Source organism: Emys orbicularis, chromosome 1, assembly GCF_028017835.1.
Source record: "Emys orbicularis isolate rEmyOrb1 chromosome 1, rEmyOrb1.hap1, whole genome shotgun sequence".
Lineage (NCBI taxonomy): Eukaryota > Metazoa > Chordata > Testudines > Emydidae > Emys > Emys orbicularis.
In genome coordinates this window covers 313388860-313460948 of record NC_088683.1, presented here as the reverse complement: position 1 = coordinate 313460948, position 72089 = coordinate 313388860, and the positions used below count along the sequence as shown (strand labels likewise).

General features: G+C 44.7%; 1 protein-coding gene across 2 annotated transcripts; it reads left to right on the top strand.

Moving 5' to 3' along the window:
* The first annotated feature begins 16697 nt into the window (after window positions 1-16697).
* On the top strand, window positions 16698-61023 carry ATP7B (ATPase copper transporting beta). 2 transcript variants are annotated; one of them, XM_065402973.1, is made up of 20 exons: window positions 16698-17902; window positions 21128-21312; window positions 22261-22424; window positions 22837-22998; window positions 25799-25875; window positions 26257-26431; window positions 27532-27765; window positions 28098-28189; window positions 28331-28458; window positions 30424-30578; window positions 30973-31107; window positions 39921-40115; window positions 42022-42204; window positions 45517-45715; window positions 47660-47800; window positions 50048-50190; window positions 51916-52119; window positions 52223-52340; window positions 59158-59260; window positions 60759-61023. In XM_065402973.1, exons 1-20 carry the CDS (start codon window positions 16704-16706, stop codon window positions 61021-61023), a joined length of 4257 nt encoding a protein of 1418 aa, XP_065259045.1. In that variant the 5' UTR covers window positions 16698-16703. The 2 variants fall into 2 exon arrangements, with proteins under 2 accessions (XP_065259045.1, XP_065259036.1); XM_065402964.1 differs by lacking the exons at window positions 21128-21312; window positions 22261-22424; window positions 22837-22998; ... (3 more) ...; window positions 28098-28189; window positions 28331-28458 and having other exon boundaries at window positions 16698-17892.
* Window positions 61024-72089: the final 11066 nt, after the last annotated feature.

The window sequence follows — 72089 nt, the reverse complement described above, 5'->3', positions numbered from 1 at the left end:
ATTACAAATAATTAGGGCTGTCAATTAACCGCAGTTAACTCATGCGATTAACTCAAAAAATTAATCGTGATTAAAAAAATTAATTGCAATTAATCGCACTGCTAAACAATAGAATACCAATTGAAATTTATTAAATATTTTTGGATTTTTTTTCTACATTTTCAAATATATTGGTTTCTATTACAACACAGAATACAAAGTGTACAGTGCTCACTTTATATTATTATTTGTATTACAAATATTTGCACTGTAATATCCCACTCCGCCCCAGGCCCCATCCCCACCCGCCCTCTTCCGCCAAGCCCCCACCCCGCCCTGCCTCTTCCCTCCCCCCGCTCCATCCAGGCCCCACCCCACCTCACCCCTTCTTCCAAGCCCCCACTCCAACCCCACCTCGCCTCTTCCCACCCAGTTCCGCCCCCTCCCCCAAGCACGCCCCATCCCCGCTCCTCCCCCTCCCCCCCAGCACCTCTTGCAAGCCACAGAACAGCTGATCGCGGCGAGCCGGAGGTGCTGGGATAGAGGGGGAGGAGTTGATCGGCAGGGCTGCCAGTGGACGAGAGGCACGGGGTAGGAGGGGGAAACTGGCTGCCAATAGGTGCTAAGCACCCACTAATTTTTTTCTGTGGGTGCTCCAGCCCTGGCGCCTATGCCTGGGAGCTTAAATTCATAACTTTGCAAGACACTAAAAATCATGGGCTGACTAGAGAGACTGCATTTATGGCTTATTACAACACACTATAACCCATTAAATAACACACACATACCCAGATTTTGTTTCTGCCTTTCCCCCTGTGACTGGAGAGGTGTTAACTGGCTGCTTTACCTTGAATGGTCCTTTGCATAGAATTAACACATATTTCTAAATTACTTGTTTCACCTTGTATTTAGCTGTGACATGCTGAGTACATTTCCCAGACCCGAAGAAGAGCTCTGTGTAAGCTCAAAAGCTTGTCTCTCTCAACAAAATAATTTGGGTCAATAAAAGAGATTACCTCACCAACCTTGTCTTTTTAATAGACAAGAAGAGATTTTTAGTTAGTGCAGCTGACAGCAGCGCTTTATGCAGGGGTGCTGGAACAATTTGTACAGTGGGAGTACTGAGAGCCATTGAACCAAACTGTAAACCCCGTATAAGATGGAAACCACTTCAAGCCTGGAGGTGCAACAGCACCCCTAGTTCCAGCATCTATGACTGTATGTTTGCAGTAGCTGAATAACTTTTCATATAAATGCAAGTCTGACAGGCTGGGAAATAACTATCTGTCAATGTAATCTGAGGCACGGTCTGAAATATAGAGGGGACAGTATTTCATTAAGAAATTGCCGTTCATTTCATAATAAAGGGAAGTGGATTATGTGGTACTGCCAACAGGCTGTGTGTCCAGGAGATGTGATTATGCACACGGCCACAGAGGAGCTACTGCTTGGCTGTTTGAGTTAATTATGCACTGGGTTGCTGCACACAGGTCATGTTTGAGGAGCTTGTGAAAGGCAGCCTTGGCTGAGCAAGCAGAAGTGCCGTGTGCAAAGATTAGTAGTGCTGCATGCAGTTTGGTGAGTGCAAAGGGATGCCAATTGGTGGGGAGTGTTTAAATCGGGTGCAAGAGTATACAGTTGAGTGCAGCATGGTACTTACATATAAAGGGGGCAGATTAGAATTAGGAGTTCACCATGAACACATAAAGAGGAGGACATTGATGTAGAAGAACAGAACTTTTGTTCTGGATATTGCTGGGAGAAGTTTTTCTGCTAATTTATGGAATAACATCTCTTAAAAATTCCCATTTGACATTACAATATTTGAAGCCTGGAAAGATAATGGAGAGGGAATCAGACGGTGATTTGAAAAGGGACCAGTCCACCCTGGCTACTTTAAACAACAAAAATGTAACCCTGGTGACTTTTCATAAGCGGCAATCATCTAATGCTGTGCCTGCACTACTGATTGTCAGCGAACCCTCCAAGTCAGGCTCTCCTGGAAAAGCAGGCGACTGCTCTCAGAAAGAAGAGAAAATTTCACAGAGTTACAATGTGGGAGCATCAGAAGTCAACAGCATGCATGTAAGTTTGCAACTAAATGTACTGGAGCCTAAAACAAAGTGTACTGGATATAGATTGTAAATTGATACGTTACCCCTTTATAGTCAAAGTTCATTATGATCCCAGGAGTGCTGATGTATAACTAATGTCTGTAAAATCCTTGGATTTTCTCGCATTAGAAAATTGCTGTACAAGTGCAAAGTATTTTGAAATTCTCTGAAAGATCATCTATAAATGCAAAGTTTTAAAATATTAGGCAGCTTTAACTAGTAGGCGTGATTGCCAGCTCTACCTAGAATAATATGAAGTGGGAATCCCTAGTAATTACAACATATACATATAATGTGTTAGCCTTCCTTCTTTTTAAGCTGCGTTTATTTCAGAAGTTAGGCATCAGTTTGTGGTTTGGTTATCCTGTGGAATGAGAGAAATTGCCTGAACAGTGAAAATGATCGTAATTACAGATAAGTTACTTACCTATAACTATACCAGTGAAACCGGCAAAAGTTCATGGTAGCACAATTGCCACAACTGCCTTCTCACTCAAGCTTGTCTGTAACTATATCATAGTTTTGTACAGTCAGTCTTATTAGGAGGAAGTGCTATTTCATTTTGAAAAACGTGAACTTGTAAAATGTGTTTGTAATTCTTACTAAAAATACAGATGATACAGCATAGTACTAAAGTGCACATAAACTATAACAGTGTAACTTGACTCATAGTTTGGTGTTTTAACTGAGGATATTTTAAATGACTTATCTTTTAAACCTGTGTATGTTTATAGTTTAGTTTTAGAGTGACTTAAACAATTACCATCAAAGTAGAATGAAATGACAATCAGGGACAGACCAAGTAAACCTGAAGGCATTTACTGTCTCTAGTTGTTTTATGGAAAACATCTATAATATGAGAAACAAACATGACATAAGATTAGATTACTTCTGCCAACTGGTCTTTTTACATACTTGGTTCAGGTAGTTACTATGTTGGGTACTGTACTACTAATTATATCAGAAACATGAAAACTGCATGCAATCAGGCTTTTTTCATTCCAAATCAGAAATACAGTACATGTACCACAGAGGCTTTCCCCCTCTGCGCCAATGTAAAAGTTTTAAACAAAGCTGCTTAAAGTAATCCATTTTTAATTAAACTTAAACTGAGCCCTTAGAGGCATTAAATGTGCGGTATATGGTATATCAATCTAGTAAGACTTGCTACAATTACTTAAACTTTTCTTTGCCTTCTTTCCTATTGGTAAAATGGGGGTGACAATACCTCCTTCACAGAGATGTAACAGGGTTTAGTTAGTAAAGTGCTTTGAAGCTATAAAGGATCATATAGAGGTATTGCCTTTTAAAATTCATCTTCTCCTGAAGGATGAATTCTATGGAATAATACTGAGCTCCTGGTTGTGCTTTTAAAAGGGACAATGACTGTAACAGCTATGTATGGCTATTATTAGCTACTAATAACAGTGAGTAATAATAGCAGCTATTATTACTTTTTAATGGTGTTCTTTTGTTTGTGTTACTACACTAGGTTGAGAGTGAAGGGAGGAAAGAAATGTCTAGATGGACATTCATGGCTGACAAACCAAAAAAATGTTTTACTCATTAAAATGACATTTTTAATTGTAAAGTGGCTGCTGTTTTATTACAGATTGAGCTCGTAGCACCTCCTATTATTGGGGGTGGGAGGTGGGGAGAGAGTGTAATTTGCCTGTGCAAATTATGTAACAATCTGAAAATCCCAGCGGCTAGGCTGGGTGACAAATAAACTCAGACAAGATGGATGTCCCTGTTTAGGGCCCTACCAAATTCACAGCCATGAAAAATGCCGTGAAATTTGGTCTCCCCCTGTGACATCTGGTCCTGTGTGCTTTTACCCTTTACTATACAGATTTCATGGGGGGAGATCAGCGTTTCTCAAATTGGGGGTCCTGACCCAAAAGGTAGTTGCGGGGGAGTCACAAGGTTATTTTAGGGGGTCATGGTATTGCCACCCTTACTTCTGTGCTGACTTCAGAGCTGGGTGGCATACCATACCATGCTACCCTTACTTATGCGCTGCTGCTGGCAGCAGCTCTGCCTTCAGAGCTGGGCTCCTGGCAAGCATCCACCACCCTCCAGCTGCTCAGCTCTGAAGGCAGCGCCGCCGCCAGCAGCAGCGCAGAAGTAAGAGTAGCAGTACCGCAACACTAAACTGGGAGGAGTGGTAGATACGCTGGAGGGTAGGGATAGGACACAGAGGGACCTACACAAATTAGAGGATTGGGCCAAAAGAAATCTGATGAGGTTCAACAAGGACAAGTGCAGAGTCCTGCACTTAGGACGGAAGAATCCCATGCACTGCTACAGACTAGGGACCAAATGGCTAGGCAGCAGTTCTGCAGAAAAGGACCTAGGGGTTACAGTGGAGGAGAATCTGGATATGAGTCAACAGTGTGCCCTTGTTGCCAAGAAGGCTAACGGCATTTTGGGCTGTATAAGTAGGGGCATTGCCAGCAGATTGAGGGACGTGATCATTCCCCTCTATTCGACATTGGTGAGGCCACATCTGGAGTACTGTGTCCCGTTTTGGGCCCCACCCTACAAGAAGGATGTGGAAAAATTGGAAAAAGTCCAGCGGAGGGCAACAAAAATGATTAGGGGGCTGGAACACATGACTTATGAGGAGAGGCTGAGGGAACTGAGATTGTTTAGTCTGCAGAAGAGAAGAATGAGGGGGAATTTGATAGCTGCTTTCAACTACCTGAAAGGGGGTTCCAAAGAGGATGGATCTAGACTGTTCTCAGTGGTAGCAGATGACAGAACAAGGAGTAATGGTCTCAAGTTGCAGTGGGGGAGGTTTAGGTTGGATATTAGGAAAAACTTTTTCACTAGGAGGGTGGTGAAGCACTGGGATGGGTTACCTAGGGAGGTGGTGGAATCTCCATCCTTAGAGGTTTTTAAGGTCAGGCTTGACAAAGCCCTGGCTGGGATCATTTAGTTGGGGATTAGTCCTGCTTTGAGCAGGGGATTGGACTAGATGACCTCTTGAGGTCCCTTCCAACCCTGATATTCTATGATTCTATGAACCCCGCCCCCACAATAACCTTACGACACTCCCCCCCGCCCAACAACTCCTTTTTGGGTCAGGACCCCTACAATTATAAATTCTGAAATTTCAGATTTAAATAGCTGAAATCATGAAATTTACCATTTAAAAAATCCTATATCCATGAAATTGACCAAAATGGACTGTGAGTTTGGTAGGGCCCTATCCATGTTGCAGTGAGATCTGCTAAGGGGGTTGATACTGGTGCATTTTCTGCTTTCTTGTGAATCTCTGCCTCCTGCCAGCTCACAGGAACAGAGCCGGCAAGGGGAATAGAAGACACCACTTGTCTTGTCAGTGCATCTGACATACCAGTGGCCTCTGTCTCCTGGTTTTGCTGCTGATAGGTCACCGTGCTTCCCAGTTAGGTTATAAAGGTATTTTGTTGTCGTTTGTTTTAAAGCACAAAATGTGCAGCCAAACCATCACCTGTATCTTTCCATCCACACCCCACTGTTTTGCCCACCCAGGGGTGGCTTTTATTTGCTGTACTGACTACGTAGGCTGGCACGCTCTTCCTTACACCCCAACCTATTGTTAGTAGTTGTTATATGCATTGCGATAGGGCCTGGAGGCCCCAATATAGGACCCATTGTGCTGGGAGCTGTTCTTGCTCCTAATAAGAGACCATTCCTGCCAGAGCAGTTTACAATCTAAGCTAAGACAAGACTCAACAAGCTGGTGTAACAAATAATGGTGGGAACAGGAAACGGTGGCGCAGCTTCTCCTCACTGTGCTAGCTGTCTGGGCTGGAGCTCAACTCTTTGCTAGTCCTCAGCCTGAGGAACTGGGGTATGGCCTTCTCTACCAATGGGGTTCAGTCTTCCTCACAATGCTTTGGACCTAGAAAAGTTGGTGCTTCATGAGGTGGGATAGGGGGAATGGATGGCCTTATGGTTAAGGCACTGGACTGTGCCTCACAAATTGGAAGAGCGGTAAATAATGAAGAGGACAAGTCACTCATATAGAGCAATCTGGATTGCTTGGCAAGCTGGGCGCAAGCAAACAATACACATTTTAATATAACTAAATGTAAATATATACATCTAGGAAGAAAGAAGTACGCTGTACTGACAGGATGGGGGAATCTATCCTGGGAAGCAGTGACTCTGAAAAAGATTTGGGGGTTGTGGTGACTAATTAACTGAACATGAGCTCCTAGAGCGATGCTGTAGCCAAAGGGCTAATGCGATCCTGGGATGTATAAACAAGGGAATAGTTTATTTTCCTTTTGTAGTCGGTACTGGTACAAACTATAGAGCAGCACCTGTTCACCGTCAGAGGCCATTAAAGTTTCCCAGGCACTTCTTTGGCATTTTTAAGCTTCTGTGACCTTTTCAAAGATAGTCCCTTTGAGTTTTTGTCCGTTATGTCACACAGCCTGGTAGATATCCTCATTTTGTGTGTAATTGTTAAATAATATTCAGAAACCACATTTTAAGGCCGTGGGATACTAACAAACAAACATATTTCTGTCTTATTAAATTTTTACCTTTTTATATTAGCAGCCTACTGCTTTCCTTTGACACGTAGAAACATGCAAACCAGATTTTTCATAAAACTACTGAACGAAAAGTAAAAATCCTAGCTAAATACTTTAAATTAAATAGAAATACCAGAAAGGATTCATATCCACAAACCACCAACTGGCTTTTAACCAGTATGGTAGCCAGAACAGGGAAACCCAGCCCCCACCTTGAGTGAAATCTTGAGCCTAGTGAAGTCAGTGGCCAAACTTCCATTGACTCACTAGGATTAGCATTTTATCCCTTGTTTATAAACAATGAGGCAGCATTTTTTGTAACACAACCTTGAACTGCATCTGGTACGTTTAGAAAAACTCTTGCTAGAACTAGTCAAAAAATGGGAAGTGGGGTTTTGTGAAAACCGGGGTGAACAGATTTAAATCAAGGCAATTTAAATGAGCAATTTTAATCATGGTTTAGATCAGCAGTTTTAATCATGATTTAAATCACACAATGGAAAGCCTCCATTTTTAAATAATCAGTTTTAATCAACTTTTCCATTTGTATTTCAGGTGCATTCTCATTGGTTGATATAACCATTAAACATGTTGATTTACAACTAAACAGAGCCTTTGTACTAGAAAAAACACACCCCTGACTGACATAAGTTTCACCAACAAAAGTGCTGGTGTGGACAGCATTATGTCATAGCTACCACAGCTCATTCAGGGTGGTTCAGGGATGCTGGAACAGAGGGACCAAGGGGCCATGGCCCTCCCACTTTCTGAAAGCGGATGGGCCTGACCCATCCAGTCCACTTTTTGCCCAGGGCCCAGCCCTCTGCCCCTCCTCTTCCCCCGAGGCCTCGCCCCCAGCCAGGCCGGAAGCTGGAGCCTGGCCCAGGGAGCCTAGGCAGCTGTGGGGAGCCACGGATCCTCCACTTGTCTGGGGTGAGGGGGCCCGAGATTAGCCTCCGGCACGTGTCCCCACCCCTGGGTCCCCCACCCAGAGCAGATGGAGGGTTCTCAGCTCCCCACAGGGCTGTCGATTAATCACAGTTAACTCACGTGATCAACTCAAAAAAATTAATCATGATAAAAAAAATTGATTAATCGCAGTTTTAATCACACTTTTTAAACAACAGAATACCAATTGAAATTTATTAAATATTTTGGATGTTTTTCTACATTTTCATATATATTGTATTCTGTGTTGTAATTGAAATAAAAGTGCATATTTTTGTATATTTTTGATTATAAATATTTGCACTGTAAAAATGATAAACAAAAGAAATAGTATTTTTCAATTCACCTCATACAAGTACTGTAGTGCAATCTTTGTCGTGAAAGTGCAATTTACAAATGTAGCGTTGTTTGTTTTGTTTTTGAGTGCAGTTATGTAAAAAAATTTTTTTTTAAACTTTAGAGCCTACAAGTCCACTCAGTCCTACTTCTTGTTCAGTCAACCGCTCAGACAAACAAGTTTGTTTACATTTACAGGAGGTAATGCTGCCCACTTCTTATTTACAATGTCACCAGAAAGTGAGAACAGGCATTTCCATGGCACGTTTGTCACTGGCATTGCAAGGCATTTACATGCCAGATATGCTAAACATTCGTATGCCCCTTCATGCTTCAGCCATCATTCCAGAGGACATGCTTCCATGCTGATGACGCTTGTTAAAAAAAATGCATTAATTAAATTTGTGACACAATTCTCTCCCAAGGAGTTCAATGTCCCCTGCTCTTTTTTACCCACATTCTGCCATCTATTTCATGTTATAGCAGTCTCGGATGATGACCCAGCACATGTTGTTCATTTTAAGAACACTTTCACTGCAGATTTCACAAAACACAAAGAAGGTACCAATGTGAGATTTCTAAAGATAGCTACAGCACTCGACCCAAGGTTTAAGAAGCTGAAGTGCCTTCCAAAATCTGAGAGGGACGACATGTGAAGCATGCTTTCAGAATCTTAAAAGAGCAACACTCTGATGCGGAAACTACAGAACCCAAACCACCAAAAAAGAAAATCAACTTTCTGCTGGTGGCATCTGACTCAGATAATGAAAATGAATATGCGTTGGTACACACTGCTTTGGATTGTTATCAAGCAGAACCCGACATCAACATGGACGCATGTCCCCTGGAATGGTGGTTGAAGCATGAAGGGACATATGAATCTTTAGCGCATCTGGCACATAAATATCTTGCAACGCTGGCTACAACAGTGCCATGAGAATGCCTATTCTCACTTTCAGGTGACATTGCAAACAAGAAGCGGGCGGCAATATCTTCTGCAAATGTAAACAAACTTGTTTGTCTGAGCGACTGGCTGAACAAGTAGTAGGACTGAGTGGACTTGTAGGCTTTACAATTTTACATCGTTTTATTTTTGAATGCAGTTTTTTTGGTACATAATTTTACATTTGTAAGTTCAACTTTCATGATAAAGAGATTGCTCTACAGCAGTGGTTCTCAAACTAGGGCTGCTGCTTGTTCAGGGAAAGCCCCTGGCGGGCCGGGCTGGTTTGTTTACCTGCCGCGTCTGCAGGTTCGGCTGATTGCGGCTCCCACTGGCCGCGGTTTGCCGCTCCAGGCCAATGGGGGCTGCAGGAAGGGCAGCCAGCACGTCCCTCGGCACGCGCCGCTTCCTGCAGCCCCCATTGGCCTAGAACGGCAAACTGCTGCCAGTGGGAGCTGTGATCAGCCAAACCTGCAGACGCGGCAAGTAAACAAACCGGCCCGGCCCACGAGGGGCTTTCCCTGAACAAGCGGCGGCCCTAGTTTGAGAACCACTGCTCTACAGTACTTGTATTAGGTGAATTGAAAAATACTATTTCTTTTGTTTTTTTATAGTGCAAATACTTGTAATCAAAAATAAATATGAAGTGAGCACTGTACACTTTGTATTCTGTGTTGTAATTGAAATCAATATATTTGAAAATGTAGAAAACATCCAAAAATATTTAAATAAATGGTATTCTATTATTGTTTAATAGTACGATTAATCACACGATTAATTTTTTTAATCAGTTGACAGCTCTAGTTTAAACCTTAAGATATTTTGTATTTAAATTCAGATTTCATTTTAATCAGGTTTATTTTTAAAAAGAAAAACATAATTTATATAACAAAATAAAAATACACTTCTAAGGTTTTTCGAGAAAATAATAGGTTTTTATCCCCTTTGTGTAAAAATATTTTTTAAAACCTTGAAATAAACTGAACACGAGTTCGCAGTGCAACGTGGACAAAAGAGCTATTGCAATCCTTGGAAATATAAACAAGGGAATCTCAAGTAGGAATAGAGAGGTTATGTTACCTCTGTATTTTGCACTGGTGCCACTGCTGCTGGAATAGTGGGCTAGTTCAGGTGTCAACCATTCAAGAAATATGTTGATAAACTGTAGAGGGTTCATAGAAGAGCCATGAAGAGAATGATTAAAGGATTAAAAACATGCCTTATAGTGATAGACACAAGGATCTCAATCTATTTAGTTTAACAAAGAGAAGCTTAAGGGTGGCTGGTATCGAAGGCAGGGGGAGGCTGTGCCTCCCCAAACAGCCTTGCGTGGCCCCGCCCATGCTCCACCCCCAGACCAGGCCCCTTACTACTCCCCGGGCTGTGCTGTGCGGGGCTCTTCCCCCGGGCCCTAGGCTGGGGCTGGGAAGCTAATGAGGGTCGGCCTGCACTCTGGGGCTGGGGGAGGGAGGCCATGCCACCTGCACGGGGGGGGCGCTGTGCGCCCTTCCAGCGCTTCAGGGCTGGGGAGGGCCATGCTGCTCACCCAGGGCTGGGGGGGGGTGCCTCCCTCTTGCCACCCCTCACCCGCCCAGCTCTCCAGGGCTGGGGGCACTTGGACATCCTGGGAGTATGTGGGAGGGGTGGGGGGCTGGCTGCCATGCCGGGAGGAGGGGGGATCTCTGGGCTCTGGCAGGAGGGGTGGGGCCTTTGGCAGAGGGGTGATCCGGGCTAGAGGGTAGCCTCCCGGGGTTCACCCGCCGCCCATGATCTGTAAGTACCTACATGAAGAACAAATATTTGGTAATGGGCCCTTCAATCCAGCAGACAAAGATATAACTAGATCCGATGGCCGGAAGTTGAAGCTAGATAAATTCAGACTGGAAATAAGGCATAAGTTTTAACAGTGAAGGAGCACAAGAACAATTTGCCAAAAGCAGTGGTACATTCTCCATCCCTAGGTATTTTCTAAAAGATTATGTTCTGCTTTAAACAGGAATTAATTCAGGGCAGTTTTATGGCCTGTGTTATACAGGAGGTCAGAGTAGATCACAGTGGTTCCTTCTGCCCTTATAATTTATGAATTCATAAAAAAATTGTGGGTTGTGAGTGTATGGTGTTTTTTTTTTTTTTTTTTTTCACGTATTGACATCTTTCCTTTGCTCCTTTTTCCTTTTTTTCTTGTTTTCTTCAGTGGCAAAATGAAAAAGGGGAAGGAGAAAAAAGATAAACAATGTGTACAAATCTGAAGTTTAAAAAAAAAAATTGCATAGAATATTTTTAATTAGAAAAAAGGACTTTTTTATAAAAAAAATTTTTTGGATCAGTACTAACTCTTACAGATATTGCGATAGCTTCATATTTAAGTTAAGAATTCAAGTAATGGACAAGCTTAGCAGCTTTCTGTTACTGATGACTAGGGCCCTAACTAATTCACGGCTGTGAAAAACACTGTCCTCACCAATAAGAATGTGGCACCAGACGGATCAACCTTTTTCCCGCCCATCAGTGACCCTTACAGCTGGTACGGGTGCAGCAATGACTGGGCACTGCCAGCCTTGAACTCCCCCTGTCCCACTTGCTGCTTCTGGGCCACCCCATCCCCGCAGCTCCCAGACACTCTGGAGCCAGAGCTCCCTCTGCACAGATGCTGCTGCCCCTCAGCTCCTCTCTCCCCCTACAGCCACTAGGGGCTGGGGAGGTTGCAGGAATGTGACTGGCAAAACCCAGGAATTTTAATGTCCCAGGAAGACTTACAGATTTCCTGGGACAGCTACCCTAAAACAAACAAACAAAAACAAAACAAAACAAAAAAGGGGGGAGGATAATCCCAGGAAGACCAGGACGGGTGGCAGGGGCGGCTCTAGGCACCAGCAAAGCAAGCAGGTGCTTGGGGCAGCCCATTTGCAGGGGTGGCAGCCGGCAGGGATCCAGCCTGGGAGCTGAGAACCAACAGGGGGCCCTGGGAACTGTAGTTCCTTGGTTAGCTCCCTGCCTATAGAGCCAGCTTTGGAGCAGGGAAAGAACTACATTTCCCAGCATTCCCTTGGCCGCTATCAACAGGAAAGGGAGGGGGAGGGAGTGAGGAAGCTGAGGCCTCATGCCGCAGCCTGCTGTGAATGGAGAGCTCACTGCTAGAAGGGGGTGGCACTCTGAATGGGGAACAAGTGTGCCCAAGGAGTAGAAGGCTTTGGCCCAGATATCCTCTTCAGAAGACATCCCCAGACCGGATTAGGGATACTGGTGTGACCTCACCTTGCAGCCCCCAAAGAAAGAATTGGGTGGACTAAATGGACAGTGCCCCGCTCTATCTGAAGTCTAGCAAGGGAGGTATGTGGATCCCACTAGAATTTAAAATGAAAAGTAAGGGAGAGGAGGCTCTACTAGGACCTGGGCAGCTTTAGATACAGTACCAGGTACATAGGAGGATTTCCACTTCTGAGCCATGGAAGCAGAAATTGACTTTTCCTTTCCAGATTTAGCTAATATTCAGAAAGGGAATCTAGCATCTGCCTTCCAGATTTGAACACCTCAAAATTCAGGAGTGCTCAAGCTCAATTTGGGCAGCTGTTACTTCATTTCTCCCAAATCAAATATACTGACCCACTGTAACTTGCTGTAGAAAAAGTAGGATAAAATTGAGCAAGAAATGCTTCCCAGTGGTTATTAGGACTGGAATTGCTATTTTCAACAGCCATTGCCTTTTTTTTTTTTTTTTAGTTGTTTAAAAGGAAGACAGTGATATTGCATTGGCAAATTCCCCATAGAAACAAAGAGTGGAACAAAAGAATAATAAAGGCACCTCAGCTTTTCCTCATTTATGGAGGACAGTCTTATAATATGCATCCAGATATCCTCCAGTCACGCAAGCTGAAAATTGTTCCACTTTACTGCAGTTCTGTAACCATATGGGAACCAATCCTGTCTGTGTTCTGTGCACATCTAAAATTCCTGCTGAATGACCCGCCCTGGGAGCAAGTTACCAGTGACCCAGGGCTGGGGTGGAAGGAGGGTGCAGGTGGAGGGGGCAGAGCCCAGGGCTGGGGCGGCAGGGTGTGTGTGTCGGGGGGAGCCCAGAGCTGGGGCAGCATGGGGTGTGGGGGAAGGGGGAGAGCCCAGGGCTGGGGTGGCAGGGGGTGCAGGTGTGTGTGGGGGGAGAGCCCAGGGCTGGGATGGCAGGGGGGTGTGGGGGGGGGGGAAGCCCAGGGATGGGGCGGCAGGGGGTGCAGGGGGGAGCCCAGGGCTGGGGTGGGGGCAGCCAAAATTTTTTTTTGCTTGGGGCAGCAAAAAACCTAGAGCTGGCCCTGACGGGTGGTAACCTAGTCACAGTTCTTACCTGTTTCCTGCAAATTGTTCACACCCAGCCTGCTTTTTCATATGACTCCTATAAACTGGAGCAAAGCTCTGGAAGATTGTGTCTCCCGGCCCTTTGTCTGTTGCACACCTTTTGCTCAAAGGACGTAGAACATACACACTCTGTAGTAGGTAAGTAACTGGAACATGATTTTCTCATAAGAATATTTAAATATACAAAGTGGGCTTTATACCTCTGTCACTGACTTTCTTGTTAGATGGGTGTGTGGGAATCCTCCTTAATGCCCATCTGCCTCACTTTATTTTTTATTCTATCACATCTTTGTAAAGAGAATAAAATCCTTGAGCCCTTAAGCAAGTGTTACATATTTTTGTAACCTTTCAACAAGACTCGTCAAAATGAAAATATGGGCATGTTTGATCCTGTATCTTAAGGACAGTACTGTACATAAGAGAGACTTATTTAACTTTCAGAAGGGATTCTTTTCCTTCTGTCATGTCACATGCCTATATTTTAGCTAACAGCTGGGGGGGGGGAACACAGTCATTTAAATTTAGCTTCTATTCTGAATTACTTTTTTGAAATGGGATTGGCAGCCACATACATGCCTGTGAACCTCCAATCACTTCCAGTTGCCCCTGGAAAGGATAGAATGGAAGTCTGAACTAAAACAGGATTTTTGTTGCGGAGAAAGGGAATGAGGATGGGGGTTGGGAAAATGAATTCTGTGTGTTAAACTTTTACCATTTTGGGCCTGACCCAGGCATCTGGATTCCCAAGTTATCTGCCCACGAGGCAAAATTACATGAATGGATTTGAAGTTCTGCTTCAGATGAACAAGGCACCCACTTATGTAAATAACTGGCTTAATTCTAATGTGAATGTTGTGATATTAAGGAAGGATATTAAGGACCAATCTTATTTAATCTTTTTATTACTGACTTTGGCACAAAAAGTGGGAGTGTGCTAATAAAGTTTGCGGATGACACAAAGTTGAAGGACCGGGATATCATACAAGAAGATCTGGATGACCTTGTAAACTGGAGTAATAGTAATAGGATGAAATTTAATAGTGAAAAGTGCAAGGTCATGCATTTAGGGATTAATAACAAGAATTTTAGTTATAAGCTCGGGACTCATCAGTTGGAAGTAACAGAGGAGGAGAAGGACCTCGGAGTATTGGTTGATCACAGGTTGACTATGAGCAGCCAATGTGATATGGCCATGAAAAAAGCTAATGAGGTCTTGGGATGCATCAGGTGAGGTATTTCCAGTAGAGATAAGGAGGTGTTAGTACCGTTATACAAGGCACTGGTGCGACCTCATCTGGAATAGTGTGTGCAGTTTTGGTCTCCCATGTTTAAGAAGGATGAATTCAAACTGGAACAGGTACAGAGAAGGGCTACTAGGATGATCCGAGGAATGGAAAACCTGTCTTATGAAAGGAGACTCAAAGAGCTTGGCTTGTTTAGCCTAGCCAAAAGAAGGCTGAGGGGAGATATGATTGCTCTCTATAAATATATCAGAGGGATAAATACCAGGGAGGGAGAGGCATTATTTAAGCTTAGTACCAATGTGGACACAAAAACAAATGGATATAAACTGGCCATCAGGAAGTTTAGACTTGAAATTAGACAAAGGTTTCTAACCATCAGAGGAGTGAAGTTCTGGAACAGCCTTCCAAGGGGAGCAGTGGGGGCAAAAGACATATCTGGCTTCAAGACTAAGCTTGATAAATTTATGGAGGGGATGGTATGATGGAATAGCCTAATTTTGGCAATTAATTGATCTTTGACTATTAGCAGTAAATATGCCCAATGGCCTGTGATGGGATGTTAGATGGGGTGGGATCTGAGTTACTACAGAAAATTCTTTCCTGGGTGTCTGGCTGGTGAGTCTTGCCCACATGCTCAGGGTTTAGCTGATCGCCATATTTGGGGTCGGGAAGGAATTTTCCTCCAGGGCAGATTGGCAGAGGCCCTGAGGGTTTTTCGCCTTCCTCTGCAGCGTGGGGCACGGGTCACTTGCTGGAGGATTCTCTGCACCTTGAAGTCTTTAAACCATGATTTGAGGACTTCAGTAGCTCAGACATAGGTTAGGGGTTTATTACAGGAGTGGGTGGGTGAGATTCTGTGGCCTGCGTTGTGCAGGAGGTCAGACTAGACGATCATAATGGTCCCTTCTGACCTTAAAGTCTATGACTCTATGATTTCTCCTGTGTAATAGAAACACAGGAATTGCCATACTGGTGCAGACCCAACATCCACCTAGTCCAGTAGCCTGTCTCTGACAGTGGCCAGTGCCAAATGCTTCAGAGGAAGGTGTAAGATCCCTGCATTAGGCAGATAGTCTGTCCCCTCACATTAGGTCTCATCATCCTGATTTCTAATAGAGATTATCTTAAACCCTGAAGCATGAGATTTAATATCTCTTCTACAAAAAATTTGTTACTAATTATGATCATTCTGGATGTTCTTGATATCCCTAAAAATGTCTAATCCCTTGTTGAACCATGCAAGTTCTTAGCTTCAAAAATTTCCTGTGGCAGTGAGTTCCACACTCTAATTATGCATTGTGTGAAAAAGTATTTTCTTTTATCAGGTTTGAATTTGAATTGAAAGCACCAAGCTACAGAACTATAGCACTAAAGGCCACCCAATCAGACTATGGCACTGAATTGTCCTCATTTTTAATTTTAGTTACAACAGACTGAAAATTAGTCCTGGATCAAACCAGTGGGCTGCCTAATCTAATATCCTATCTCTCATAATGGTCAGTACCAGATGCTTCAGAGGGAGGTGCAAAAAAACAAGTGGATAACTTGGAATAATCTGCACTAGGTGGAAATTTCTTCCTTACCCCTATCAGATTACGGTTTATCTGAAGCATGAATTTATATCCCTTCTGTGGAACAAAGAGGGTTGGTTTTTGTTTTGTTTTTTATCCTACTAATTAGAAGGACATTTGAGCTTGTACTGTTCTTCAGATATCATGTGGTTGGGCTTTTCTCCTCTACTCCTGTTCCAGACTCTAGAAGGAATTTTTCAAACTGTTTCTTGTGTTTCTTCAGTCTTGGTGAGCACTAGGGGTATGGCTGATTGAGACTCTCATAGGTTCAGAGGTCAAGTGATTCTTCAAAACATCCCTTTCTTGTAAATCATTGTGTGTGTGAAATAATACTGCAAGGAACAGAGCTGTAGTTTAGTGAAAGCATATGTTCAGTGGCCCTGGAGAGCTTTTATTTTAAATAAACATGCTAAGGGCTCATAGTTAACTTCACTTTTGCATCTGCTGAATATTTGAAAAATCTGTGCTAGATGCTCAGCCCCTCCTTAAATTATTGCTAGCATTTGATGTTTTAATTAACATTGCTATACATTTTCCTGGCATCCGTTAACTTAGCAGCACTTCCACCAGTGTAGAATGTTGCTGGTTTAGAACTCAGAAGTTACATCTAATTTATTTTGTTTATTTTTCTTGCACTTCAGGCTTTGTCTAAGTCTAGCTCCCCTGCTAGTTGTGTATGGGAACCAGTCATGAAGCAGAATTTTGCCTTTGACAACATCGGCTACGAGGGGAGCGCTGAAAATATGCCCTCTCTGCTTCCTCAAACGAGCACCGTCACAGTCAATATTTTGGGTATGACTTGCCAGTCTTGTGTGCAGTCGATAGAGGGCAGAATTTCTAAGGTGAAGGGCATTGTGAGCATCAAGATCTCCCTTGAGCAGAGCAATGCTGTAATAAAATATATACAGTCAGAAATAGGTCTCCAAGAGATTTGCCAGGAAATTGGAGAAATGGGCTTTGATGCCAACATTGCAGAAGGAAGAACTACAGCATCATCTGTAAGATCGACGTCCTTGGGAGAAGCACTAATGAAGCTGCGGGTAGAAGGTATGACATGCCAATCTTGTGTCAACATCATCGAAGGAAAGATTGGAAAACTACATGGTGTCCTGAGAATCAAAGTCTCCCTCAGTAACCAAGAAGCAGTCATTGCTTACCAGCCTTACATCATTCAACCTGAAGACCTCAAAAACCACATAGATAACCTGGGGTATGAAAGCACGATTAAGAGCAAGCTAGCCCCATTAAAGCTTGGTATGATTGATATAGAACGCTTGCAGACTACAAGCACAAAGAAAACTCCAGCCAGCCTGAACAATAGCAATGTGGAGCCAGTGGTGGGCAAAATGAATAGTACAACAACTATGACACTGGGAGTAGAAGGGATGCACTGCAAGTCTTGCGTCAAAAACATCGAAGGAAATATATCAGGTCTTCCAGGCGTACGCAGTATTAAAGTGTCATTGGAACATAAAAATGCTGTTGTGCAATTTAACCCAAACGTAATTACCCCAGTATCTTTGCAACAAGCCATTGAGGCCCTTCCACCTGGTAACTTTAAAGTATCCCTCCCTAATGGAGTGGAAGCAAATAACGGAGAGCTTTTATCAAAGGCAGCGTTTTCATCACCTCAGTTTCGTAGCACGTCCTCTGGGGATCAGCTGACAAGCACATCTGTACTTAGTATTGATGGAATGACCTGTGGATCCTGTGTACAGTCCATAGAAGGCACAATGTCCCAAAGGAAAGGGGTACAACATATATCAGTTTCGTTAGCTGAAAGGACTGGAACCATACGCTACAATTCAGCTGTAACTAATTCAGAAGAGCTAAGAGGTGCTATAGAAGACATGGGATTTGATGCTTCCATTCTTACAGGTACTTATATGTTTTCTATAATTAAGCTAGGAGAAAGTAAAAAAAAAAAATTACTTTTAAAATTGATTGATGGGTTGTGTGTGTGTGTGTGTGTGTGTGTGTGTATTTGGTTTTTTGTTTGTTTTGTTTTTAAGGCTAGAAGTGACCATTATTATCTGGCCTGCCCTGTATAATACAGGCCATAGAATTTCACCCTGAAAAATTATTTATTTCCACATTCAAGTGAGTGTGTTATTGGGCAAAAGAGTTGTTTTAAGCTACGGTATGCAGTTAAAAGTCTAACCAGTAATATAGTGGCTTTTAAATAGCAGAGAACCTGAGAAAACACATGAGCTTCACTCCACTGAAGCAGGTCTCCACTCTTCTCCCCTCCACCCACCAAGCTGGTGTGAGTATAAATAATATACACAGAGAACAAACACTTTAATAATAAAAGCAACTATTTCCCTAACTGGAACTACTGCCTGGTATCTCAAGGCACGTCCACACTGCAGCTGGAGGTATGATTAGTAGCTGGTGTAGATGTACTTGCGCTAGCTGTACTCTAGCTAGCTTGCTAAAAATAGAAGTGAAGACATAGGCTGCGCCAGCCAGCTAGAGTAAAGTCAGCGCATACATGTCTATATAAGCTGCAGGTCACACTCTCAGCTGCAGTGCAGATGTATCCTTAGTAGATCTTCTGTACCTCACCTGTAGAATGGTTATGCCAAGGGCCTAATCCTGCTTCCAGTGACTCAATGTCAAAACTCCTATTGACTTCCGTGTCAAGGGCGCTGGAACAATTATTATAGTGGGGGTGCTGAGAGCCATTAAATCAAATTGTAAACCCTGTATATAATGGAATCCACTTCAATCCAGGGGGTGCAGCTTCCCCCCCGCGCCCCTAGTTCCAGCACCTATGTTCAATGGGAGAAGTATAATGTATAAATGTATAAAACAAGTGCACTGTGTTGAGCACATGAGTTTAATGGTTAAGATGTTGCTATAGTGCATAATCTCATTTACTTGGTGAATTTCAAAAGCAAGAATAATAGTAGTGAAAAGCTATTGCTTTACTCAGCATATAATTTTGACAGGTTTCCACACCCCTTTTTGCTTTGTCCCATTCCTAGGTCTTATTTTTAGTACATTGTTTATTCAGCTTTGTTTAGCAAATGAACAGATATACCAATACTTTGGTAATTCTTGGTCATCTCTGAAAGGTGACTATGCCTTTTAGTATGTAACGAGCTCTATAGCTATAGCTTCTCTCTCTTTATCTTTTCCCACAGACACAGCACCAACATCCACCCTCCTTTTCTCGTTCTGAAAACAATTACGCATACATTCAAAGCAAATTGTATACTATTTTATAGATAAACTACCTTAAGAATATATTCAGTTTATTTTTGCTGTGTAGATAAGGCTCTTACACATGCGTTATACTGGTTTTTCAGCATTATTCTATACAATATACACAGAGCCTAAATTAAAAGAAATCTAATGGTATAAAATTGGTTAATATACCCAACTATGAGACAAAATGCAGGCTAGTTTAAACTATTTTATGTAAAAAGAATTGATAACACTTTTTACTACTTTTTCCACAAACTCTGCCCTTTTTGTTAAGGTCATCCTGCTCTTTCAGAATTTAATGTATGGAATTAGATTTAACAACTGATTAAACTTTGATTTAATAAATAAAATAAAACCAGGAATGGGGTATTAGGGAAAACTGTGTTTTAGTATTTGAGGGGCAGTAGATAGTATATATTTTAAGACCATTTTGTTTGTAATTTAAATGATTTTAGCTATAAATATTTTGCATTATTAACTTGTGACTCGTTTAGCAAAATAAAAAAAGCTAAAAATCACAAAATAACCCAGACTTTTAAAGGTAACATGAACAGAGCGTGAGGATAAGAAAGTTGGTCTGGATTTTTACGATATTTTAACAAACTGGCTGGGTGGGGGTAGGGGAGAGCTTAAGCTTATAGCAGATTTATTATTCATTTCCACCTAGACTTTTTTGTTACCTTTGATTTAAGGTTGCTAGGCTGAAAATCCACATCAACACAACCTGTAAAAAGCAGGGAAATAAGCTGTAAAGTCATTCAGCACTCTGTCTACGCTCCATCCATCAGTTCCTCTTCCCAATCGCAGCTCACCCCCCACAGCCCAACATATCTCCGCCCTCCTCCCCAGTACCCATTGGGCCGCCTGCAAGCCTCCACCCTCTTGCTTCCATCAGCCCAGAGGGCCTGAACTATTTTTTCCCCATTGCAACCCCAGGATAGGGGCCCCCACTCTTTCCACCTCACTTCCACCATGTTCTCCCACTTACAGCTGAGTGTAAGACAGTGGCAAAAAATAGCCAGTTAGAAGGTGACATCAATAGTTCAAGCATCTAAGATTGTCTGTGGGTAGATCTTGATGTGGGTGCAGAGGCCTCTCAGACCCAGATAAATGGGGCAGCTCCTTCAGCAGCTCCCTGTCTTAGTGTAGAGAACTGGTCTATGGATCTGGCTGGGGATTCTCCATCTGGGTATTCTACAGAGGTGGCCTACTCAGTGCCCTACAAGGGGAGGAATTGATCCCACTGGGCCTGATCCTGACGGATGCTAAGTATTGACAATATCCTTGACAAAAGTGTGACTTGTGAGTGCTCAGTACCTCTCAGGATCAAGTACACCAGTGTACACCAGTGCTCGCTGCTCAATTTATGGAGCAGCATTTGGATTACCTGCTGAGAAATGCTCTCGTGTTCTAATCCTGGTTAGAGATCAGGTGCTGAGCTGGAGTCCTGAAGGAAAGGAGATGAGGACAATATGAACATGTAACTGGGCTTCATTCTCTAATGCTTTAACTGCCGTGAAGTCACCCTCAGGGTAGATATTAATATCAACAGACAGATAGAAGAGGATCATTCGTTGATTGAAGGTGGATTGCCACTAAATAAAGCAAAATGGTCATGCAGTGTTGGTAATCTGCCCAAAAGTAACAAGTTACTTGTGGCTAAGGAAGCCAAGATCACAGGGTAGTTAGTCACCCTGTCATTTGAAAAACCTTGGATGTTTCTGTTGTTAAATGTGTTTCCAGTTTGCTGCTTTGAAACATTTTATCATAGTCTGTTAACCCATGTTAATTCTGTTTATGGTGTGTTTATTCAAGATACCACCACTTGGAAATATATGGATCAACCTCTTTTCAGGGACGCTGCGATTCAGCCTAATGCTTGGGAGTCAGCTTCCCAGAGAACAGAAAATGTTTCTGAATCGTCTCATCAAGGCTACATGTCTGATGTCCAGCCAAAGAATTCTTACCTCAGTAGTCCAAAGCCACCCAATGTAGCGACAACAGAAAAGTGCTTTATGCAGATCACAGGCATGACCTGCGCATCATGTGTGTCAAACATTGAAAGAAATCTGCAAAAAGAAGACGGTGAGATGTCTAACATTCCTAGAGAGGGTCTGTAAAGTACTTTGGGATCTTCTGGATATGAAGGATACTGCATTCTGTCAATAATAATTAATACCTAGCTCTTACATAGCAATTTACATCGGTAGATCTCAAAGCACTTTACACAGGTCAGTATCATCCCCACTTTACAGATGGGGAAACTGAGGCAGTAGGCGGGAAGTGACTTGCCCAAGGTCACCCAGCAGGGCAGTGGCAGAGCCAGGAATTGAACCCAGGTCTCCTGAGCCCCAGTCCAGAGCTCTGTCTCCTAAAGCTCTTTGTTGTTATACACGTTAAAATGTGTTCTTGAGGGTAGGTGTAATTAATATTCTTATTTACTTAATTATGTACTCATGTTGATACTAGCCACGCTACTACACCTCTACCCTGATATAACGCTGTCCTTGGGAGCCAAAAAATCTTACTGCATTATAGGTGAAACCGCGTTACATTGAACTTGCTTTGATCCGCCGGAGTGCGCAGCCCCGCCCACCCGGAGCACTGCTTTACCGCGTTATATCCGGATTCGTGTTATATTGGGTCGCTTTATATCGGGGTAGAGGTGTATATTCAATCCGTCAGTGACTATACCAGTTGGGGGATATACGGGATAGTAGGGATAGCTGGTGGGTAGACCCATAGTAAGACATAGCGCCTGCCCCAAAGAGCTTCCAATCCGATTCTCATATTCTTCAAATGCTAATAGGAATTGAATGAATAAATTAAAGGGAAGAATCTGTATCTTGAGAAATGGAAGCTTTTGTCCTATTTTGTCAAAACGCTCATGGCATAACACTAGAGTGGGGAGAGTGATTAAAGCCATTAAATGTCCAAGCATTATATGACTGGTGTGCCCCTTGATTATCAGTTGCATTATGTGTTCTCAAAGGAGGTACAGTATCTAATATAACCCAATTGCTCCCATTGCAGGCATCGTTTCAGTGCTAGTAGCACTGATGGCAGGAAAAGCGGAGATAAAATACAAGCCAGAGAGCATTCAGCCTCTTGAAATAGTACAGCTGATCCAAAACTTGGGCTTCAATGCTACAGTCATAGAAGATCATACTGCTACAGATGGCAATGCAGAGCTTATTGTGAGTATCATGATAGGAACGTAAGGATTTTGTGGTACGTGTACAAGTTTGACAGGAATGTGTCTTTGCAAATGAATCTATTTTAGTGGGTTGTGGTTTTGAACAGCGGTGGTGCTGGATGCTGCTGCTGCTGCTTTTCTTAACTACTCAAGAAAAAAATTATTCAAAAGGAGCAAAAATGTTTCTACTGGGTAAAGAGAGATGAACAGCTACCCAAGTGCACAGAGAAGGCTTTCTTGGCAGGAAAACACTGCACTCCTCATGAATCCAGTGAAAACCTTTTTTTTATCAGTTTCACAAGCAGTGCAGACTTTTTTCATAATTTTGAAAAGCCCCAAACAAGGGGCAGTGGTGAGAGAGATTGCTCTCAACTGTAGAGATCACTAACTGTATTTACAATTCCGTTCTTCAGATTACGGGGATGACTTGTGCTTCCTGTGTTCACAATATTGAATCCAAACTAACCAGAACTAATGGCATCTTCTATGCCTCGGTAGCGCTTGCTACCAGCAAAGCTCACATCCAGTTTGATCCTGAAATCATTGGACCTCGAGATATTATACAAATTATTGAGGTAAGTTTTTAAAACAAACTAATAATAAATATAAGGTGATGTTAAAACAAATGGAAGTGACTAAAAGTGCTGAGAGGCTCACTGACCTTTGCAGCTTTAGATAAAGTACACTTAACATATGTGACAAAGCCAATAGTGTATGGTCAATGGAGGCTACATACTTCAAAGGGTAGCCTCCAGAGACATTAACCATTTCAGTGCTTTTTAAAAGTATCAATACCTGGTAAAAATGTGATGTACCCGTCCGTTACTGCTCAGTGTACTGCACCAGGTGCTTCTCTGAACTGCAGATAGTCCAATGGAATGTTACCTCAGATTGCTCTCTACTGCCACCTAGAGACTCTAAGAGCAGCTATGCAGCAGAAAGGCACTAAACCCAGGTAAATACCACTTTGAAAACGTACAGTAGAACCTCAGAGTCACAAACAGCAGAGTTATGAACTAACTGGTCAACCACACGTCTCTTTTGGAACCGGAAGTTCGCAATCAGGCAGCAGCAGAGACAAAAAAAAAAAAAGGGGGGGGGGGAATACATTACAGTACTGTGTTAAATGTAAACTACTAAAAAAATAAAGGGACAGTTTAAAAAAGAAACTTTGACAAGGTAAGGAAACTGTTTCTGTGTTTGTTTCATTTAAATTAAGACGGCTAAAAGCAGCATTTTTCTTCTGCATAGTAAAGTTTTAAAGCTGTATTAAGTCAATGTTCAGTTGTAAACTTTTGAAAGAACCACCGTAACGTTTTGTTCAGTTCTGAACATTTCAGAGTTACGAACTGCAGTGGGGCTCCTGGGGTGCATCCTGGACTGTGGGACCGCTGAGCCCTCTGTCCCACCAATCTGGGGTGTCCCTCTCACACTGTGATGCTGTGTCTGACAGGCACTGCACTTACACAGACATCCACAGGCAGGGACACACCCAACTGAGTTACATGAATGATCTCCCAGCCACTCATGAACCATCAACAGGGAGGCTCCAGCCAGTTCCCCCCAGCTCCCCAGCGTTGCACCCCAGAACCATACTGTCTTGCCCTGGTCAGAAGCCTGGCCAGTGTAAGTTCATTACCCAGTTTGCCTCTTCCTTGATGTGGAGAGGACACACACTAGCCTTTGTAAACTGAGCTGAGATTTCCTAAGCACTTCAACCAGTTTGAGATAAAATATAAAACAGATTTATTAACTACCGAAAGATAGATTTTAAGTGATTATAAGTAGCAAACATAGAGATCAAAGTTGGTTACTTAAGAAATAAAAATAAATTCGCAGTCTGAGTTCTACAAACTAAACAGGGTTTGAATCAAGCAGTGTCTCACCCTGACAGATGGTACAAACAGGTCACAGATCCTCAATACACAGGCTGGGACTCTTTCCCGGCCAGGGACCACCCTCCCCAGTTCAAAGTCTTTTTCCTCCAGATGTGTTTCCAGATGTTGAGTTGTGGAGGGAGCGAGGCCAAATAATGATGTCACTCCCCCTCTTTTATAGTTTCTTCCAACTTGCTAGAAAGATCTTTGCTGTGAGGAGGGTTAGTCCACCCCCATGGCATATGTGCCTCCTCCAGGAAATCTCTAGGATAGCAGATTCTTTTCTTGATGGATGTTGATGAGCCATTAATGCTGTCTGGCTACTCTATTGTTGTACCTGAAAGGTTGGTTGTGGGTGTTCCCAACCTCACAACATATTTCAGTAACACATACAGCAATACTTCATAACCTCACATATAATGATAGCACATACCATCCAATGGGATATTAATGTTCAACAGATCAATACTTTTAAAATGATACCTCACAAGGCATACTTTGTACAAAACATATCATAATTATATGATGGTGGTTAATATGGGGATTCCAGGGTGCTGCTTTGAGGTACAGAGTGTCACACGAACAACCTCCATTCCTGAGGTGTTTGTAACTCTGAGGTTCTATTGTACCTCAATTTTAATTGGAATTGACTCCCATGGTTGTTCAGAACAATCAGTGAGACGCACAATAGATGTTCAAAGCAGCCTCTTAAAAGCAAAACACCTTGTAATATGCTTCTAAACAGAGGTTCCCAAACTTGTCTTGCGGTTTGTTCAAGGTAAGCCCCTGGCAGGCCACGAGATGCTTTGTTTACCCAAGCGTCCACAGGTACGGCTGCTCGCAGCTCCCAGTGGCTGCGGTTCGCCGTTCCCAGCCAATGGGAGCTGCGGGAAGCGGTGTGGGCCGGGCCACCGCTTCCCGCAGCTCCCATTGGCCAGGAACAGCGAACCATGGCCACTGGGAACTGCGAGCAGCCATACCTGCGAACTCCCAGATAAACAAAGTGTTTCGTGGCCCGCCAGGGGCTTTTTTTTTTTTTGGTCTCTGCTGCTACCTGATTGTGTATTTCCAATTCCAAATGAGGTGTGTGGTTGACTGGTAGTTTGTAACTCTGGTGTTCGTAACTGAGGTTCTACTGTATTTTTAAACGTTTCCTCGGTGAAATTTGAGGGGGAATATCAGTCCTTCAAAATCCCAGCTGCGCCCACCGTTAAACCCAGGATGTTTGATTTGTTATGACTGTGGATATGTGTAATGATAGAGGTACCTTACCATCTATGTTTTGTCTTCTACTCCATCATCATCGGCATTATCTCAACTCCTCTCACTTTGACAGGCACTATAAATAAATAAAAAGGAGGCATTCACCAAAGCGCGCAACAGTTCCCTGTTCTGACATTTCTGATCTTAAATGTATCCTTTTAGATGAAGTTTTCATCTGTTGTACTTAATAAATCTCAATTAACCAAACTCTTTTGTCTTGTTTTTTAATAAAAAGGGAATTGGTTTTCATGCTTCCTTGGCCAAGAGAGACCCTAATGCTCATAACTTGGATCACAAAAAGGAAATAAAACAGTAAGTATGACTGTCACAAAGAGAGGGCCTCTACAAGTGTGACAGTAATCTGCACACCAGTAAATCTGGTTTATGCTTGTGCAAGGCATATTTAATATGCACGTACTTAGTCATTTGCTGTTCAGTTCAATTACTCTTATACCCATTTGGATTACCTTTCAGTTTTTACTTGTAGAGAGTTGTGTATCTGAAACATGCAGGTGGCAAAGAAACTTCTTCAGCCAAAGTGTTTAATCACTTAAAGAAGTAATGACTTGGAGCCAGTTCTTCCGAGGGCTGAATTCGCTCGGCTTAGCCAGGGAGCCGTACATGTGCAGTATTTGGCCCAAGTAGTACCAAAGTGTACTCTAATACCATGGATTCACTACTTCTACTTTTCAGATGGAGGAAATCTTTCTTGTGCAGCCTAGTGTTTGGAATCCCCGTCTTAATCTTAATGATTTATATGCTAATACCTGATGGCCAACAGCACGGCACTATGGTGCTGGAACAAAATCTAATTCCTGGATTATCTATTTTAAATCTTCTCTTCTTTGTCTTGTGCACTTTGGTTCAGGTATGTAAACAGTATTTCTTGGGTATTTTCTTTCCTTTCAATGTCCTCTACATAATCTGATTTAATAAAAAAAATTAGACTGGAAAGCCTTATTGGATTGCATCTATCCCCCTGTAAATTCAGGATATATAGGATAAAGTGGCCCTATTAAACTGGTATTGATAATTATAATGTATTGTGCAAGTGTGATTTTATATATATGTATAAAGTGAGTCAGTGACCAAATCAAGAGTTGAACTCAGAACCTTAACTCTTCTAGCATAATGTTCAGCCCAGCATGGCACCCCTTTATTTTTTCTCTTCACCTGTCGTGTCATGCCTGGTTAGATTGAACTCTTTGGGGAGAGGGCTGAACATTATGCTAGAAGAGTTAAGGTCCTGAGTTCAACTCTTGATTTGGTCACTGATTCACTGTGTGACCTGGGGCAAGTCACTTAATCTTTATGCCACAATTGTCCCCTGCGCTGTAATAAAGGGATAATAATACTGACCTACTAACCTCACAGGATTGTTGAGACTGCAGCAGTTAATGTGAAAGGATAAAGGAGGGATGTGTACAACACAGAGCAGTGAGAGGGTGAAAGGAGCACAGAGGGGTGGGGATCGAGAAGTGAAAAGGGGGTAAGATAAAAGAGTGAGACTGAAGTGATGGGTGGGTGGGGTAGCCGTGAACTTCCGTCACTTTTTTCCTGCTGCATTCCTGTTCTTTTGCAATGAGGCTTTAAAAGCATTTCCTCACAGTCCTGCTATGACATGACTACATTTAACCATTTAGAACAATTCTATTTAATGGACCTAATTCTCTTTTACACACACTGGTGTAAATCAGGAGTAACTCCATTATTTTTCGTTTGTCATAGACAGGGGACCCCATTGTGTGAAGTGTTGCACAAAGAGAACAAAGACAGTCTCTGTCCCCAAGGGTTTACATTATAAGACAATTCCATTGACGTTAGACCATGGTTAAACCAGTGTGAGCTAAGAATCAGGCTCATTAACGTCAGCCTCGCTATTTACAGCTCTTTGCTATAATCTGTGCTGTATATGCCCTGCTTTCACTGCTGTGATTAATAGGCATTTGTATATACTTTCACTGACAGTTCCTCGGTGGATGGTACTTTTATGTCCAAGCCTACAAATCACTGAAGCACAAAACAGCCAATATGGATGTACTGATTGTGCTGGCCACAACTATTGCTTATATATACTCTTGTGTGATCTTGGTGGTGGCTATAGCCGAAAAGGCAGAGGAAAGCCCCGTCACGTTCTTTGATACACCACCCATGTTATTCGTATTCATTTCTCTTGGGAGATGGTTGGAACACATAGCAAAGGTAACCAGTCTACACGTTAAGCACTTATGTACAGTAATGGTGAAAATAATATGGCATCTCTATGAACAGAAACTGCTTACATGTATTTTGATAGGAGCGTTTCTGGCGTGCAGTGTGGTGTACGCTGCAGTTTGATGAGAGCCTGGTGGGTTGCTATGTTAACTGCACACACAGGATCATAGAAATGTGGGTCTGGAAGGGATCTTGAGAGGTCATCAAATCCAGCCCTCTGTGCATGTCTACTTAAAATGTGAGACACATGATGGGTTAGGGAATATCTTTTATTGGACCAACTTCTCAAGCATTTATCTTTATTTATGTTGTTTTCATAGAGTAAAACATCAGAAGCACTTGCTAAACTAATGTCTCTCCAAGCTACTGAAGCTACCATAGTGACTCTTGGACCTGACCACTCCGTCATCAGGTATATATTATTCACCCAAAGCCCTTCAGCCTGCTGGGATGGGCTGACTAGATCTGATGCATTTAATGGTAAAAGCATTTTTGTTCCTATTAACGGGATGGATCATATTGTTCATCTCTCATAACTGGGTGCTTCTTACAGGGAGGAGCAGGTGGCTGTTGAACTGGTTCAGCGGGGTGACATTGTAAAAGTTGTCCCTGGTGGGAAGTTCCCAGTTGATGGAAAAGTCATTGAAGGCAGCTCTATGGCAGATGAATCTCTCATTACTGGTAATTTTCTTTATGCTTAGCAAAGCTAGCTGGCTGCTGGATCTCCTTCTTAAACTGTTCACACTTGTTCCCCATATTCATTCTCCTCTTCATCCACTCCTCTTAGCTTTGGGAAAGTTCTGATATAGATTCAGACTACTTTATGGGACTGGCCTTTATACCAGGCTGATTCAAACCCTGATATCTGGTTACATCGGACTTTGGGGAAGACTGGATCTGTCCAATTCTGACCATCATGACTTCTGTTGATCAGCTAATAGCAGTGTTGCGTGGACTTCAGGACTGAGGGGCTTTAAGCACGGTTGTCTTAGTTCTAAAAGGTTCAGGGGACCAGGGGGGAGTTTTCTCTGGAACATATTTGCCAAAATGTGTATTTTTAAAACTAACTAATAAAGTGTGAATAGACAACAGCTCAAATCCATCAGGAAGTGAATGCGTGGACTCGAGAAGGACAACCCCAAGCATTCATCAAGGGAGCAGGATAGAAGGATAGCATTATTGCCTAACATTTGTTATGCTCACCAGAATTTTTTCTACTTCATGAAGTTTCCTCATGGGAAACTGATGTTGAGACAGACACATAGATATATTATTTTTTAACCTGGTTCCTGCCATTATACATTCTTTAAAAGAACTATAAACCTTAACACTTCATTTGCTTACTTGGTTTGGGTTTGATTTGATTTTGGAGGGTGGGTGGAATTTTCTCATTTTGAGAACCATTCACATCACTAACCCCATGTGGAGAAAAAAATATGACAAAGGAAATACAAATTGTGACAAGCACTAGTACACTAGGAGCTAGTGTGAGCATGGGAACTTTGCAAAGGTGGCAGTTTCTCTAGTCTCTGGAAGGGAGGGGGCTAGACCACTTGCTCTCTGACATAGATGCCAAAAAGATTTCTCCTAAGATGTCTGCATGTATTGAGCCAATTTGTCCCTGGTGTTTGCGGGGGTGCACAGAAGAGAGGGAGTGAAAGACGAAAGAGCCTTCCCTTTTCCCCCCGTGTGTATTTTGTACAAGGGCCAGGAAGAGTCTCAGGCTCTGTGCTTAGAGGAGTATGGCTAAAGAGGATTCTCCTTTAACTCACTTTAATGCAATTTTGGAACATGAAAATTTGAATTCCCTCCCCACTAATCTCATGATGTTCTAAGTGGCCAAGCAGTGCAGCATAGTGATGTCCTAGGTGGTCATGGACTTGTTACGGTATTGTTCCACCTCGTTCCAACCATCTGCTGGGCCTGAGCAGACTGACTAGTAATGTGATAAATGGTGAATTCTCTGGCTGAGGTGCATAATTAAAAAACAACAGTACTAGTCTAGCTCATTTGTCTCAAGGTTGCAACTGAGGCACCTTGAACTAACTGATTCTGATCTTTATGAGTGGCTGGGATCAGAGGTAATTCGGATATGCTGGGACACATCCATTCAAGGCTTTAAAAATAAACAATAGGCAGAGCCGGCGCTAGGCATAAGCAGACTAAGCAACTGCTTAGGGCCCCCGAGCAGCTCAAGGGGGCTCCCTATTAATTATTAGCATGTGTTGGGTGGGGGGAGAAATATTCCTGATTAGGACCCCCAATGGGCTAGCACTGGAATCAATAACCTTCAGAATCAATAACTGCTAGCCAAACAGCCTGTAGGTTCTGCCGTGCTGTCTGATCCAAAACCTGTTGGAGTGAATGGAATGACCTCTGTGGGCTCCGGATCAGGCCTCTGGAGGGGAGCGAGTGACAAAGTGAGCAAGAAAGAGTCAGTGGATGGTTGCTGAGGATCCTGCTGTGAAAATGAACATGGGAAAACATTTTCCTGAAAAGTGACACAGCCTTTTAAAAAAATCAGTCTTTCAAATTATGGTTCAAAACTGAATTATTATCTAGCATGTAGCAGGCTATCTATCTTTATGTACCTGTGCTCCCAGACTACTTAGGTAGTTGTCCTGACCTATTGCTGTTTTGTTCTAGGGGAAGCCATGCCAGTCACTAAAAAACCTGGGAGCACAGTGATTGCAGGTTCTATAAATGCACATGGCTCAGTTCTTGTTAATGCAACTCACGTTGGGTCTGACACCACCCTGGCACAAATTGTGAAATTGGTAGAAGAAGCTCAGATGTCAAAGGTAAAAATAAAAATACTTCACTTTTGTATATAAATCAGCAAGGCTTTTGCTCTTGTGATACACCTCTACCTCGATATAACGCTGTCCTCGGGAGCCAAAAAATCTTACCGCGTTATAGGTGAAACCATGTTATATTGAACTTGCTTTGATCCACCAGAGTGCGCAGCCCCACCCCCCCGGAGCAGTGCTTTACCGCGTTATATCTGAATTTGTGTTATATCGGGTCGCGTTATATCGGGGTAGAGGTGTATTTGTTTTGGAATAATCAAGAAACAGACTTAAAAAGAACAACTCAGTTATGGAATAAGGGTTGGTAGATGTTATCATGTCCACTCTGTGCTTATATTTGTTGTTTTAGTCATAAAACAAGTATCTTTGTGTTTTATTTTTGTAGGCACCCATCCAGCAATTGGCTGATAAGTTTAGTGGATATTTTGTTCCATTTATCATCATCATTTCAACAGTGACATTGCTAGTGTGGATCACAATTGGCTTTATAAACTTTGATGTTGTTCAGAAATACTTCCCTGTAAGTAGTGCCGTTGGTCCCAATATTTGCTCTCAACAGCCCAATGTTAGTAATGTAGCTTTTGTACTTTCCAAAGGTCTGATCCTGCCAGATGCCAAGCACCCTCAGCTCTCAAATGTGTTAGGTTTCTGTGTAGAATATACTAAATGTGTTTATGTAGTTAATTTTTGGCCAGCTTCAACAGAGTTGTCAGTCCATCTTCATCTCTGCATGTGATTCTGACAAAAAATGAAATCAATGGAGATATACCAGGATGAATATGGTCCAGTGGTCTGCGCTGCTGCTGATCGTGGATCTGGTCTTTAGAAAGATGAATGGCATATTGATTACATTTAAGACGTGTAAACTGTACTGCCAGGCTCATAGATTGAGGAAGGCTGTGCATCCCAGAGATGGCATATTCATCCTCGCGGGTGGAGGGGAAAACACAACAGGTTGTATTATTACCTGGGAACAAATCTGCATAGCAGCACTTTTGCATTTGCAATGCTTATTACTCCAAATGGTAAATCTCCACAGGAGTGGGGTATAAGCAAAATTTTGGGGGCCCATGTGGGGATGGAAGAAGTTTGGGGGCGTAACAGGTGAGAGGTGTAATGCCAATGGATCTATCACTATGTGGATCCACTGGCTATAGCTCACTGTGGAACAGGTCTTCTACTTCTCCTGGTGGAGGATCCCTTCTCACCCAGCCCCAGTGGGATCCCAGCATAGAGTCATAGAAATGTAAGGCTGGAAGGGACCTTGAGAAGTCATCAAGTCCAGCCACATGTGCTGAGGCAGGATCAAGAAAACCTAAACCATCCCTGACAGGTGTTTGTCCAACTTGTTTTTAAAAGTTTCCAGTGATGAGGACTCCATGACCTCCCCTGGAATCCTATTCCAGAGCTTAATTACCCTTATAGTTAGAAAGCTTTTCCTAATATCTAACCTAAATCTCCTTTGCTGCAGATTAAGCCCATTGCTTCTTGTCCTGCCTTCAGTGGACATGGAGAACAACTAATCACTGTCCTCTTTATAACAGTCCTTAATATATTGGAAGACTGTTATCAGGTCCCCCCTCAGTCTTCTTTTCTCAAGACTAAGCATGGCCAGTTTTTTTAACCTTTCCTCATAGGTCAGGTTTTCTAAACCTTTTCTCATTTGTGCTGCTCTCTGCTAGACTTATTCCAATTTGTCCACATCTTTCCTAAAGTGTGATGCCCAGAATTGGACACAGTTCTCCAGCTGGGGCCGCACCAGTGCCAAGTAGAGCAGGACAGTTACCACCTGTGTCTTACATACAATACTCCTGTTAATAGACCCCCAGAATCATATTAGCCTTTTTTGCAGCTGCATCACATTGATGACTCATTCAGTTTGTGGTCCACTATAATCTCCCAGATCCTTTTCAGCAGTGCTACCACCTAGACAGTTATTCTCCATTTTGTAATTGTGCATTTGATTTTTCCTTCCTAAGTGAAGTACTTTGCACTGAATTTCATCTTGTTGAATTCAGACCAATGCTCCAATTTGTCAAGGTCATTTTAAATTTTAAACCTGTCCTCCACAGTGCTTGCAACTCCTCCCATCTTTGTGTCATCTGCAGATTTTATAAGCATATACTCCATTATCCAAGTCATTAATGGAAAATATTGAATAGTACCGGACCTAAGACTGACTCCTGTGAGGCCCCACTAGATACAACCTCCCAATTTGACAGCAAACCATTGATAACTACTCTTTGAGTACAGGTTTCAGAGTGGTAGCCGTGTTAGTATGTATCAGCAAAAAGAACGAGGAGTACTTTTGACACCTTAGAGACTAATAAATTTATTTGGGCATAAGCTTTCGTGGGCTAAAACCCACTTCATCGGATTCATAGGAAGATATATATACACACAGAGAACATGAAAAAATGGGTGTTGCCATACCAACTCTAATGAGACTAATCAATTAAGGTGGGCTATTATCAGCTGGAGAAAAAGAATTTTTGTAGTGATAATCAGGATGGCCCATTTCAAACAGTTGACAAGAAGGTGTGAGTAACAGTAGGGGAAAAATTAGCTTGGGGAAATAGTTTTTCCTTTGTGTAATGACCTATCCACTCCCAGTCTTTATTCAAGCCTAATTTAATGGTGTCCAGTTTGCAAATTAATTCCATTTCTGCAGTTTCTTGTTAATCTGTTTTTGAAGGGTTTTTTTGGAAAATTGCGACTTTTAGGTCTGTAATTGAGTGACCAGGGAGATTGAAGTGTTCTCCGACTGGTTTTTGAATATTATAATTCTTGAGGTCTGATTTGTGTCCATTTATTCTTTTGCATAGAGACTGTCCGGTTTGGCCAATGTACATGGCAGAGGGGCATTGCTGGCACATGATGGCATATATCACATTGGTAGATGTGCAGGTGAACAAGCCCCTGATGGTGTGGCTGATGTGATTAGGTTCTATGATGGTGTCCCTTGAATAGATATGCGGACAGAGTTGGCAACGGGCTTTGTTGCAAGGATAGGTTCCTGGATTAGTGTTTTTGTTGTGTGGTGTGTGGTTGCTGGTGAGTATTTGCTTCAGGTTGGGGGGGCTGTCTGTAAGTGAGGACTGGCCTGTCTCCCAAGATCTGTGAGAGTGAGGGATCATCCTTCAGGATAGGTTGTAGATCCTTAATGATGCGCTGGAGAGGTTTTAGTTGGGGGATGAAGGTGACGGCTAGTGGCGTTCTGTTACTTTCTTTGTTGGGCCTGTCCTGGAGTAACAGAACGCCACTAGCCGTCACCTGGTGTCTCCTGCTGATAATAGCCCACCTTAATTGATTAGTCTCGTTAGAGTTGGTATGGCAACACCCATTTTTTCATGTTCTCTTTGTGTATATATATCTTCCTACTGTATTTTCCACTGCATGCATCCGATGAAGTGGGTTTTAGCCCATGAAAGCTTATGCCCAAATAAATTTGTTAGGCCTGGTCTACACTACGAGTTTAGGTCGACTTTAGCTGCGTTAAGTCGACTTAAGCCTGGACACGTTTACACGACGAAGCCCTTTCTTTCGACTTAAAGGGCCCTTTAAACCGGTTTCTTTACACCACCTCGACGAGGGGATTAGCGATAAAATCGGCCTTATGGGGGTCGGAATTGGGTAGTGAGGACGGAATTCGACATTAGTGGCCTCCGGGAGCTATCCCACAGTGCTTCATTGTGACCGCTCTGGACAGCACTCTCATCTCAGATGCACTGGCCAGGTAGACAGGAAAAGCCCCGCGAACGTTTGAATTTCATTTCCTGTTTGCTCAGCGTGGAGAGCACAGGTGACCATGCAGAGCTCATCAGCACAGGTAACCGTGATGGAGTCCCAGTCCCAGTCTCAGGATCGCAAAAGAGCTCCAGCCTGGACCGAACGGGAGGTACGGGATCTGATCGCCATCTGGGGAGATGAAGCAGTGCTGGCCGAACTCCGAAACAGTAAAAGAAATGGCAAAACATTAGAAAAGATCTCCAAGGCCATGAAGGACAGAGGCCATAACAGGGACGCACAGCAGTGCCGCGTGAAAATTAAGGAGCTAAGGCAAGCCTACCACAAAGCCAGAGACGCAAACGGAAGGTCCGGGGCTGAGCCGCAAACATGCCGCTACTACGAGGACCTGCATGCCATTCTAGGGGGTGCAGCCACCAGTAGCCCAAGCGTGTGCTATGAGTCCCTCACTGGAGACAGGGAAGCGGGTTCGGCGGACGAGGAAGATGAGGATGGAGAGAACATCATAGATAGCTCACAGCAGCAAGGAAGCGGAGAAACCAGTTTCCCCAACAGCCAGGATATGTTTGTCACCCTGGACCTGGAACCAGTAACCCCCGAACTCACCCAAGACCCTGTGGGCACACAGGGGACCTCTGGTGAGTGTACCTTTGTAAATATTACACATGGTTTAAAAACAAGCGTGTTTAATGATTAATGATTAATTTGCCCTGGCAATCGCGGCCAGTACAGCTACTGGAAAAGTCTGTTAACGTGTATGGGGATGGAGCGGAAATCCTCCAGGGACATCTCCAGAAAGCTCTCCTTCATGTACTCCCAAAGCCTTTGCAAAAGGTTTCTGGGGAGGGCTGCCTTATCCCGTCCGCCATGGTAGGACACTTTACCACGCCAGGCCAGTAGCACGTAGTCTGGAATCATTGCATAACAAAGCATGGCAGCGTATGGTCCCGGTGTTTGCTGGCATGCAGACAACATCCATTCCTTATCTCTCTTTGTTATCCTCAGGAGAGTGATATCATTCACGGTCACCTGGTTGAAATGGGGCGATTTTATTAAGGGGACATTCAGAGGTGCCCCTTCCTGCTCTGCTGAACAGAAATATTCCCCGCTGTTAACCACGCGGTGGGGGGGAGGGGTGAAGTGACCATCCCAGAGAATTGGGTGTGTGGGGGAGGGGAGTTAGTTGGGTTTGTGCTGCATGTTAAACCTGAAACCGCAGGCCCTCCTTTTACATTGCAAACCCATTTTAAATGGCCAACCCAACGGGTGCTTGGTATGGTTAATGAGAGCAGTACTGTTTTAAACCATCCCCACTTGTTAACAAGGTTAAAAAAGCCAAAAGACTGTGTCTTACCATGGCTGCCTACAAGCTGAAATCTGTGGCCTGGCACTGCGTGAGTGATCTCTCACACCAAACCGGCAGGCCCTCAATATAAGAGTAAAAATGCGACCTTGTAACGAAAGCACATGTGCTGTGTGATGTGAACAGCAAAATCTAACGTGAAAGAGTGTACCCATTGTTCTCCAAAATGTATCTTTTTTAAACAACTCTCCCTTCTCCTCCACCAGCTGCAAATGTTTCACCTTCACAGAGGCTAGTGAATATTCGAAGAAGGAAGCGAAGGACGCGTGACGAAATGTTCACTGAACTACAGACTGCCTCCAACGCTGACAGAGCACAGCAGAATGCATGGAGGCAGTCAATGACTGATTTTAAAAAAGCCCAATATGAGCGAGAGGAGAGGTGGCGTGCTGAATCGCGGGCTGAAGAGGAGAAATTGCGTGCTCAAGAGGAGAAGTTGCATGCTGAAACGCGGGCTGAAGAGCAGAAGTGGCGTCAACTTTTACTCATAAAGCAAGAGTCGATGCTCCGGCTGCTGGAGCATCAAAGTGATATGCTCCTGCGTATGGTTGAGCTGCAGGAAAGGCAGCAGGAGCAGAGACCGCCGCTACAGCCCCTCTGTAACCAACAGCATGAGCAGAGACCGCCGCTACAGCCCCTCTGTAACCAACAGCAGGAGCAGAGACCGCCGCTACAGACCCTCTGTAACCAACAGCAGGAGCAGAGACCGCCGCTACAGCCCCTCTGTAACCACCAGCCCTCCTCCCCAAGTCCCATTGCCTCCTCACCCAGACGCCCAAGAACACGGTGGGGGGGCCTCCGGCCACCCAATCACTCCACCCTAGATGATTTCCACAGCAATAAGTTTTAAAGTTTTAAAGTGCAGTGTGTCCTTTTCCTTCCCTCCTCCCCCACCCATCCCGGGCTACCTTTGCAATTATCCCCCTAGTTGTGTGCTCAATTAATAAAGAATGCATGAATGTGAAGTAACAATGACTTTATTGCCTCTGCAAGTGGTGCTTGAAGAGGGGAGGGTAGGGGAGGTTGGGGTGCTTGGTTTACAGGGTAGTAGAGTTAACCGGGTGCGTGGGGGGGGGCTGCGATTTCATCAAGGAGAAACAAACAGAAGTTTCACACCAAAGCCTGCCCAGTCACAAAACTAGTTTTCAAAGCCTCTCTGATGCGCACCGCGCCCTGCTGTGCTGCTCTAACCGACCTGGTGTCTGGCTGCGCGTAATCAGCGGCCAGGCGATTTGCCTCTACCTCCCACCCCACCATAAATGTCTCCCCCTTACTCTCACAGATATTGTGGAGCGCACAGCAAGTAGCAATAACAATGGGGATATTCTTTTCGCTGAGGTCACAGCGAGTCAGTAAGCTGCGCCAGCGCGCTTTTAAACGCCCAAATGCACATTCCACCACCATTCGGCACTTGCTCAGCCTGTAGTTGAACAGGTCCTGACTCCTGTCCAGGCTGCCTGTGTATGGCTTCATGAGCCATGGCATTAAGGGGTAGGCTGGGTCCCCAAGGATCACGATAGGCATTTCAACATCCCCAATGGTTATTTTCTGGTCCGGGAAGAAAGTCCCTTCCTCCAGCTTTCGAAACAGAAGAGAGTGCCTGAAGACGCGAGCATCATGTACCCTTCCCGGCCAGCCCACGTTGATGTCGGTGAAACGTCCCTTGTGATCCACCAGGGCTTGCAGCAGCATTGAAAAGTACCCCTTGCGGTTTATGTACTCGGTGGCTTGGTGCGCCGGTGCCAAGATAGGGATATGGGTTCCGTCTATCGCCCCACCACAGTTTGGGAATCCCATTGCAGCAAAGCCATCCACTATGTCCTGCACGTTTCCCAGAGTCACTACCCTTGATATCACCAGGCCTCTCATTGCCCTGGCAACTTGGATCACAGCAGCCCCCACAGTAGATTTGCCCACTCCAAATTGATTCCCGACTGACCGGTAGCTGTCTGGCGTTGCAAGCTTCCACAGGGCTATTGCCACTCGCTTCTCAACTGTGAGGGCTGCTCTCATCTTGGTATTCTGGCACTTCAGGGCAGGGGAAAGCAAGTCACAAAGTTCCATGAAAGTGCCCTTACGCATGCGAAAGTTTCGCAGCCACTGGGAATCGTCCCAGACCTGCAACACGATGCGGTCCCACCAGTCTGTGCTTGTTTCCCGGGCCCAGAATCGGCGTTCCATGGCATGAACCTGCCCCAGTAACACCATGATTTCCACATTGCTGGGGCCTGTGCCTTGTGAGAGGTCCATGTCAATTTCCTCATCACTATCGTCGCCGCGCTGCAATCGCCTCCTCCTCCTCAGCTGGTCCTCCTGGTTTTGCTTTGGCATGTCCAGGCTCTGCATATACTCCAGGACAATGCGCGTGGTGTTCATAGTGCTCATAATTGCCGCGGTGATCTGAGCGGGCTCCATGATCCCAGTGCTAGCTATGGCGTCTGGTCTGAAAAAAGGCGCGAAACTAGTATCTAAAGACCAGGGGAAGAAGGGAGGGAGGGGCGGGCGACTGACGACATGGCGTACAGGTACAGGGAATTAAAATCAAGAAAGGTGGCTGTGCATCAGGGAGAAATACAAACAACTGTCACACAGAATGCCCCCCCCCCCCAGAGATTGAACTCCTAAGCCTGGGTTTAGCGGGCCGTTGATTTGACGGAGGGAGGGGGGAAGGAAATGAATAAAACACAAATCTATTTTTTACATCTTAAGACGACAGTGCAGCATGACTGATAGCCCTCGGCCTTTTCTGGGTGCTTGGCAGCCAATACTTGGCAGCAAATAGTATACTACGACTGGTAACCATCATTGTCCAACGAGGACGGTTAAAGGCAAGGGGTTGCTGCTGTGTAGCAATGTAGCCCCACGTGTGCCAGCCACATGTCTGCCAGCACCCAGATCGCCCTCGGCCTTTTCTGGGTGCTTAGCAGACAATACTTGGCAGCAAATAGTATACTACGACTGGTAACCATCATTGTCCAACGAGGACGGTTAAAGGCAAGGGGTTGCTGCTGTACAGTAGCCAGAAGGCTCGGTAAAGGCGCTCAGGCTACAATAATCTATGAGCATTTCAGGCAACCTCTAAATTTACTTGCTTTCAGACCTGAGGAAAGCTCTTCTTTCAGATCTGCTGAGCACCCAGATTGCCCTCGGCCTCTTCTGGATGCTCAGCAGACAATACTGACAGGACGGTTACCAGTCGTAATAAACTATCTACTGCCAAAAGGCAAGGGGCTGGTGCAATGCAGCCCTACGGCTGCCAGCCCCACAGCTACCAGCATCCCGAGCGCCGATGAAGGCTACTACTCATGCTGCACCGTCTACCGCCAAAAGGCAGTAATCTGCTGCTGCTGTTTAGCAATGCAGTCACATGTTTGCCGGCACCCGGAAGACATATGGTGACGGTGAGCTGAGCTGAGCGGGCTCCATGCTTGGCGTGGTATGTTGTCTGCACAGGTAACCCAGGTAAAAAGGCGCGAATCTATTGTCTGCCGTTGCTGTGACGGCGGGGGAGGTGCGTGACGCAATGTACCCAGAACCCCCCGCGGCACTGCTTTGCATCATTCGGGCATTGCGATCTCAACCCATAATTCCAATGGGCGCCGGAGACTCCGGGAACTGTGGGATAGGTACCCATAGGCACCCATAGTGCAATGCGCCGGAAGTCGACGCTAGCCTCGGTACTGTGGACGCGGTCCGCCGACTTCATGCACTTAGAGCATTTTATGTGGGGACACACACAGTCGGCTGCATAAAACCGGCTTCTATAAATCCGGCTTCTATAAATCCGACCTAATTTTGTAGTGTAGACAAGCCCTTAGTCTCTAAGGTGCCACAAGTACTCCTCATTCTTTTTTCTTTGAGTACAGTCTTTCAACCAGTTGAGCACCTACCTTATTGTATTTTCTTATAGACCATATTCCTCTAGTTTTCTTATGACAATGTCATGCAATATTGTGTCAAAAGCCTTACCAAAATCAAGGTATATCATGCTGCCCTGCTGCTCAGTCTGTGCTCTGAGGGTGGGACTTGCCGCTAAATGAATATAATATTCCCAGTATGCCTGGTAACTATAATCTGTTGTTCTGTTTTCTATATCTGAGATTTCCAGATAGATGCATGTTTGAAATTACTGCTGTTTACTAGACGTTTGGTGCATTGTCTCCTATGTTAGCAAACATACATCTTTCTCTGTTTTGTTGTTGTTGTTGTGTTTTTACTTGCAGCATCAGAACAAACACCTCTCAAAAGCTGAAGTAATACTGAGGTTTGCATTTCAAACCTCAATCACTGTGCTGTGCATTGCATGCCCCTGTTCCTTGGGCTTGGCTACTCCAACAGCTGTGATGGTGGGCACAGGCGTTGCTGCCCAGAATGGTATTCTCATCAAAGGTGGAAAACCTCTGGAAATGGCCCACAAGGTTAATATCTCATCACAGAAATGTTGTATTAATATCATTTATACTGGTTGCCAGCTAGAACAAAATTTCTCAGCAAATTCTGTTAATCTATGGAAAATTACTTTTTTTTTAAATTGGTCATTGCTCTTATCATTTTTGAAGATAGATACTTTTTGGAATCACAGAGAGAGGCAGTGTTTTCTTAATGGTCACTGCAAAGGGGTGAGAGCCAGCTGATCCTGATTTCTCATCCCAGCTGGGCCACTGACTTGCTGTATGACCTTGTGCCAAGTCACTTTCACCTTTGTTCCAGCTGTCAAAGGGGTTACTACAAGTACTTCTCTCCCTATGTTGCAGGAATCTTGTGACATTGACACGAAACTGGGAGGCGTGGTAGATACGCTGGAGGGTAGGGATAGGACACAGAGGGACCTAGACAAATTACAGGATTGGGCCAAAAGAAATCTGATGAGATTCAACAAGGACAAGTGCAGAGTCCTGCACTTAGGATGGAAGAATCCCATGCACTGCTACAGACTGGGGACCGAATGGCTAGGCAGCAGTTCTGCAGAAAAGGACCTAGGGGTTACAGTGGACAAGAAGCTGGATATGAGTCAACAGTGTGCCCTAGTTGCCAAGAAGGCTAACAGCATTTTGAGCTGTATAAGTAGGGGCATTGCCAGCAGATTGAGGGACGTGATCATTCCCCTCTATTCGACATTGGTGAGGCCTCATCTGAAGTAGTGTGTCCAGTTTTGGGCCCCACACTACAAGAAGGATGTGGAAAAATTGGAAAGAGTCCAGTGGAGGGCAACAAAAATGATTAGGGGGCTGGAGCACATGACTTATGAGGAGAGGCTGAGGGAACTGGGATTGTTTAGTCTGCAGAAGAGAAGAATGAGGGGGGATTTGATAGCTGCTTTCAACTACCTGAAAGGGGGTTCCAAAGAGGATGGATCTAGACTGTTATCAGTGGTACCAGATGACAGAACAAGGAGTAATGGTCTCAAGTTGCAGTGGGGGAGGTTTAGGTTGAATTTTAGGAAAAACTTTTTCACTAGGAGGGTGGTGAAGCACTGGAATGGGTTACCTAGGGAGGTGGTGGAATCTCCTTCCTTAGTGGTTTTTAAGGTCAGGCTTGAAAAAGCCCTGGCTGGGATGATTTAGTTGAGGATTGGTCCTGCTTTGAGCAGGGGGTTGGACTGGATGGCCTCCTGAGGTCCCTTCCAACCCTGATATTCTATGATTCTATGATTTAATGGGTTCATGTTTGAACTGCTTCAAAGCACCATACAAATGCTGCTGCTCATTGGTTGTTAGTACAGCATCTAAAAACTGTTCTTCTCATGTTGAGAGAGGAAAATATATGCCACTATTTAATACTTTAGATATTGTCAGTTGAGTTTAAAAACACATTTCATGAATTCTGTGCACACACTGTTTGCCATTAAAATTGCAACACTTGTACTAACTAATTATTATATAGTGAAATACCCCAGTTTTACTGATACTTAAAATAGGAAATAACTGCATTGTCTAAGTTATCAAGATGGGGTAATTTATGGTAAATGCTGACATTTTAATGACAATCACTCAGAGAAGGAAAAGAAAATTAGGTAGAATATGAGCACAGGACAGTTCATGGTATAGACACCTGTAACTTGCGTAGATTATTCCCTTTTTATACTGGCAGAGAAGGTTGACTGCCAATGATGTGCCTATTTTGCATGTTGTGTGTGTGCATAAAAAGTAAAATATTCATGAAGGAACATTAATTGATTCTACTTCTCAACCACACGCACACTTGAACAGAGACATTATATTGTACATATGCTATGTCTAGCACGAAGAGCTCTTTCCAACCATTCTCATACTCACTCTGCTTGAGTTTAATACAGCAGTAATTGAAATATGTTATTTTTTGCAGATAAAGACTGTGATGTTCGATAAAACCGGGACCATCACCTGTGGCGTTCCTAAAGTCATGAGGATGCTCTTGCTAGGGGACATGGCTAAGCTGTCTCTAAAGAAGGTACTTGCAATTGTCGGCACTGCAGAAGCCAGCAGTGAGCATCCCTTAGGAATGGCTGTCACTAAATACTGTAAAGAGGTATGTATTTCAAGTACTGCCCAAGGATATTGGTGTGAGCAGCAGTATTGCACTGAATAAGCCAGACACAGCTGGGTAGACCTGGCTTCACAGTGAGACCTGCCATCTTTACAAACCGTTAGGACCTTAAATCTGATTATGGGCAGTAGCACTTAGAAGAACAAGGTTTATGAACAGCACTGAGAATGTGGTTTCCAGCCTGATGATGGACAGGAAATGGCAAGCCCTAGCTGCTTGCTTCTGTTTAAAGAATGATTTAGATCTGGGATTCCCACTTTCCATTCCTGGTTGTGAATAGGATCTTAGTGTCTGCAGTCAACATAGTTCCCTGCCTGACCTAAGTGAAAGATGTTAGTACTGTTGCATTGTGGGTAGAGTCACAGTTCCAGGTGTGTAAGCTAATAATTAACCTGGAGACTTGCAGGATGTTACATGCTTCCTACCATGGGAGTTAGGATCTGCAAAGTCGTTCTCACTGTCAGTTCCAGGTTTTAAACTTCCTCTGGCTGACGACAGGTCTTCTTAATAAAAGGCCAGTTCATCTGGAATCTGCTTTCCCTTGATGATTTGCCGGAGTCTGAGTATGGTGACCTTCAGGTTACAGTGCAGCATTTATTCTGGCCAAGCTTTTGATGACTTTTAATAATGGGTAATTGAGCTGCAGGTGGGGGGAGTTTTACATTATGATTTATAACTGGTGGTTTTACAAGAAACTGCCTGGTTTAGTGGGAAGAGCACTGAGCTGAGAGTTCAGAGACCTGTGTTCTAATTCAGTTTCTGCCACTGATCTGATGTGTGACCCTGGCAAGTCACTTCACCTTTCACCCTTTGTCTGTCTTATTTAGATCATAAGCCCTTCAGGGCTGGGACTGTCTCTCATGATGTTTGTTACTGTGTCTGACACAATGGGGCCTGGATCTTTGTTGGAGCTTCTAGATGCTACTGTAATAATTCAGTTGCCTTGGCAACAGCCACCTAGTATAAACTTCCAAATAAATACATAGAATGGGTACCTAGAACATGGAACTGGACTATGGACAGGTGGAATTGTGATTCAATTTAATAATTCACAAGAAGCCTGTATAGTCCCTTCCTACACGTTGCCTGACAGTAGCCAGTTCTATAAGTTATTTATCTGATCACTAAATTTAGCCAGAAAGATTTTAACAAACCTAAGTATCACATGAACTGTGAGCCCTTGAGTTTGACAAATGAAAGTAGCTAGTCTCTGAGATTACCCATCTCTATGCAAATCAGCAAATACCATCTGTGGCATGTGTTCCCCTAATACTTCAGGAAGAATGAAAACACAACCAGAAACACAAAAGGAAGGCAATCATAAATAACAGCCTCCCCTTATGCTTACATAAAAGCCACTGGGCTACTGGCCGATGTTAACTGACTTATGAAAAGATAAATTTGGCAACAATATGAATATCCAGCACATCTAGTATAAACCTTTAGGGGTAAATACTTAGAAAATTAAAATGCCTACTTGGAAGGAGAAGAATTCTAGCTGGTAATGATCTGGATGCCTGCCTTATATTTTTTTAATGTGCTATCTTCTCCTGGATGCTGTATTTGAATCTACTCTTTCTTGTGCATGAGTCACTTCTATTATATCACTTGCCTCACTCGTCCCCTGACCATAGCTTGCTTGTATGGCCCTTACCTATTTGCATATATTTGTAGTATATCCACTGGCATTTCTAAACTATCGCTAGACTGCTCAATAGGCCATGAGTAGCTCTGTTGAATTCAGTGAATACCTTGGAAATTATTAGGGTCCATTAGCTTTATAATTTGACTATTTCCTCTTTATAAATTTAGAGTTATAAAAAATGGTCTTGGCAGCCTGTGAAGTGGTTCACTCACTGCAGGAGCACCTCCTCATGGCCAGGCGTGGCTTAGTGGCTCTCTCCCCATATGGTGCCCCCTCCTGATGGTGGCTCCGTTGGTCTCTCTTCTGTAACTTGGTCCTCCGGCCAGGTCACAATATTTATGTCCTCCCCTTTTGGGGTAACAAAGTTCAACAAACAAAAGTCCAACAAATAATTCCAAGACCTTGTGTCAGGTCTCTGGCCCCTGACTCTGGGCCCAGTGGTTCTCACATCCTTGCCTCAGGGCTTTCTAATGTTCACTTCTCCAGACTCATGCCACCTTACCATGGCTGATAGGGACACCCAGGCCCTCCCACTACACCGGATTCCAGCCCCGGGACTATATAACCAGCAGCCAAGGTCTGGCACGGTCCCACTTGCTGCTGTTTCCCTGGGCTCCTTCCTACCCAGTCTTTCTCAGGCTCTCTTCTCTGCAACTTCCCTAGGTTGACCCTCCTTCCAGGGCGAGGATCCCAGAGCTTATTCTCCTCCCACCCCAGCTTCCTCCTCACCATCTCTGTTCCCAGAAAGTGATTGCAGACTCTCCATGCCACTCCCGTTTGCTACAAACTTCCTCTCTGCATACTAACCCGCCTGCTCCTGCCCAGCTGGGCTTCATGATCAGTTCAGTCTGCCTGTCCCTTCAGGGGCAGCCAGGTAACATAACTGGCCTCTCAGGCACACAATAATCCATTCAGGGCCTCTATGGGGTACATACCCCATCACACAACCCCATTCTTTAACTTCTCCCTCTGATTCGATAGTAAAGGCTGTTATCATAAGATTTCATTTTCTTAAAAAGTCCCAAAAAGAGCACCAGAGACAAGCTGTTTCTTAGTCCCTTGGTCAAACCAGTAGCTTTTAAGTATTAAATACGTTTTTTTTAACTGTAGTCATTTAAAAAAAAAAAAAAAAGAAGGTCATACTCCCCTACAGCGTAGTTGAAAGTTGATCCTTCCAAGAGGCAGCATGGTGTAGTGGTAGATTAGAGATTGGATCAAAAAGCTATAAGGAATATAAACAGTCACGCTTGGGGCACGGGGCAATCATGTAACTTCCTGGTACTTGTTTATGGGCAGGTTTTCCATTATGGGTTTTTTTTCTTCTACATAATCTGATATTATCCACTGTCAGTGATGGGTCACTGGAATAGATGGACCTCTGATCTGATCTGGTATGGTGATCCCTGTTTCTAGAAATCTAATAATAGCATTAGAAACCAGAACTTCTGACTTCCAGTCCCCATTCTGACACTGATGCTGCATGTGGCTTCCAGCAAATCACTTAACCTTTCTCTCTGTTACCTCTCTGTAAAAGGAGGAGGAGGAGACCAACTTCTCTGTGGTGTTTTGAGAATGAATTAGCTGATATTTGTGCATCACTTTGATGATTCAAAGTGTGTTACAAATTCTCATTATTATTATGTTTGCAGGAACTTGGCACGGAGAGCCTGGGATACTGCACAGATTTTCAGGCAGTCCCAGGCTGTGGAATCAGCTGTAAAGTCCGCAGTGTGGAAGCTGTACTGGGCCAGAGTGAGCAGAGTGTGAACGAGCAGAATGCTTACCTGAGCAGTGTCAGCACGATTTCGCTGGGACACAGTTCATCGATCATGGTCTCTGAATCTGATGGTATGTCTGCCATCAAAGCGGATAGCCAGCTACAAGGAGAGGTTTGCTAAATCAACAATACCAGCCACTGTGAAATAGTTATATACAATTAGAACTTGCTTCCTGCAGCAGGGAAGGTGGGATTATGTTAGAAAACACAAAGTAGCTAAAATGTATCATTGGGAGAAAAGCAATATTCTTTTTTCTTAATGTGGCTGGAAAGCTAGCTGAGTACTTAGATACTACAATGATAGGTGCTTTGCAAGCACATGTGACAAATAGGTAGTAAGATTCATAGATTCTAAGGAGAAAAAGAGCCACCATTATCATTGAGTCTGACTTCCTGTATAACACAGGCCATAAAACTTCCCTAACTTAATTCCTGTTTGAACTAGAGCATATTTTTTATCAAAACACACAATCTTGATTTATGAATTGTCAGCGATGGAGAATTCACCGCAACCCTTGGTAAGTTGTTCAGCGGTTATTTGCCCCCACTGTTAAAAATGTACACCTTATTTCTAGTCTGAATTTGTCTAGTTCAGTTTCTAGCCGTTGGATCCCATTACACCTCTGTCTGCTAGATTGACGAGCCCAATATCAGACATTTGTTCCCCATGTAGGAACTGAAAGATTGTGACCAAGTCACTCCTTAACCTTCTCTTTGTTAGCTAAATAGATTGAGCTTCTTGAGTCTATCACTAGAAGGCCTGTTGTCCAATCCTTTAATCATTCTTGTGGCTCTTCTCTGAACCCTCCCCAATATATCAAGGTATTTCTTATTCGGACTTCTTACCACATGGAAACAAAACAGGAAGTTCCATTTGAAAAGACGAGAAAGATGGTGGAGAGCACAGTTTGCTAATCTGCAGTATAGTTCCCCCTAGAACAGTCCCCACTTTGGCCTATCCTCGTGCCTTGCTGCCCTTGTGCCACTTTTTAGCCCATGTTACACTTATGGATTAAGTGTACATGGTTATCTTCTCAAATATCGCTTAAAGTGCTTAATTAAAGGCACCATTGAATGGGTGCACACGTATCCTTGGGATAAATGTTTATTTTAGATACTTCCCTTATAAAACACATTTTGTCTACTAAGGTTTTGCTGTTGACAGTTCAGTTGATCTCAGTGTGGAGGATGGCTAGGTACCAAGATTTGTTTTCAGGCTGTGGAATCTATCTTGCTCCTTCTTTAAAGTCTTGAAACATTTTTTTCCATTACCAGATCATTTCCTCTCCTGTGCACTCCTCATTCCTTCCCACTCCCAACATTACCTCTGCTATAACCTTGTGTGAAAAACCATTGGAAAAATGTAATTGGGATATCTACGGCCCTGGTCCTGCAAGCACTTTTGTGCGTGAGTGTCTTTATGCCTGTGAATACTTCCTCTGAGCTCAAGGGGACTGTTCACATGCATAAAGATACTGGTGCGCGTAAGTGTTTTCAGGATTGGAATCTAAAGTAGAAAAGAGCTTTATAATATGAAGTGCTGGTAGCCCGTTCCAGTCGGTCTTGGCAGAACTGGAGAGTAACACTGTCTAGTTTTTGTTGCTAATCAAAACCAAGGCAAGTCTCAATCCATGTATAAGGCTACAGGATCATTGACGTATAATAGAAAATTCCAGACATCACCACTGCCAGAGCAGTATAACACAGGCCATAAATTTTAAATTTAAATTTAAATTTATTTAAATTTAGCAGGTTTCAGAGTAGCAGCCGTGTTAGTCTGTTAGTCTCTAAGGTGCCACAAGTACTCCTGTTATTTTTAAATTTAGCAGATCATCATAAGGCTTAAGTCTGTCATAGTTTCCAGAGTACCTGCACATCTCTTTTTAAGATGAAGCAGTTTAGTGACTGATTGCATCCTAATCTGACTTTACCCATCTTCAGAGGTTTCTTCTTCTGGCTTGTGGATGGTTATTTAAGTTCCTCCTGGTTTTTATTTCTGTTTACCACAGGTGCAGCAGCCCCTCTGACATACTCAGTGCTGATTGGAAATCGTGAATGGATGAGACGGAACGGCTTGCTTATATCCAGTGATGTTAATGATGCAATGACAGGCCATGAAATGAAAGGACAGACAGCCATATTGGTGGCTATAGATGGTAATTAAAATTCTTTGATGTGACTCAGTGAAAACATAAATTCCACATCACCTTGACATTGACCCTGCAGGTAATCCTGCTTGAACCAGGTATCAACTACTTATTACTTTCAGGGGTGTCTTTCTAAGTTAGAGTGACAAGAGGCTACTTACCTTCTGGCCATAAGTTGTTTGTGAACTGTGTGTGTGTAATGTGTAATCTGCAAAATGGCTTTAATTAAATAGTAATTTCCGAGCCTCCTTTTGGCTGGAGCCATCATTCTGAAAAGTGATGCTGCCAATACAGAAGTCAGCTTGCAAACCTGCTTCCTTTCTGCCTTCACATTGTCATCTGAAGGATCACAAGGTGACCTATTCCATCACTTTATCACTTGTTCAACTGTTTCATGGTCAAACATGAGCATTCTTTATATTGTTGAAACACAAAATAAAAACTGGATTAGATTGTGAAGTCTTTGGGGCTTGTGTGTAGCACCGTGGGGCCCTAGTCCATGACTGTGGTCCTGAGTGCTACTACAATACAAATAATAATAATAATGGATTGTAAATTCTTTGGGGCAGGTCATGTGTCTGCTGCTTACATTTGTACAGTGTCTAACACAGGGGTCGGCAACCTCTGGCACGCGGCTCGCCAGGATAAGCACCCTGGCGGGCCGGGCCAGTTTGTTTACCTGCCGCGTCCGCAGGTTCGGCCGATCGCAGCTCCCACTGGCCGCGGTTCACCGTCCCAGGCCAATGGGGGCTGCGGGAAGCGGCGCGGGCGAGGGATGTGCTGGCCGCGGCTTCCCGCCGCCCCCATTGACCTGGAGCGGCGAACCGCAGCCAGTGGGAGCCACGATCAGCCGAACCTGCCGACGCGGCAGGTAAACAAACTGGCCCGGCCCGTCCAGGGTGCTTACCCTGGCGAGCCGCGTGCCAGAGGTTGCCGACCCCTGATCTAACACAATGGTCTTCTGATCCTGACAGGAGGCCTCTGGGCTTTGTTACATAAATATTAATTAATCATTCTGGTCTGATCCTGTTGTGCCCGTAGAGCTATTCTTGCAGACACTTCTACTTTTCAGCCTGCTGCCCATTATCAGTAGTGGGTCCAGCGAGACTCAGTGCCCTTATTTTTTTTCCGAGCAGCATCAAACTGCGGGATTTGCTCTACAGTTGCTGGGCCTGCCATTGGGAGATAACCCTCCCCATCGCCACCCTTGACTTATTACCCTTTCTCACTGTAACACAGGACTTTTAAAAAAAAATCCTAGATTGACCACTATTCCACCACAAATAGTGACTGTAATTAAAGAGTTGGGGGCTGCGACTCATTTCAGAGAAGCCCTTAATTTTTGAAATACAACTTGCAGTACTTGTCAACATGAAATATTTCAGACTGGCATGGCAGGCAGCAGGCATGCAACTTTCAGCGAGACTATCTCGGTAGAGGACAAGTGTAATGTTGTAAAAAGAAAAAAATATTCTGAGAGAAAGCCTTCTGCTAAGCAGTTAGGTGGCGCAAAAGACAGGTAGCTCCTTCCCTCTGGAGACATGCATTCAAATCCAGACTTGAATGACACCACCACTGCAATTTCTGGCCCAAGTCCCTATTTGTCATCAGACAATCATCACCTCATATGGCCCATTTTGGCACTGCATGCCTAAAAGCCAACCAGGACTGGAATAATAAGGATGTTAAATGTTAGATCTGAACAGAAACATATAGTCAGAGCTGTACGTATGTGTGTGTGTGTGTGTGTAAGATTGCACTGTAGCAGTCTTCAGACAGTGATCATTACTATATTTGTGAACCCTAAATTTACTCAAAATATTATAAATGCTGAAGTAATGTATTTGATAGTCCTACATTTATTTACTCATAAGCAGGGACAGGGTGGGGGAATCACATTAGCTTCTTTGAGATGTGTCTACGCTGTAATCCAGAGGTGTTATTGCAGCATGTGTGGACATCCCTGAGCAAGTTTTTGATGTAGCTGGATCAAAGCCAGCTTGAGTTACAATAGCAGCGGCACGGGTGGGGCCAATAGAGTAGGTACCCAAGGTCCTGGGCAGGTGGGGCTTGTCCATGCTGCTGCAGCTTCACTACTATTGTGAATCAAGCTAGATAGATCAAAGGTAGCTTGGGTACATCTACATGTGCTGCAGCCACACTTCCCAGTTGCTGTGTCGACATGCCCTTGGTCCCACTTTGCTTTCCATGCCTTTCTGCAGCTCTTTAATTAACTGAGACTGTTTCCTTCTGAAGGTGCGTTGTGTGGAATGATCGGGATAGCAGATACTGTCAAACAGGAGGCAGCGCTTGCTGTGCACACCCTGCAAAATATGGGAATAGATGTGGTGCTAATAACAGGGGACAACAGAAAAACTGCAAAAGCAATTGCTACTCAGGTACTCTTCTTTTGTATTAAAACAAATATATTGTCAGTTCTGAACACTCAGCCTCGGGCAGTGAACTGTGTTGTTATTTATTTTAGCCTTTGCATAGATGTGCAAGGTGTTTTACACAAAGGAGGAAAAAAGACAATCTCTTCCCTCATGAGTTTAACAATTAGGTAGGCTCATGCAATCAAGTTACAGTGGGAGCTAGCAGACAAGGGAGTCTCAGAGCTCCCATCAGCTCCCATGGAAGAGCAAATGAGCATTCAGCACCATTCAGTGGATGCTCAGCCCCTGACAGAAGTTGCTGTACCCCTTTGCAGTCTTTTCTTGTGACTTTATGAGCCATAGGCACAGCTTCGTAAAGCCATTTTGATGGTGCCAGGAAGGAAGTTGCTAAATGAACTGGAAGTGAGCAGTAAGCTGGGCATACTATGAAGTCCTGTTCAAATAACTGAGTCCTAGGACAGTTCGCAAAAGCTCCCAAGAGAAAAAAGACTAATGCAGGCTTTTGGTTTTTGACAGTGATTTCCCCCCTAATGGTTAGCCTCCTGCTTCCTTCACTTAAAGGTAGTGTTCCTTCTAGTGACATAGGAAAATTCCTTTCGGGCCCTGTCCTGCTTCCTCTAAAGTTAATGGGAGTTTTGCTATTGACTTCAGTGGTAACAGGATCAGCCCCTTAAGCAGAGTTGTTACTACTTATGGTTGCTTTCTAAAGCACAGACAGTGGCTTATATAAGATGTATCTGATCATAGCCCATAGATGTCACCTACCAAGGTATAGCTACATCATCGCTCTACTTAACCACTCTTCTACCCTTTCTGTGTTTTCTCTCTCTCTGGTGCTCCCATTTTTCCCTCTGTTTTACTCTCCTTTTTTCTTACTCTTGCTCCTACTGTTACCTTCAATTACTCATTTAAGTAATCCACCAAATAGCAAAACCGGACAATAGCGTGGTACGTAATCACCTTGTCTGTTACAGTAACGTCAGCTTTCTTTTGCTCATGCATGACTCTTGTAATCCTTCTTGTATATTGTGTGTTATGTTTTCCTGAGACCTTTGAATAATGAAGGTTTCACTATATTTACTAATATAGATGCCTGTTATTTATGACTCCTATGTTACGTGTGAAGTGAAAGGCTCGTAATCCCCCATCTATCTATATCACTCTGTTGTCTCTGGCCTTATACTTACATTATAAGCTCTTTGTGGCAGGGACTGTGTTTGTACAGCACCTGGCACAACGGGGTCCTGGCCTCTGACTCGGACTCCTAGGTGCTACAGTAACATAACTAATACTGTACATAATAATGGGGGATGGGGGATGCCAAAGCGCATCAATACTTACCTGTTTAGAAAATGACTGAGTTAACCCTTAGAGCACTTGCCTTGTATGTTCTGCCAAGGAAGCCCTACAGTAGGACCCGCAGTACTATGCAATGCCTGAATCAAGGAGGAGCATTGCTTGCTGGAGCCTGTAATCTCTGCAGCTGCCACTCTGGATGTGACTGCATTGAGTCCCATTTTCTGAAAATTGTGTTGCCCTTCAGAGTCCACGCAAGTTGCTAGTGCAGCTGTCCGTGGAGTTGAAGCATGGGGGACTCTACTGTTCCTTACAAGTTTGACCCAGAATAATCATCACTTTTTAATCTTTCTTTTCCATGGTTAAGGTATATCAGAAGGCTCATCTATACTTTCTACTCTACTGGGTTTTTTCTCCTTCCCCTGCTTGTAGGTTGGCATCAAAAAGGTCTTTGCTGAGGTTCTGCCCTCTCACAAAGTTGCGAAGGTTCAGGAACTCCAGAATGAAGGGAAGAAGGTTGCTATGGTTGGAGATGGAGTCAACGATTCCCCGGCATTGGCTGGAGCGGACATTGGCATTGCTATTGGAACAGGCACGGATGTTGCCATTGAAGCTGCAGACGTTGTTCTTATTCGAGTGAGCTCAGTTGGTCAACGTAATCTTTTTCCTTGTGTCAGTTCTGAGATGTGTGCATGGGTGGGGCTGCAAAGAAGTGTCTCACTGCGCTTTTGTCTTGCAGAATGACTTACTGGATGTGGTGGCTAGTATTCATCTATCAAAGAGGACAGTAAGAAGAATACGAATAAATCTGGTCCTTGCCTTAATTTATAATCTGCTTGGGATACCTATAGCGGCAGGTAGGTGACTGCTGGCACTCAGCTTGTCAAAGAGCTTCTGAGTCGTGCTCTCAGATCTGACTCCAATTTGTTGGGAGAGGCAAGGTAGGTGAGATAATCTTTTACTGGACCAACTTCTGCTGGTGGAAGGGACAAGCTTTTGAGCTTCACCGAGCTCTCCTTCAGGTGTGGGAAAGGTATACAGAGTGTCACAGCTAAATACAAGATGGGACAGATTGTTAAGCATAAGGGGTTCACACAAGCGAGACCACTTAAAATGAAGTGGACAGTTAAGGATTAGCCAGTAGTAAATTGTGTTACAAATTGTTGTAGTGAGCCATAAAGCCAGTGTCTCTGTTAAGTCCATAGCTTTTAGTGTTTTTTTTAAAGTGGTCTCCTACAGCACGAGTGAACCCCGCGTGCTTAACAATCTGTCCTGACTTGTATTTAACTTAGACGCTCTGGTTACCTTCCCCACACCTGAAGCTCAAAAGTTTGTCCCTTCAATTGACAGAAGCTGGTCCAATAAAAGATATTACCTCACCCACCTTGTCTCTCTCATATCCTGGGACCAACATGGCTACAGCAACCCTGAATCCCATTGGTTGTGCAGCCTTGGGCCAAACCCCACCAGTCAGAGTGAGATAATAATTACAGTCTACCTCCCAGGGGTGTGTTAAAGATTACAGCTCCTGGAAAATATCAAAATCTGATGCTCTGCTATGGCACTGAAGGCTGTCTTTATACATGCATACAACAACCCTAATACTCACCATGAGCCAATCTTTGAACCCGTATTCAGGTACTGTATAAACACAATGAAATAAGCCCTGCCTCAGATGGCTTCCCGTGTAAGTCAAGTGACACGAAGGATGGCAGGAGAGGGCTGCCTATCTGCCTCCAGCCCAGCCATTGCTAACTGGCTGCCTTTCTTACAGATCTTGAGGGCATTGACTCAGGCGCTCAGGACTGGGCCCTACATTTTTATTTTTAAGCACCGTTTAAAGCACAATGAGACACGCAGCTAATCAGACCACTGAAAGGGTCATTTTTTCAGATCTCAAAAATCCTCCTGTCCCCTCTGCTAACCCTCTTCTTCATGACACTTGTCATCATCTTGCCTTAATTACTGTAACTGTCTCCTTTCTAGCTTCCCTGCCTCAAAAAGTCCCCTTAGGTCTGTCCAGAGTGCTGTTGCTAAGGCCTTGTCTACACTACGAGAGTACTTCGATTTTAGTTAATTCGACTATGTGGAATCGATATTACTAAGTCGAACGTGTGTGTCCACACTAAGGACAGTAATTCGACTTTGTGAGACTTTGTGAGTCCACACTAACGGGGCAAGCGTCGACATTGGAAGCGGTGCACTGTGGGCAGCTATCCCACAGTTCCCGCAGTCCCCCCCTGCCCATTAGAATTCTGGGTCGAGCCCCAAATGCCTTCTGGGTAAAAAAATGTGTCGAGGGTGCTTTTGGGCGCCTGTCGTCATCCGTCCGTCACTCAAGCCCTCCCTCCCTCCCTCCCTGAAAGCGCCGGCGGGAAATCAGTTCGCGCGCTTTTCTGATTACTGACAGCGCGGACGCCACAGCAGTGCGAGCATGGATCCCGCTGCGACCATCGCTGCAGTTGTTGCAGTTCTCAACGCCTCGCAGCTTCTCCTCCACCTGTACCAGAGGCAGCTGCAGATCAATCATGAGAGGAGGCTACGGCACTACCGTGACGGCATGAAGTCGGACACTAGCTCCGACCTCTCTGAGAACATGAGACCCAGCGCCCAGGACATCTCGCTGTCACTGGGTCTTGTTGATACTGTTGAACGGCGATTCTGGGCCCGTGAAACCAGCACGGAATGGTGGGACCGCATAGTGCTGCAGGTCTGGGATGAATCCCAGTGGCTGCGCAACTTTCGCATGCGGAAGGGGACTTTCCTCGAACTGTGTGAGTTGCTGTCCCCTGCCCTGAAGCGAAAGGACACCCGGATGCGGGCAGCCCTGACTGTCCAGAAGCGAGTGGCCATAGCCCTCTGGAAGCTCGCAACGCCAGACAGCTACCGGTCCGTCGCTAACCAGTTTGGCGTGGGCAAGTCTACCGTGGGGGTTGCTGTTATGCAAGTAGCCAGGGCAATCGTCAAGCTACTGCTATCTAAGGTAGTGACCCTGGGAAACGTGGAGCTCATCAGAGATGGCTTTGCCGAGATGGGATTCCCAAACTGCGGTGGGGCTATAGATGGGACTCACATCCCTATCCTGGCACCGGACCACCAGGCTAGCCAGTACATCAACCGGAAGGGCTACTTTTCCATGGTGCTGCAAGCACTGGTGGACCATCGGGGACGTTTTACCAATATCTACGTTGGATGGCCTGGCAAGGTTCATGACGCTAGGGTGTTCAGGAACTCTGGTCTGTGTAGACGGCTGCAGGAAGGTATTTACTTCCCGGACCACAAAGTAACTGTTGGGGATGTGGAGATGCCTACAGTCATCCTCGGGGACCCTGCATACCCGCTAATGCCCTGGCTCATGAAGCCCTACACTGGCGCACTGGACTCAGGGAAAGAACTATTCAACTACCGGCTCAGCAAGTGCAGAATGGTGGTGGAGTGTGCTTTTGGCCGTCTCAAGGGCAGATGGAGAAGCCTACTCACTCGCTGTGATCTCAGCGAGACCAATATCCCCATTGTGATAGCTGCTTGCTGTGTGCTCCACAATTTGTGTGAGAGCAAGGGGGAGACCTATATGTCGGGGTGGGAGGTTGAGGCAAATAGCCTGGCTTCTGATTACGTCCAGCCAGACAGCAGGGCGATTAGAAGATCACAGCGGGACGCACTGTGCATCAGGGAGGCTTTGAAAGCCAGGTTCCTGACTGAACAGGGTCTCCAGTGACTTTTTACTTTGTGGACAGAGATGCTGAACCTGCCCCCGTTTCTTTACCCAGTTACTGTTGACTATCCTTCCAAGTTACATACCCCCTTCCCCACCTTCCCAACAAATAAAATCTGTTCTGTTCTGTTAATGAAGAAGGTTCTCTTTTTTACTGTTTTCGCGGGAATGTTTTAAACCGGGGACGCAGACTGTGGCGGGGGGCGGGCTTACTGTTTTGATGCAAATGATGCTTCTAAAGTCCGGGAATGACAGGCTCCGCAGTGCTGCATTGGTTGTTTCAACGCAGCCTGCCAGCAGTCCTGGGCGGGACTGGATGTATGTGTCGGCCAAGTGACTTTCTGGCAGGGGGCGGAGGGTAACAGATCCCCTGCTGCGTGGCTCTGTGATCCAGGATAAGGACCGCGGCATAGGATCTCTAACTGCCCTCCCCCGACACAAAGTCACAGATCAATCCCCCTCGCACCCCAGAACAAGAAAACCGCCTCCCAGACTGACCAGGGTAACTGGTGACTGTGCTGTGTATGTGTCCTGATGCTGGACCTGCCCCCGCCTCTGTAGCCTGCTACAGGTGACTGTCCTGTCCAAGTAACAAACCCCTTCCCCCCCTTCAGACAGAATCCCCTCCAAAAGACACTCTCGGAAACAGTACTTAACAGAAACCGATGTTTTATTACGAACCGCACATGAAAAGGGGGGGGGGGAAGGAAACTTGGACATGGGCTAGTGTGAGATGGGTAGGAAAGGACTTTTCAAACTTTGTGGAACGAGAGCCTTCCAGTGCTGCAGCAGTGTGCAGGGGCCGACTGAAAGTTTTAACGGCCCTTGCCGCCCCTCCTTCTTTGTACTTTTGGTGAGGGGGGTGTGGGACTTGGTGGCGGGGGAGGGCGGTTAGAGATAGACAGCAGCAGTGCTCTGTCCTCCTGCCTCCGGTCTTGCAGAACATCCACTAGGCGCCGGAGCGTCTCCGTTTGCTCCCTCATTAGTCCAAGCAGGGTTTGAGTAGCCTGCTGGTCCTCCTGGCGCCACCTCTCCTCCCGTTCCATGACTGCTCTGTGCATTTGTGACAAGTTCTCCCTCCACTGTGTCGTCTGGGCTGCCTGCTCTCGTGAGCACTCCATAAGTTCATAAAACATGTCTTCACGAGTTTTTCTCTTCCTTCTTCTAATCTGCGCTAGCCTCTGGGAGTGTGATGCCAGGCTGGGTTGGGAGACAGTCGCAGATGTGTCTGTTGGAATGGGAAAAAGGGAGTAAATTCCTGAGACAGATAAATGAAGTTGCTAACAAAGAGCATAGTCTTTCTCTGTGAACAACACCATGCACTGCACCTTTCACATGCGCACTCAGGACAAGGTCGAATTTTCGGCCCTCGCCTTATGTGTCTGGGGTCCTGCAGTTGCGATCAGAGAAGCGTTGCAGGACACCTCTACTTCTGCTGCGGGAAAACATGGTAAGCCGTAGACTTGTGGCAGCTTAAACATGTAATAGTAGCACTGGGCTCCTTTCGCACTGAATGCAAGGCCACTCTCTGCTGGCAGCAATCAGGGAAGCATGAGCTCTGCCCCTGTCCCACCACCTCGCGGCTGTCCCCGGGAAAGATCCCTGTATGCTGCCCCTCTGCCGCCTCCACCGCGTGGCTGTAAAGCAGTCCAAATACTAACATTCCCCTCCCTAATTTAAAGCAGGGCGTCATGTGTGACATAACCCTCATGAGGATCTCGGAGACCGAGAGGGGAAGGATGCTGCGTGAATGCATGCAGAGGCCTGGGCCATATGCCGCCATGCTGTGCCGCGCACTGATCCCCGACTACCTCATGGACTCATGGCGTGGGAACGTGTGCTACCACGGGGGACCAAACAAGATTGCCCTGCCGTTGAACCTCGTGCGCATGCTGGAGCGGTACCTCCAGGAGAGCTATGCGGAGCTATCACAGGAGGACTGTCTGTCCATTCCCGGGCACATTGACCGCCTTTTCCTTTAAGTTGAGCATAACGGACTACAGAGTGGAGGGGCCGTGTTGTGTACTAATCATGAATATCCGGACAGTACTTGATTTTCTATACATAGTTAGTAGAAAAAAGTTTACTAAGCCAAACAAATCATGAACAACAAATTACTGATATAGTTATTATTCCTGTTTTGTTATTAATAAAAGTTTCTATGTTTAACTGAGTGACTGAAAAGCCCATTCTTAACAATATAAATATTCCACTTATGTTAAAATGAAATGTTTAGATGTTTAAAGCACTCACTGCTTGATCCTTCCCCTGATTCGGTGTCCGGGGTAAGGGCTGTGGACGGTTGGTAGGGGATCTCGGTAAGGGTGATGAAGAGCTCCTGGCTGTCGTTGAAATCAGCGGTGCAAGCGCTGTCGACTGCCTCGTCCTCCTCATCTCCTTCCTCATCTTCCCCGTCACCTAACATTTCCGAGGAGGAACCGGCCGTGGACAATATCCCATCCTCGGAGTCCACGGTCAGTGGTGGGGTAGTGGTGGCGGCCGCACCTAGGATGGAATGCAGTGCCTCGTAGAAACGTGATGTGTGGGGCTGGGATCCGGAGCGTCGGTTTGCCTCTTTGGTTTTTTGGTAGCCTTGTCTCAGCTCCTTGATTTTCACGCGGCACTGCGTTGCATCCCGGCTGTATCCTCTCTCTGCCATGGCTTTAGAGATCTTCTCATAGATCTTTGCATTCCTTCTTTTGGAGCGCAGCTCTGAAAGCACGGACTCATCGCCCCACACAGCGATGAGATCCAAGACCTCCCGATCAGTCCATGCTGGGGCCCTCTTTCTATTAGATTGCACGGCCAACTCTGCTGGAGAGCTCTGCATCGTTGCTAGTGCTGCTGAGCTCTCCACGCTGTCCAAACAGAAAATGAGATTCAAAGTGGCCAGACAGGAAAAGGAATTCAAATTTTCCCGGGGCTTTTCCTGTGTGGCTGGTCAGAGCATCCGAGCTCAGACTGCTGTCCAGAGCGTCAACAGAGTGGTGCACTGTGGGATAGCTCCCGGAGCTATTACCGTCGATTTCCATCCACACCTAGCCTAATTCGATATTGCCATTTCGAATTTAGCGCTACTCCTCTCGTTTTCGAGGATTACAGAAGTCGAATTTAAAAGAGCTCTATTTCGAACTAAGTAGCTTCCTGGTGTGGACGGGTGCAGGGTTAATTCGATGTAACGGCGCTAAATTCGATATAAGCTCCTAGTGTAGACCAGGCCTAAGGTAAACATTCTCTCCCACTGCTATGACTATGTCCCCTCCTTGAGTCCCTCTACCAGATTCCTGTCATCCCCATTTCTGACTCAAATGTCTCATTTGCAAAGCCCTAAATAATCTTGCCTCCTACCCTTGTTTTCTCTTTCCCCTATTTTATAGTTCTCTCGGCTTACTGCTTCCTCTGTCTCCTTCCCTCTCCCCCTACCCCCGCTCCCGAATTGCCTACTTTCTATCATGATACTTGGAACACTCTTCCTGTTGTCCTCCATCAAGCACACTTTCCTTCTCCAAATCCCTCCTAAAAACCTACCTCTTCAAGCATCCTCTCTTCTATCCACAATAATCCTCCCTCCAGGCTTTTCTTGTTTGTTTGCTTTGCTTTATTGCGATAGTAGCAGAGAGAGACAAATAGCATGTTGTAGCTTTGACTACAGTCCTGCAGCTGGATCCATGCAGGGACAGACCTTTGCATCTGCACAAAGCACTTCTCATGGGCGCAAGAAGGTCTAACCATCTGGATCCAACTCCAGGACTGAGAGCTTGTGTTTGAAAAGCCCCATGTAAATTTATGTTGATATATCCTTATTTATAGAAGTCCCCATGAGTCATGCTGTGGGACTATCTGTCCATTTAACTGTTGGACTTTCCCATTTTAAAATTAAAGCGACAGAATATTCTATATTTTAAGAGACTAAATTTCGTAGTAATGTGAGTGTGATTTGATATATTCTCCGTTGTTAGGGGTGTTCATGCCTATTGGAATTGTGCTGCAGCCCTGGATGGGGTCAGCTGCAATGGCAGCTTCTTCAGTATCTGTGGTGCTATCTTCCCTGCAACTGAAATGGTAAGTTTTGCAAAAACCACTCAGCAACTCTAGACTATTGGTTTTGGAGCTCAAATTAGAGACATGTCTATGGGCTACTATAAACTTAAAATTACCAAATGATCCTTTAGCTGAGGGCTATTTTATCTAATCCTTGGTCCCTTCCCTCCCAAAAAGAGCCATCTCATTATAAGGAGAATGCTTGATAAGTTCCTACTGCAATTATTATTCTTTCAGTAAGGGCTAAAACTTTGACAAGGTACAACACCTGTGCCGCTGTATTTGAGATCCACTTAAATAGTAACTGAGTTGATGATCAGTGGGGGTTTTCTGGTGAATACCAAATGAGCTCATGATGGCAAATCATTTAAACAGCTGTTCCATTAAAAATCAGCATTAACGGATACTTTTTAAAAATGGGTTACCAATGGATTTATACTAGTATTTCTGTTTCTTTAGTCAGCTATAAATTAGCCAGAGAGAAAGGGGGAAAGGGAAGGCAACAGAAAAGTACATTTATTCTATTTGGTGGTTGATAGTTAGGCCTCCATGTTTGTCATGGAGGTCACAGAAGTCACAGATTCCGTTACTTCCTGCGACCTCTATGACTTCTGCAGCAGCCGGTGTGGCTGACCCCAGGGCTGCCCAAGCAGCTGGCCCCGGCGACAGCTGTTACCGGCTGCCGCTCAGGCGGCCCCGCAGCCATCCGCTTGGTCGGCTGCTGGAGCAGCCCCGGACCCAGGGCCAGCTGCTGCTCTGGCGGCCCCTGGCAGCTGGCCCAGGGGCAGCGGGAGCAGCCACAGCTGGGCAGCTCCCGGCAGCGGTCCCAGGGCAGCCAGAGCAGCGGCTGGCCCCCCAGGGCTCCCCACCTTCCGGCAGCAGCTGGAGCAGCCGGGGACCCCCCGGTGCTCTCCCCCGGCAGCTGGGGCCACGGGATCCCCTCCCTCCACCCCCCGATAAGATTAAAACAGGAGTATTTATGGTATAAGTCATGGACAGGTCATGAGCCATGATTCTTTGTTTCTTGCCCATGACCTGTTCCTGACTTTTACTAAAATATCCCTGACAAAATGGGGAGCTGCCCCCACACTGCCTATAGCAGCTAGGCAGCTGTGGGTGTCCCGGCTCGGAGCTCCTAGAGCCCCCACCATCTATGGAGGGAGGCTCAGAGCTCCAGGGTCCCTGCCGCCTGTGGCTCAGAACCGCAGGGTCCCCCTGCTGCTCGGAGCTCTGGGGGGCCCCACCGCCCGCGGTGTCCTGGAGCTGCCGGGTTCCCCCACCAACCGTGGCAGCTGGGAGCTGTGGGGGGAACTTGCCACTACCAGCCGCTGCAGGCTGAAGTCACAGAGGTCTCTGGAAGTCACGGATTCCATGACTTCCGCGACCTCCATGACAAAATCGTTGCCTTAATGATGATTAATCAGAAAAGTCCAACATTTTCTGACACTGTTGTCAGTTCTCTACACAGGCTCTTAAAGTTGTTGGGTGATCCTAAACTTTCCTATTCCACTTTTCCTAGCTACAAGAAGCCAGGAACTGAAAGGTATGAAGCAAAAGCTCAAGGCCACATGAAGCCACTGACACCTTCCCAAATCAGTGTTCACATTGGGATGGACGACAGGAGGCGCGATTCACCCAGGCCAACTGCCTGGGATCAGATTAGTCAAGTGTCTCTCTCTTCTCTGACTTCAAACAAGCTGCCCGGACATGGCGGTTTTAGAGAGGAAGAAGGTGGCAAGTGGTCACTGCTCGCTAATGACAGAGATGAAGAACAGTACATTTAAATGCTGCATTCCATTGCTGAACATGAAGTCACTGAGATTCTTCACCATTGGCAGTGATGACCAAGAGCCCCACATAAGTAGAAATGGAGCCCTGATGTTCCAGTTTGCAAAGCAGCTGAGAAATTCAGCATTAGATTGTGTGAATTATGATTTGTCAGTTCACAAATAATTCCCAGGCATTGAAAAACCTTGAGGCCCTACAATGAATTATGCCCTTTACTTCTAGCACAGTGTGAAGTTGGAGTCCACAAAGCCTAACATGACCCCTATGTTGTGGATCAATTACTGAGAATCAAAATCACAGGCTGTCCAGTCTTATTGACTCTCTTGTGCTTCTTTATGGAACTTCTGTGAAAAGATTTTAAATTAAATCTGCCAAATTCATTTTCTAGGTCAAAGTGAAAACCAATACACCGGACATCAAATAGCTCTATATTTAAGGATCATATTTTTACATAGAATCAAATCTAGTCATCTCAACATGGGAAAATTTTATATTTAGGGCTCAGACAACATGTGCGTGCTTGATTAGCACAAAAATATATTAATTGTATATTTTGCTGTGCATAAAACTTGTAAAATTCTGTTTCAAAGATGATCACGTATCTTATAGCATCACTAATTTTATTTTATGAAACGTCTCAATTTGCCAAACTTGCTTGCTGGTTTTCCAGTTTTCTCCTGCGTGTTCTTCAGAGCCCTTTCTTCCCAGTAGAGTTCCACCTTTAGACATTTGTTATGTCTTCAGATTTTCCCGTATGGGATGAGATCCTGCAAGGCGCTGGGGACCCTGCAATTCCTGTTGAAATCCACAACGTTTGAGCTCCTTTCAGTGTTTTACTGGTTCAGGATAGCTCACCATTTTGTAGAATCTTTTGACGCTCCTGATAACTGCAGCATTCAGCTGTTTCTTTGATGTGCAGAGTGGCGTAAATGTGCCAGTGTAAGCCGTCCTGGTGGCTCAGTTATTGGTACGTTCATGCTAATACATTGATGAGATTCTTTCCAACTTGGCGTGCTTGTTCTTGGTCCTGATGGGAGCTAGAATGTTAGAAGTGACATACTCAGTCTCTGTGTTGGTGGATTAGCTAACAGTGCTCTTCAAGGACTCTATGGAAGTTGTGGGGACATCTCAAAAGCTAAGATTCAACAGAGAGGTGGGGTTTGGGAGGCTTTTCTGTGCAAATGGCAGGTGAGAAAGAAGTAGTAGGTTAAAGCCCATCTATAATTCCACTCAAAATCCCTCTTGATATCTTGTGTTAGAGCTGGGTGGTTAAAGGAAAGTCCATGCCTGAATACTCACCCTATCCCCTCTAAAAATTACTGCATTATTACAGATCATGTCAGGCTAAAAGGGACTCTTACTTCATCTCTGAGTTTTATCTTGGACCATAAACACTACAGCCAATGCTTAAAAATTGCCACTAGGAGGCAACAATAATTATACTGGTGTAACAGAGAACAGAGCGTGACCAAGTGTTCATGGGATTCCAGAGTGGTTGGAGGGGGTGGGGGGAAAGGGTTTGAGATTACTGCACTGTTTAAATAACACCAGATAACACAGCTTGTTGGTCGTTTAAAATAAAAGTGTAAACTGATTAAAAATGGAAATAATAGTGCATGGCCACCAGGCTCTCGTTTATTCTCGTATGAATCATTTTAGCAACGCTAGCTGTTTGTCATTTAATCCTGTCCTGGTTTATAGCCTGTGAAGACCTTGGAATTTATGTAAATGGGGCTTTAACATTTTTGTAGTGTTTTATCTCCCTTCTTGGACTACTGTAATGACAAATCAAGGTGGAAGAGAAAAGCCTTCTCTCACGCTGCTAAGGTATGAGCTTAATCACAGCAACTTTGTCTCCACATTCACCCTCCAATACTTGTCTCTTAGTCAGGGCATTTGGAGTCAGGTGCTTCAGTGGGCTGAGTGGGCGAAATCCTGGCCCCATTGAAGTAAAAAACTCTGAATTCGGGGGTGGGGTCGGCAGGATTTTACCCTGGCAAAAGACCGCAAATCATTGCCGTGGGCAGTGGTGAAAGCACTAGTTTGGTTTCGTTTGGTTTAAAGTCTGCCTGTTTCCCTACAAAGGGCCAAATCATGCTTCCACTAAAGTAAATGTCCACACTCCAGCTGATTCTGAGGGAAAGAGTGTTGTGTCCATAACATTGGAAATTTGTTCCAATCGTAATGTTCTATCCTTTGTGTATCCTCTTAAATAATTCCCTTATATTTAGGTTCCTGTAAATGACTCATTCATCTCTGTTGACTAATCACAACATTTGCTAGGACGTAATTACACTGATTTTTTCACAGTTCCATTTCAAAACTATAAAAACTTTTTAGATAATTTAAAAGTATTTATACAACTGTAAAAATACCCAGTAAAACATGCAATAGCTGGCTGGTCTTGGTCCCAGTGAAAGGTTTTCTATCGTTTGGACTAATTTAAAATTTTTCATATCAGTCTGTAGATAAATCTGGGTTTCTTTTCACATATTTTTCTGTCTCTCTTGGGTAAATGAAACAAAATTTGAAATTAAACAGAAGCTATTGGACCGCAGAATCTGCACATCTGATGTGCCGTGAGTAGCCCAGGTTGATAGGATGTGGCTTTCAAAAGCAGTCACCTTTGGCCTAACTTTGCTTCTGCTGAAATCCTATCCCTAAGGCACAGATAATGCCAGACGGATTTGCTTCGCTTCTTTTCTTTTTTAAAATCAAATTGCAAATGCACTAGTTTAAAGATATATCTTGTACCATCAACAAAACTCCTTTGGATCAAGACTGGCTCAATATATTTAGTCTTTCTTAATGCATCTGTTACTATTTCATAAAAGTTTACTTGAAAACGATACTGGTGTAGACAGTTACAATATAACAGGGATTGGAAACTGGTTAGAGGACTGTAAATTGGTGACGATACCAAATTGAGAGAACGCACCAATGGGGTGGAGCAAGGAGTAGTTTTAGGTTTTATTTAATTTCTTTATTAATGAGCTGGAAGAAGGGATAAATACCCTAATTAAATTTGCATTATGTCCTAAACTGAGAACTATTTCAAACCTCACTGAGAACTGAGAAATAATATAATGGAGCCTAGAATAATTAGACAGAGGCAGGAAATATTGAGGCCCTGGTCCTGAAACTTGTTCCATGTGAGTGGATCCTGTGTTCTCATTGAGCCCCCATTGACCTCAGTGGGGCTGTATGAGGGTGCATGGGACTAGATGCAAGATTGTCCTTAGAATTTAGGAAGTTACTTGAATTGTGAGCTTTTTGAGTAAAGAGAGTCTCTGTTTTTGTACCGCACTTAGCACAATGGGATCCTGGTCTATGACTGTGTCTGCCAGGCACTACCTCAATACCACCATTATTACTTGAGGGGGGCCAAGATTCATCTTGGAAAAATACATAGTAAGACATCTGAGGAAAAAAACGTAGGCCCAGATATTCAATGGGAGGTTGGTGTTAAGTTCTTTACTTAGATTTTTCCTGCTGCTGGGGTACCTTGTATTGGGAGTACTTGGGCAAAGCTGGGAGGCAACATGGCATAGTGGGTAGAGCACTAGAATGGGACTCAGGTGACTTGGTTTCCATTCCGAGCTCAGCCCCTGGCCTGCTGGGTGACCTTGGAAAAGTCCCTTCATCTCCCTGTGCCTCAGTTTTCCTATCTGCAAAATGGGGATAATGGTGCTGACCTCCTTTGTAAAGCACTTGAAGCTCTACTGATGAAAAGTGCTATATCAGCGCTAGGTATTATGTATTTTTAATTTTTAAAAATTGCATGTTTTAAGGGCCCCCAAAGCCTGGAATGGGCACTTTTGTTATAGTGTAAAAAATAAAATTAAAAAATTAAAATGCATGTTTCTTTTGAGCTTTTACACAACTATTTCCTCATACATGATTGCTCCATATATGTATAAAATATTTTTGGCACATTGAAAATTGCTGTAAGAATGGGTGGAATAATTTCTATATTCCCCATCCCTCCCTGTCAGCCAAATTAGGCAGAGATTCAGTTTGTATTGTACCCAAGCTAGCTTCACCTTCTTTATGACTAAGTATTCTTGCCAGGAACATACTTCCTTTGATGCATTTGTGTGAAGAAAACAATGAGTAGGTGGTAAAATGATACAATGGAATAGAAGAATGTTACATCAGCTAATACTGAAACGCCAGATTTAATTTCCTCTTCTAAAAAGTTAACAGCAAGAGACTTATTCCTCACGGGGAAATCATTTGAGAGCGACAATGAAAACAGGAAGTGGTGAGGGGCAAATATCCTGAGCTTACTTGTGGATCAATTAAGAACAAACACAACAGGAGACCATTAATTTCTGTCTTTGTCTCCTAGCTAGATAAAGCAATGCAATTGGGGAGGCAGATGAAGCTAATACATAGATTCTCAGCAGTGCCGGGTTTACAATGGCTCCATAGAGCCGAGCCCATGCTGAGAAGGGGCCTCGGCCTGCTCTGCTTGTACTGTGCCCCGAGACCCCGCTGGCTCCCCCCGCCCACCACTTGCTCCTCTCGGCCTGCCTGCCGGCTGGCTGAGAGCCCCTCTCCGCTCCCTGGCCTCACCCTGCTCCTCTCAGCTCCCTGGCCGGACCCCAGTGCACCTCTGGCTCTGGGCAGTCTCTGCTTCCCACCACCTGTGGGGCCCCGCCTGTCTCCCTGGAGCTGAGCCGCCTGGGACTGGTGAAGAAGCCTGCCCGTCTCAGCCAGGTGGGTTGGGGAGACAGTGCAGAGGGCTTGGCTGGGCCCCTCCAGGCAAGTGCGTATTGAGGGAGCCCGGTCGGTGCAGGCCCTGGCCTGGCTGATTGTGCCACTCGGGAGGGGCTGGAGCGATTCCCGGCCCTGGGACCAGCCCTGGCTGCACTGCCGGCTCAGCCCAGCAGACGCAGTTGCTTCCCAGCAAGGCCGGTGAGTGCAGCCTGTAGGCAGGGCTTGGGGGAATGGGTCTGAGGGGAGTTTGGGGAGGGGGGTGCTGGGTTGTGAAGGGGGGGAGGATCTGTGTGTGTTGGGGCACTAGGGAGTGGGGGTTCTGTGTGGGGGGTGCTGGGCAGTTGTGGTGAGGCTATGGGCAGGGGTGGTGGTGTGCAGGGCGCTGTGCATTTGTGTGTGGGTCTGGGGGGTGCTGGGCATAGTGGGTCCAGGGGGCTGTGGCCATAGGGAGTCGGGGGGTGTTGGGTGGGGGAGGATGTGTGGTATGGCATAGGCTCATCCCTGAGGGGAAGGGGCATGCTGGCAGAACAGGGCCAGGGAGGCCAGTGTGCATCTGGCAGCTGCTGGTTTGTAAATAGTGCCCTCACATTGGGCAGAGCAGGGCCACCCCTGCCATGCCATGCCATGCCCCATTGCCTCTGGCTGGCCCCTAGCTCCAGGGACTGACCTCCCCATGCCATGCTCCATTGCCTCCATGGGGGCCCACAAATATGTTTGGCACCGGGCCCACAAAAGGTTAATCCAGCCCTGATTCTCAGTGCAAGCAACCACCCCAGCCGTGCATTTAGTTTCTTTCCCAATTTGTATATATACATGAGGATAACTGGGGAAGTCTTCCTTGGTGATGCAGATAAAGGAAAAAAGATTAAACATCAGAAATAAGCATTTTTTCCCTCCTGGAATTCATCATCCCTGGCATAGATGAGGCGTAAATCTGCTGAGAGAATATGTGAGCTATCTTATACCACCACTCAGGTCCATCATTTTCTAGATGGTGATTTGAGGGGGGAAAAGGCCTGACATATACTCTGTTACCCAGAATAACCACCAGATGTCAGTACAGGTATAAACACAAACTACCAGGGACTGGTTGTTTAATTCTTCTTTAATTTTCGAAGCATCTCAAACCCTAAAACATTTTAATGATGAGTATTGAAGAGGTAGAAGTGCAGAGGGCAGTTTGTGGCAAATAATAAAGAGGGTCTAAAGTGAGGTTTCTAAAGTGAGAGGCTGACTTGCTACTATAACCTTGGAACAGATTTCAGATTCTCTTTGTTTGCCTTCAGCTATGAATTGCTTGTTTGGCATATTTGACAGTCAAATGTCTCCTGAGCTCCACATATGCTGCTTATTGAAATTGTCATTATATTTTCTTGACAGCTGAAATGTTAAAAAGAAAAGCACAAGAGTAGGAAGACTTTAAATTTGTAGTGGTGAATAACATTGTACACTTACACTTCTCAGCTTGCATGATAGTTTTAAACTAACTTTTTAATGAAACCTAATTTTCTTCTTTTGGCAGGATTATTGGCCTAGTGGATGGGGGGAAGCTGTAGTCCTGATGTGTTTTGATTTCAGTACGGCTTTTGACAAAGTCCCACATAACATTCTTATAAGCTGTGACCGGGGTCCTACTGGGGAGCCAGCTGTGGTCACTCAATTAGGGTGAACTGCAAAGAGTGGGGCAGCCAAACCCCCAAAAGCTGGTGCATATTCCAATACTTAGAGTTACCAAATCAGCATAAAACAGTTTCTTTATTACCTCACTGGTTACTCAGAAGTCCAAACAACAAAAGTGATCCAGCCTCAGGCCTCCATCCAGATACCCACGTCAAATATGATGAACATTTCTGTAAATCTTATTTCATCATATAAAAGAAAAGGTTCTCCCAATCCCAAAGGATCGGACACATTACCTCCCAGGTTAATGAATGTTTCAGGTCTTACCCAAATACATGCTACAGCCCATTCTTATTAACTAAATTAAAATTTATTAAAAAAACAAGAGAGAGCAAGAGTATGGTGAAAAGATCAATATACATACAGACATGAGTTCAATTCATTTAAGTGCAGATTCAGAGCAGAGATGGTGAACTTTGTAGCAGCAACGAGTTCTTTCAGAAATAGTTCATAGTTTATAGTCCAAATATCACAGTCAGGGCGTACCAGCATAACTGGGACCTCAATCTTGCGACTCAAACTTCCCCTGAAGAAGTCTAAGCAGATCTGAGATGACAGAATCAGGACCCAAGGATCTTTTATACAATTTCATGTCTTTTGACAAGTTGGGATTTCCTTGGGGAACAAAAGATAATTAGGATGGCTTTGAAGGAGGTCCATCACCAGTACTTAGCTATAGGAATTAACATAAGGCCATTTGCTTTTTCCTCCACCATTCACAGTACATTTCAAAGAGAGTTGAATACCGAGATATTCTATGTTTACAATTCATTTAAATGCTAGGATCTTCTTTTGATCTCTGAATTATGAAAATACAGCATAGACAGGAACTGTTAATTACATTGTGGACCCTCCTCATACATATGTAAATACACAAAAACACAAACATTATCTCCCCACGTGGCTTTTGAGGGTTATTTATTTTGCAGGCTGCTTAACCCTTTCTAGCCATGCGTCACATAAGCAAAGTAGGGAAGTGTGGCCCAGATGAAGTTCCTGTCAGGTAGGTGCAAAACAGTTTGAAAGACCATACTAAAAGAGTAGTAATCAGTCATTCACTGTCCAACTGGGAGGGTGTATATCATGGGATCCCAAAGGGGTCTACCCTAGGTTTGGTACTAGTCAGTATTTTCACTAATGACTTGGATAATGGAGTGGAGAGTATGTTCATAACATTTTCAGATGACATCAAGCTGGGAGGTGTCGTTAGCACTTTGGAGGGCAGGATTAGAATTCAAAACATCCTTGACAAATTGGAGAATTGGCCTGAAATCAACAAGATGAAAGTCAATAAAGGAGTGCAAAGCACTACACTTAAAAAGGAAAAATAAAATGCCCAACTACAAAATAGGGCATAAATGACTAGGCAGCAGTACTGCTGGAAAGGATGTGGGGGTTATAGTGGATCACAGACTGAATATGAGTCAGGAATGTCACACATTTGCAAAATAAGACTAATATTCTGGTGTTTATTAACAGGTGTGTTGTATGTAAAACACAAGAGGTAAGTGTCCTGCTCTACTCGGCCCTGATGAGGCCCCTGCTGGAGAACTATGTCCAATTCTGGGCATCACAATGTAAGAAAGATGTGGACAAATTGGGAAAGACTCCAGAGGAGAGCAGCAAAAATGATAAAAGGTTTAGAAAACCTAAGCAATGAGGAAAGGTTAAAAAAACTGGGCATGTTTAGACTTGAGAAAAGAAGACTGAGTGGAGACCTAATAAGTCTTCAGATATGTTAAGGGCTGTTATAGAGATGACTGTGAATATCAGTTGTTATCCATATCCACTAAAGATAGGACAATAAGTAATTGATTTAATCTGCAGCAGGGGATATTAGAAAAAACTTTCTAACTGTAAGGGTAGCTAAGCACTGGAATAAGCTTCCAAGGGAAGTTGTGGAATCCCTGTCCTTGGAGGTTTTCAATAACAAGTTAAGCAAGCACCTGTCAGGGATGGTCTAGGTTTACTTGGTCCTGCCTCAGCATCGGAGGTGGGGCTAGATGACCTTTTGAGCTTCTCTCCAACCCTACATATCCAGGATTCTCAAATTATTTTAGAACCTTTGTTACCAAAAGCAGCCCAATTTGGGAAGCTTCCATTTTTGGGCACTCAACTTGAAACTCTTAGAGCTACTCCTCTGAACTAGAGTCCATTCAGGAAGCACTCAAGCAAATACTCAAGGACTTGCTTAAGTCCTGTTGAAGACAATGGGACTTGAGCATATGTATAAAGCTAAAGCTTAAATGCTCTTCTGAAGCAGGGGCTCAGATGTCTCAAGTTGATCATGCAGAATTAATGGACATATATTTGATAACATGGGCCTGAAGAGCTTCAGAGGAGCACCCCCAAATTAGGATGATTTTCTTATTTAGTCAGTAATCTTTTATTAAAAACTAACTCAACAGTTGACTATAGAAGTTTGCTCTGATAAGTATCGAAATAGGGTGACATTGAGGCAGTCTGGGATTGTGTGACCCTCCCAGAGCAGGATGGAATTGCCGTTGTCAAAAGCAGTGTTGTGGCCCAGTGCTGTAAAATACTGGAGTACTTTCTTATTTATCTGAACACCTGCCACATTCTGCTAATTGCCCCATGTCTTTGTCAACATACCTCAACCGTAATCTGCTAGGGCCACCTCTGTGGGTAAGGAAGAGGGTAATTCAGTCAGTCTGCACGCTCTTGCCATCCTGGCACGTATTCTAATGACAGGGCTTGTGTGCGTCTAGGAGCTCCTCCAAACCACAATGGCACTAAATGGGGATGCAGAAATCTATTCAAGTGGGTTCTATTTAGCCTGACCTAACAAGAGTCTCCTAACTGAAGGACAGAGCTCTCTGTCTCTTTCCCCCGCCACCCAATCCCACACATACACCTCAGGAAGTGGCTAAGGCAAACTCAGGTTCTTTTCATGAATTATGGCAGGATCATGCCACTTGGGGCAGGGTTCTGCTGTCTCCCTTTTGAATGTGCTGTGGCTCTGCTCCCAAACTGATCTTCCTGGGATGTATAAGATACCATCTGTTCTGGCCTTTGGGCATTGCCCTCTTCTAGAGGTGGATTATGGTTTTGTGGGGTCCTGGGCCAGATCAAGTGGGGGCCCCTCCCCCCCTTCCGCTTGCAGTCCCCCCCGCTTCTCCTCACCTGGCACTCCTGGTGTGGAGCGGGGTTGGGGCATGGGGCTACCCATTTTTCTGGGGCTCCCCCAATTGGCCGGGGCCTCTGGGCATGGGCCCGGTTGGCCAAGTGGCTAATCCGCCACCATCCTCTGCTCCCTGGAAGCTCCGCTTCAGTGGAGTCATGATATCTGAGCCTTCCCCGGCCAAAGCAGCTGCCAGGATCCCCTTAAAGGAGCTCGCCAGCGTGGAGGGGCACTACATAGGATTCTATTACTTTTCTCTAGTAAACTCATGGAACCAGTTTGGGGAGGACCAAGTGGTGTGTGTGCCCCCAGCCCTGGCCTGCCTCATCCTCACCCATTCCCCTCACATGGAACCCAGTTCTAATGAGAATCCTCTTGTGGAGTCCCAAGAGGAGGGTGTGACCCAGGACACTTTGGTACCAACTGACAGGGGGTGCACTGAGTTTTACAGGGATCCCCTAAGTCAGATATCTGTATAATAGTTCACTGGAGGATGGGGAAGTGAGGTCTCTGCCGAGAGCCAATAGTCCACTGGTCATAATTGCAAAATATATGTACAGATAATGTTTAGGGAGTTATGTATCTATACTAAAAATTATGTTCTTAAGGTCTTGGAGATAAGGTAGGTCACAGGTGGTGATGTACCTCGGAGATGTTCTTTTCAGCCAGGAGGTAACGGACACCGATCTCCTTGCCAGACACATCGTGCATTGTTTATTGTATGCCTATTTGCATACTGAGCCAGGTGCAAATTGAGTGATTGTGAAATCTACATGAAGAAACAGCATGGGGGGGGGGATCCTGTTTATGAAAAAAGACAAAGGATCGGTTTGGTATATCTTGGAGCCTAAAGAGAAACACTGAATCCTTCACCAACAAGGCAAAACTGACAGCGTGGAAGTTTCATGGAAAGAGCCTGACAAGTGAAAAGGACTAAAAGGATCTTGGATGAGCAATACTTTGAGACATGAGAATATCTTGTTAATTTAAGTCTAGGCTCTAGAATGCATGTAATGATTTTATTTTATATGTAAACATTTGTTTCCAATACTTCCATTCACTATTACTTGAATCTCTGTGCTTCAGTAACTGAACTTATACTTGATTTCACTATAAACAAATCTAAGTGCTGTGAGTTAAGCAGAGCAGTGAGCTGAGGTGGAACTGGTACTGCTGTCATGTACTGCTTCTTTGGAAGTAGTGAATCGGTGAATACTGTGAGTCTCCAGTGGACCAAGGGTTGGACACTCCAGGTTGACGTTCGGAAGGGTTGGGGGTTGGAGTGTGCCTGTCACTAACCTGTAGAGTGACAGTGAGGCCTGGGAGGCCTAGAGGGGAGTGCTTGTGTTGCCCATGGCTGGTGGGGTTGAGGAACTGAACAATAGCAGGCCCAGATGAGGCTTCCTCACACTAAGGGCGGGTGGTAGTGAGGTGTCTCCCAACCCTGAGTTCCCCCGGGAAGCATCACAGAGGGCCTTTCTGAGCAAGGCAAGGGTGATGGTGAATGGAGAGTTCCTC

Coding starts and splice junctions, on each gene's coding strand:
- ATP7B (XM_065402973.1), top strand. CDS start 16,704: ATGAAGCAGAATTTTGCCTTTGACAACATCGGCTACGAGGGGAGCGCT. Junction 28,190..28,330: donor CCTGACCACTCCGTCATCAG/GTATATATTATT, acceptor TGCTTCTTACAG/GGAGGAGCAGGTGGCTGTTG. Junction 59,261..60,758: donor TCTTCCCTGCAACTGAAATG/GTAAGTTTTGCA, acceptor CACTTTTCCTAG/CTACAAGAAGCCAGGAACTG.